At 47.2% G+C, this 60,948-nt stretch overlaps 1 protein-coding gene across 2 annotated transcripts; it reads left to right on the top strand.

Annotated features, from left to right (window-relative positions):
• The first annotated feature begins 18,750 nt into the window (after positions 1 to 18,750).
• Positions 18,751 to 58,549, top strand: GATA4 (GATA binding protein 4). Of its 2 annotated transcripts, none has more exons than XM_065401101.1 (6): positions 18,751 to 19,240; positions 46,062 to 46,231; positions 52,062 to 52,187; positions 55,796 to 55,883; positions 56,603 to 56,745; positions 58,367 to 58,549. In XM_065401101.1, the coding sequence occupies exons 1-6, from the start codon at positions 18,751 to 18,753 to the stop codon at positions 58,547 to 58,549; spliced, it is 1,200 nt and encodes a 399-aa protein (XP_065257173.1). The 2 variants fall into 2 exon arrangements, with proteins under 2 accessions (XP_065257173.1, XP_065257174.1); XM_065401102.1 differs by having other exon boundaries at positions 46,065 to 46,231.
• Positions 58,550 to 60,948: the final 2,399 nt, after the last annotated feature.

Raw genomic sequence — 60,948 nt, forward strand, 5'->3', positions numbered from 1 at the left:
TGGCTAAAGAATGGAACGGGTACTGTGAGATGGGATTCCCTTCCAAGTTCTGCTATAGACCTTCTGCAAGTCCTTGAACCACTCTGTGCCTTGGTTTCCCCAGATAATAATACCTACCTATCTCATAGTGGGGTTCTGAGGTTGAAACTCAGTTAGCTTTAAAAAGTGCATTGAGATCCTCAGGTGGAAGGTGCTGGAGAAGTGCAAAGTAAATAGCATTAGCCCCGATTCTCCTCTTACTTACCCCTGTGTGACTCCAGTGAAGTGACTCCAGTTTTACGCCCGCAGAAGTGAGACCAGGAGCAGCTCCACTGATGTTACTATCATGTACTCTCGGTACGACTAGGAAGTTATTGGACTATGGAATGTAAATATGCAATATTTCAAAAAGAAATATGTTGGCCTTATTCTAACCCCATGTGTATAGTCTGTTTAAATGTCTTATTTAAGAAGTGGTGGTCATTGGGCTTTAGGGGGAGTGTGTGGGGAAGGGGCTATAGATTTTGATCATAAAGTGAATGGGGTTGTGAGTTGTCAGTCATGCTAAGAACTACCAGTTCTTATTTTCTTTGTCATGATTGCTTTAAACAACATTGTATATTTGAATATGAACATAACAGGCTATTGGGTTTGTTGTGAACTCAAAATAGATCCCACACATAGATGCAATCTAACCTCTGTTCTTAGGATTCTCAAATCAACATATGTGAAAGAATGTGAAGCCATGGAAATGTCAAACTGGACTGCAGGGTCATAGTTTAGGATGTCGCAAGGATACCTTGATGGAATTATAGGATGAGCATGGGACTGCGAGCCAGGAACGCACCGTTCTAATCCCACTACTAACACCAAGTTCTTCTGTGACCTTGGGTTAATCACTTAACTTTTCTGCCCAAGTCTCCCTTACAATAAATGCAGGGTTTAGAAAACTTCTCTGCCTCATGGTGGATGAATTAGTAAATGCTTCGAAGGTGAGAAGTGCTGGTTCTTGTTATTGTGTCTCGATAACAATAATTAATAATGCTTCCCTCTCTTCTAGCAAAGTGCTTGGCAAACATCCATTTATTCTCACAGCAGCCCTGTGAAGTAGGTATGTATTGCTGGCCTCATTCCTTTAACAGATGGGGATGAATCACAGAGCAGTGAAGTGACTTGTCCAAGAACACATGGAAAGTCTATGAGAGCCGGGGCTAAAACTGCCATCTCCTGTTTCCCAGAACTATGCTTTAATAAAAAAAATTTTTTTTAAAAAGCATCCTCTTCTCTCTGAAAGTTGGAATAAGGTTTAAACTTGCAAGCCTTAGGAGATATGGAGATGGGTACAGTGGGGAGAAATGTATCTAGAGCCTGGGCCAAACCCCATTGGCATGAGTGTAAAGACACCCCTTAACTTCAGTGGGCTTTGATCAGAGGCCCACAGACTCATCAGTGCTGGTAGCAACTTCCTGACACAATGACAAATGCACTATGTGAATGGTGAAATAATGCAGCATGGTGAATAGCACCTGTGCCTGCATGTTCTCCTGCCTGGGTGCACAGCACCCAAAAGGGGCACGTGGGATGGATGGAGATGGGGCATGCCGGTGGTGAAAGTGCTGCACCCTCATCCATACTGAGGGAGTGAGGAGCTCGGCAACCATTGGCTCGGGGTCGGGGAACTGGCACTGCTGCCAGGAGGTGGAGAACAGCCACCTCTACACTGCTGGATCACCATACTGACCCCAGCATCCCTCCACCCACCTGGGGAATCTCCTACTCAGGCACCTCCATGCAGGACGGAGCCCCCAGAGACAGGGGGGTCCCAAAACTCCTGCCCCAGGTTATTCGTCCATCCCTTCTGTGCATCAAAATGGAATTATCCCCCATGTAAAGCACTGCCCGGTTGGCCTGGTGTATTACAGGACCGGGGTATTTGACTTCCCTCTGACACATCACATACAGATCTGTGTCAGATTGGCCTAGCTAGTCCAGTATCCTGTCTTCTGATTTAATCTGACAGTTTTTATCTCCCAGGTTCATTGTCTGTTAGATATATTAATTAAACCACAAATAATATTCAAGTTCTCCTCCTCCTCCCTGCCACACACACACACAAATGCAGGAAGTTCAAAGCAAAGGCTGGAATTTTTGTTCTTAAAACAAAAACAAAGCAAAACCAAACAAAACAAAACAACCCTCTACAGACTTTAAAATATATGAGCCTCATCTCAGAAGAACCCTACACTGGTAAATCTGTTGACACAATGGGGTTACTCTGGATTGACATCATTATAAATAGACGGGAATCAGGCAAAATCAGGCCTATCTATGTATATTTTCTTTCCTTTCATGATGATTTCTTTGGGGAGTTCTGTTTAAAAATCAGTATCAATCTACTAACTTGTGAACACCATAAGTGAGCTGTAAGCATGTATGTATCTGGAGCATCACACGCTGGACATGATGTCACATCTAAATGCTCTTTGAATGTGCAGTCCCATCTGGATGTGAGAAACGGTTAAATAAAGGCACTCTTAATTATGATGATTTATCCTGTAAGTGTTAACAGTGTGCTTGGTGCTGTACAAAACAGCTAGCAGGGATTTTGGATCAGAATTCCTCGGGGGTGAAATCCTGGCTCCACTGAAGTCAAAGCAAAACTCTCATTGACTTCAGTGAGTCCAGGATTTCACCCTTTCCTTGCCTTCCTTCCTTCCTGCCACAATACCACCATTCCTCAAAGGAACACATGCTGCCTACTTCCAGTAGTTTACAATCTGTGTAGCACTCCATGGGTTCATTTGCATCCGAGATTGGTATATTCCAGTGATTCTCAAACTTTTGTACTGGTGACCCCTTTCACACAGCAAACCTCTGAGTGTGACCCCCCCCTTAGAAATTAAAAACACTTTTTTATATATTTAACACCATTATAAATGCTGGAGGCAAAGCGGGGTTTGGGGTGGAGGCTGACAGCTCGTGACCCCCCCATGTAAGAACCTCACGACCCCCTGAGGGGTCCTGACCCCCAGTTTGAGAACCCCCAGTATGTTCAGATCTGTGCAGTAAGAGAGCTCTGCATGGGGACTGATATACAATGAGAAGGAGCAAGCTGCTCTGCTGCTGTTGGGTAACATTAATGCATTTGTAATAATAATGACAGCGATGCAGTAGTTTGCACTGAACAAGGGCATAAACCCAAGCCAGGAGAATTGGAACAGTGACTTGCCCTCTACCTTTCCAGATCTTAGCTGGAGGTTTGTGTCTTTATTTGCAGAGCTATTGGAATCTCCTTAGCATATTCTGAATTCCTGATGAGATGAGCTCATCACTGCACTCCCAGCAGTAGTGCTTGGGGCTGCTTTATTTATTTATTTGCAGGGCCTTTCTGTTTGCAGTCACCTCGCCCTGTGGAATCATCCGCCTAATTGGGAATCCAGGGTGAATACGTTCATGCTAAGCCTAGGTGGTCATACGAGGTGATCTGGCGATCCTTTCTGGCCTTAAAGTCTATGATCTGGAAACCATCAAGCAGATAATATGCAAAGCAGACAGAGCCCAAAGGATCACAGAGGGTCAGCCCACTCTTGAAGAGAAAGAATAAAACGTTAATTCTTAGCTTTATTATTCCTTTCTCAGTATTGTTGAGGGCCCTACCTATGATCTTATATGACCCTCATCACCATAGACTGGGCAACAGGGGATGGATCACTTGATGATTACCTGTTCTGTTCATTCCTTTTGAAGTACCTGGCACTGGCCACTGTTGGAAGACAGGATACTGGGCTAGATGGGCCTTTGGTTTGACCCAGTATGGCCATTCTAAGTTCCTATTATCTCAGTACATCACAGTCATTCATGAATTAGTATCATCCCCATTTTGTAGATGGGGAACTGAGGCACAGTGTAGATAAAGTGACTTGCCCAGGGTCACACAGGAAGCTTGTGTCTGAGCCAGGAGCTGACCCCATGTCTGCTGAATCCCAGTCTAATGCCTTATGCACTAACCCTCCTTCCTACCCGCGGCATGGCTTCCCTGGGCCTGCCTTTGAGACTGTGAGCTCTTCAGGGCAGGGCACATTTCGTGAGGGGTCAGATTTGCCCCTAGGCAGCGGGCCAATACAAGCCCCATGCACCCTGTATGACCCACGTAAGAGTGAAAATGGGCCCTTTCCTTTCAAAGATGGCAGAGCTGGTCAAAAAATGCTGAAAATAATTTACAACTTTTTTAAGTTTTTCATGAAAAAAAGACAAAGTTTTGAATTTTTGAAAAATGTCAACAGTTCGACAACAGGGTGTGATCTTAGGGCCTGGGCCGGCGGACACTTAAACACACACGTCACTTGATTCATTCTAGTAATCCAATGAAAATCAATGGCTCTGCTCGTGTGAGTAAAGTCACTCCCCTGCATTTAGTGTTTGCGGGATCAGTCCCAGGGACTGAATAAACCTGACATGTCCCCAGCGGTTCTGATCAGCTGGACTAATTTCACAACGTACGAATACTGGCACCATCACGGCTGGTGGACGTTGCTGAAAATGCTTTGCCTGGCTCCTGGTACTTGTTCAGTCTTGATTGGCCCAGCCACAAAGTATGGATTTGGAACCAAATATTCCTCAAAGTCCTGGTGGTGGGGAGATTTGGTTCTAGGTTTCTAAATTGAGCCCAACTCTTAATCCATAGATTATTTTATTGATTTACTATTATTTTATTTGATTTGTATTTGCTTCATCAAAGGGGAAACACCACAGCTGATGTAAATGATGATCAGAGCTCCTTGGAGATAGGACAAGTTGAGGATCTGGCCTAATCTAGAAAGCAAGGACTGGGCATTGTGCAGAGAGAGAGCTCTCCTGAGTTGTTGGCTCAAGGCACGGGGGGGGGGAACTGGGTAAAATTCTAGGGTCTGGGAGACACAGCAGTTCAGACTGTAGGACCTTCCAGCCTACATATCTATGAAGCTTAAAAATCTATGAATCCTCAGGGCAAAACCCTGCCCACTCTCTTAGGGTTTAGCGCCCACCCCACAGTACCTATGCCCCAGGAGGACCCCAGGGCAGCAGAAGTGGGTGCAGCTGTGATGCTTATGGGGCCAGGCCAGCTGTTCCAGGGATCCCCACGGAACTGACTCTGGGGGAAGCCCAGGGCAGATAGTGGGTGCCCCTTACCCAGCTCCTCTGACCAGCGCCTGGCCGCCGCTGCACCAAGCCCCCAGACTGTGGCTAGGAGGAGGGATCCTCTCCCCCCAGCCATGCAAACCCAGGCTGGCGGGGCAGAGGGCAGGTTCCCCCCTTTCCGGCAGGGGGCGGAGGAGTCAGGGGGAGTTGTTGTGCCTGAGCTGGTGGGGGGGCCCCCGCAGGGCACTGAGCCAGGCGGAGGCTGCGTCCCGCGGTGCGCAGAGCCGGCCTGGAGCTCGCTCATCCGGCCTGCAGCCGGGCTGGGCCCCTGGCTTTCCTCCCTGCCTGCGCCCGACGGCTGCCCCTGCATCCCCCCTCCCAGCGCCAGCCGCGGCTCCTGGCGAGCGCGGGGAGGTAGGAAGGGAGCGGGTCTGCCGAGGCTCTGACCCCAGCGCCTGGGAGTCTGAGCCCGGGCAGCGAACGGAGACGAGCCGGCGGCCCCTGCGCCTGCAGCCCTGGCCCCTTCGGCCTCTATTGACTCGCGGCTGTCAGCGCACACCTCATTAATATGGGGCTGGCAGGCATCGGGGCCCGGGGCCATCCATCAGCCGGCGGGGGGGCCTCGGGACCGGGACCGGGCCGCGCCCCCCGCGTCCTGCTGTGCTGGCCGGGGCTCCGAGCAGGGGCTTTGGATAGCAGGCGCCCCGCTGCAGTGCTTCCTGCGCCGGACGCCTGGGCCCGGGTATCCCGTGCTGGGCGCAGGGTGTGTGTGTGTAATAGCTGCCCGTGTTTGCTGTGTAGCCACGCGGCAGCTGTGGCGAAGGTGGCAGGCAGCCCAGCGGGGCGTCTGCTGTGCGCCCAAAGCCCTCGGGCACTGGGTAGCGAGGGCAGCTCACACAGGGGCTGCCTGGCTTTCCTCTCACAGCCCCAGGGACATATCGGGGCAGATGTGCACACCGCTTCCGCCACACACTGCACGTGTGTTCCCCAGCTGGCTTCTGGCACCCCGGGGACTCTAAACAGCCCTGGCACGCTAATAATAGTCCTTCTGCGCATCCACTAATCTCTGCGCGGAAAATGCTCTTTGTAGGGGTCCGGAACGTGTGTGAGAGAGAGATCGCTCATATACTCTGTGTGTGTGTGTGTGTGTGTGTGTGTGTGTGTGTGTGTGTGTGTAATACGTGCCTAAATCCACAGCTTTAAAAATATCTCACATACACACTGTATGTGTAATACATGGGTGTGTGCGTATGGAACACATTTGTGTGTGTTATATAGAAAGAGCGAGAGAGAACACATTTGTGTGTATACATGTGTGTGTTTTATATATAAACCACACATACACACAGTGTATATATGGTGTGTATGTGAGAGATTTTTAAAGCTGTGAGTTTATTTTGTCACATATTTTACACACACACACCATATATATATATAAAAGCGAACACACACACACACACTCACATTTTCCGGACTTAACTAATGGCATCTCTAGATTTACAAATAGCGCCTTTATGCTCATAGATCATTGTATTTGTACAAATACTATTATTCGAATAAAAGTGCTGTTTATTATTCCAGGGATACCATGATTGAGGTCCGGAACACACGTGTAATCGCTCACTTATACGTGTGTGGTGTGAGCGGTCGGTGTGTGCTTCCTTATATTTCACTGAGGCTGTCAGAGGGATGCTAGGTAGAGTCTGGGTAAATTATTTAAATTTATGAACGTGTCCGTCCCCCCCCCCCACACACACACACATTGTGTGAACGTGTTCCAGTTGTAATTAATGGCTTTCCTAGAAATACAAGCAGCACTCTTTTGCTAGTATAATTAAGTATAAACCAGTGTTTGCAGTTATTACAAAATCTACCGAACCTTTGGAAAATCTCCTTGGTTTATTAAATGCTTTCCTGAGTTTTTCGATTCCATTTGTTAAACAAACACACACACACATATTTCAGGTTTCAGAGGGGTAGCCGGGTTAGTCTGTATCAGCAAAAACAACAAGGAGTCCTTGTGGCACCTTAGAGACCAACAAATGTATTTGGGCATAAGCTTTCGTGGGCTGAAACCCACCTCGTCTGATGCATGGAGTGATGCATCTGATGGAGGGGGCTTTAGCCCACGAAAGCTCAAATAAATGTCTTGGTTTCTAAGGTGCCACAAGGACTCCTTGTTGTTTTTACAAAAATACTTGTTAAACCACCTGGTAGTTTATGTGTGATTGTGTGTGAGAGGGATACAAAGACAGAGAGAGAGAGAGAATACACATACACATAACCCCAGGCAAACTCATGGCAGCTCTGTAGAGCTATTATCCAAACACGCTCCATCTTTCAAAGCTCAAATGTGAGGCGCGCCAAACCGCAAATTCAGAAACACACAAATAAATAGCAAAAGCAGCTCTAGCAGCGGGGAGTGGAATTCTTTAGCAGCAGTAACACAGTCTGGGCTCCGCGCATCAATATTTCGTGATCTTGTGTGAAACGTGAGGGACAGTGGGACAGTATCCAAACCCCTTGTGGTGGTTCATTTATTCACGCCTCTGGTTTAATCGCCATATTGAAGTCTCATGAAGCTGGAAACCTCTTCTTTTCCCTCCATCGTGTGAAGTGCAAGTTTTGATTTATACGTAAAACCATCCCGGAGTCAAATACCAAGGTCACCGTTGACTTTCTTAAATATTTCTGGGACGATGTTAGGTAGAGTGTGTTTTATCTATTTCTGCAAAACGTCGTATCAGACCACCCAATATACAGTAATCAATCTTGGGAAATACTCAACAGATGCTACGCAAGTTGTTGTGTATAGCAGCTGGGCAAATATTAAGCGGCAGTTAGTGTAATCCTGCTTTAGACCATGAAGCCCAAAGATCGGAGTGAAAAAGCACAATTGCACAATGCCAGGTACTTTTTTCTCCACTAAGCAATAACTAATTTTTACCCTTAGAAGATCGTTAGATATACGCACGTACATAATGCTGAAATAGTTGAAACAGCTACATAGATATATAAATTATATAGCTATATCATGCATCATTCTATAAAGATTTTCTTTAGGGCAAAATCAAATATATTTGTGTATGTATATCTACCTATCTACACATATGTATGCATGTACATATACATAGATATACAGACTTCCATATGAACGTCTGTGTATCTGTCTATATTTATATATATATTTATATAAATATAGACAGGTACACAGATATCCACATACACATATACATAGATACACACATCTATCTATCTATCTATCTATCTATCTATCTATCTATCTATCTATCTATCTATCTCCATCCACCGCATCTATCTATCTATCTATCTATCTATCTATCTATCTATCTATCTATCTATCTATCTCCATCCACCGCATCTATCTATCTATCTATCTATCTATCTATCTATCTATCTATCTATCTATCTATCTATCTATTTTGTTATATAAAAATGTACCACGTAAGAAAATCTTTATACCATGCTGGTGGGCCTGTGGCATTAGTGTTTGCTAAGACAGTCCACACTGTCCATGGTTGCTGTGTTTCTGTCCACTGACGTCCAGTGCTTGTTTGCAGGACGCAGATATGGGGGCTTGTGGGGGCTGCTGGGCAATGATAAATGAAGCTAAAAGGTATCTTGTGACCCACCTACCCTATGTCAGCAATGAGCAATGACTTCAAAATTAGGTGTCTAGGGCACAGTGCTAGGCTGGATTCTTGGTTCCTGATGGAATCCATGTATTGGCCCCGACACGGATTAAGATATGAGTTTGGATTGGGTGAGTAGCGAGACCATCCAAGACTTTGCTTTGGGGTTTCCAGCCCCAACCCTTGGGGAAGGGCCCAGCGAAAGAAATCCGAGCCTATCCCAGCGTGTTAGTGTTTGTAGCTGGGGTGGGTGGGAGGGAAGTTATGTTCAGAGCGTTGTCCACATGTAAACAGCTGTGACATTTGTTTAGGAACGCGTCTGTGGGGCTGTGACATCACCCTGCGATAAGTGAGGTCTGTAACTGTTCCAATCACAGGCAGCCCCGGGTGAAGACAACCTCCCAGAGCCCCTTTCGCTGCGTGCCCTCCCTGCCTCTGAGTCCAGCCCTGTCACCTCCCCCCGGCCTGGACCGCGGTTGTAGCTCGCCGTGGGGGTCTCCCCTCGGAGCCTAGAGCGGCTTCTCCTGCCCTTGCAGGCCCGCTAATGCTGAGCCGGTCCTTTGTCAAGCCCTTAAGACAAGGAGCGTCCCGCTGGTTTCCTCTGTGATCAAAGGACAAGGGACCCAACCCTGTGCCTGTGTGTGCTGCAGACAGACCTTATCTTTCCCGTGCGCTATGGTCATAGGCCAGAAGGGACCATCTAGCCTGGCCTCCTATACGCGCATCTGGTCCAGTGTCTCTATTTTGTCTGACCCCCCCACCCCTCCCAGCCCCTTTATTTTTGTTATTTACACCGAGCTTTTGCGGCTGATCTCTGAGCTTGTAACGGGAATTCCCCAGCGGGTCCATACTGGGCTTGCGGGCTGCACCGTTTCGTTTGGCGAAAAGCTTGAGAACTGGCGCTTTCAAGCCGGTTTCGCCTGTGAATTCATGTCCTTGGGTTACTTCCTCCCCCCCCCCCTTTCTCGGGGCAGCACAAGCGAGTCACACGTTAGAAACAAACCCCGCCAGGGTTGGTCGCGATCCCTCGAAAGTTACGGATGCGGGGCCCGAATCTGAATCAAGGAAAACTCACGTGGAGTTCGAGGACTCAGAGATTTAACTTTCCATCTCCCCTCACTTGCGGGTGTGTTTGGGGAACCGAGGTGGGGAGAGGCCCAAACTGCCTGGTCTCCGGGACCAGGATCGGGCCCGCTAGTTTGTCTCTACTCTCTGGAAATTCTCCTTTTTATAATCCGCCAGTCCTGGTGCTTTGCGAGGTGTGTCCAGCAACCGCAGATGCACGAAGGTGGAGTCTGTTATTTAATGTCTCCGTTGATTTCCTGCTTCTTTTTTTCACTAGCTCGCCCTGCCCGATTAGTGTGATTAATTCGGGCTAAGGTGGGGCGTTAGGTAATAGTCACCTATAGATTTGACACATGATGGTACCATCATAATCCGGTGCAAATTGCAGGAGAAGAACCTAGGAGGAAGACTGCACAGACCCGATTTGCAAATCCAGCATCTCGGCCTTTAAAATAACGCATCACTAAATTCAAAACGTCCGCTTTAAAGTTATAAACCAGCTCTCCGCCACATGTGTTGTGATCGCAAGTCAGGAGACTGCGGGAGTAAATCATTGGTTAGATCCTCTCGTTTCTCCTGTATTCGCTTGTTTTATAGCTGGTTTCGCAAGGATTCTGCCTTCTTTTTCTTCACCCCCCCCCCCACACATATTTTAATACAATAGAGCCCCCCCCCCTCAAGATTCAGATTTCATTGTCAGGATTTAGCCTCCGCGGAGGGCCCGATTCCGCAGCGGTTACACAGCCATTCCCACCCAGGACATTAGCTTGTAATTAAACAGAATTAAACAACCTCGATATTTCAGCCGTGCATTGGGGTGCTGCGAACATTGATCATATTTAAGTGTTTTATGAGCAAAATCTTGGTGTTTCTTCTGATGGGTTTAATTTTTTTCTCTCTCTTTTGGGGTGTGCAGCGTTTCCTATTTGGTTCCTGTGAAATACTTGAAATGCTCCGGTATTAGCATCAAGTCTATAATCTATAATACGCGTGTATATGATGCATGCCCTGTGCATGCCTGATAACATTATATTAAACATACATATATATTATAGAGGGATGCATCCATAATATATCATATGAATGCACGTGATACACGTATACAATATGTGCGGGTGCACACAGACACACACACAGGTATGTAAGGATATAATATGCATATGTGTAATAATGTATATATGTAGACACACATTTGGACAGTGTTTTTGTTGCTAGTCTGTATTGAAATAGCACCTGACTGCTGGTCTGGTTTTTGGAACCTCTTTCTAGTGAAAGCCTTTATATAAATGTCTAATGTATGGTACAATCAATGTCCTCCATAGCACTAACAGTTAACAACGTTTAAATAACCTTCTTTTTTCCATTCAGCCGGATCTTAAAAGTTGTCTTCATTGTTCACTAGCACTCACGAAAAATGTTTTCTTAAGCTTTATCTCCAAGAGGCATTGCTGGATTCATTTCTTCTTTTGGTCCTTTCCAAAAAGGAATGCAAAGACAGTGAAATATTTTTTTTCTTTCTCCAAAACTGAACAGGAGTGGCAGACTCCTTTGTAGAGTTCAGTTTTAGGAGGTCTCAACCCTCAGTTTCATTTTGAATGAAAATGTGCTTTGTCATTGATAGGTTGTAGCAAAATGATTCCATCCATGGAGAAAAGTCATTTCTGTGTTAATCTCCGTTTTATATATATATATAATTTCTAATTAATCATATTTGTCAGCACTTTACAAAAACGTGAAAGGCAACGATATATTTTATTAATTAATATGCCGATTTCCCTCTCTCTCCAAGATTAGCTAGAGAAAACTGCCCACACTATCAGTGTATTGGATTTATCTCTCTAGTCGGGATCAGTTGTTCCTGGGATGTAAAGTGCGAGCTATTTTATAGGGGAATTCAATTTCCCTGGACGGAGAGTTCGAATCCCACCCCACACACAACGCCTATAACATTTATTTTTGTTATTATTCTTGAAATACTCCCGAGCACGCAGCTGACAGATTGTGAAAGTCCTGAAACAAGTCGGGAGATAAACTGAATGCAGACAGGTCCTTGAAATTTCCCTTGCTCCTGGCAACCACGGCAAACTCGTTTGTTTAAAAAAGAAAGCATTGGTATTAAACAGAATCTCAATCAACCTTAATAGGCTCAGGTCCCATTCAGGCTGCGGAGAAAGAAAATACTCGCTTGGGTTTCTGAGAGCAGGAGAAAAATACACTCAAAAGGCAAATATGTCTTCTTTAGAAATATATTACATATGGATACACAACTGCTTAAAGAAATACGCACAGATATATTTGACACACATATACACATTATCTATGTGTGTGCATGTATATATATATATATAAAATATTCTATATGCATTGTATATAGTATAAATATTGTATATGTTTGTGTATATTTATGTATAATGTATATATACACGCACATATATAGTATGTATATATAAACCCACATATTCAAGCACATACATATATTTATATATAATGCGTGTCTGTGTGCATAACTTTATTCTATGCATGTCTGTATATCTATAATATATACTTATATATATATATATAAGTATAGATTATACAGCCCTAGATATATAGCTATATTATGTGGATTATAAATAATTTCTTAAGATTGTACCTGTAAATAGGAGGAAGATTGTGTATGTGAATGGATCGTATACACGCTTCCGTGTACAATCTTAAGAAATTATGTATAATCCACAAAAATAAGACTCTAATTCTGAAAATAGCAAATCGAATAATGTCTCCAATAGCAGCTCGCGGAGCAGCTCGGAATGGATATGAATTTCACCAAAACACATTTTATTTTTGAACTAAACAAACAAAATCACAAATCATCCCAATGAGCTAAGGATCTCCGAATATGGAGTTTTCTCCTATTCTGCTTCATGAGACTGGTTTTCAGTTTTAATGGAAAAGGTTGCCGGTGGCTTCAGAGTGAGATTTCTAGTTTGAATCCGAAATGCGATCAGATCAGCTAAAAATAATAATAATAATAATTTCTTGGTGCTTTTCTTTGGAATTTAATCCGTTTCGGTGTTCGTGTTTCTTGGATTTTTAAAAAGTGTCATCCTGTTTCAGATATCCTAACAGTTTATTTTCCTTAGCGTTCAAACTAAGATATGTACTTAGCACTGGCTAACATTAGCGTCTAAAGTTATGTCACAAGAACTTTTAAAAACATTGCGTTTGTGCGTGTGTGTGTGTGTGTGTTGTTTTGTTTTGCAATTTAGGAAACATTTCCCGGGTTTTTCGGGGAGGAAGAGCTGAGATCTACCCAGGGTATATTCTCCATCCTTTATACACAAGATTTGATTTCTAAAAAGCAGCCAGCATTGTAAAGTAGATCAGGCTTGCGCATTTCTTGACACTGAAAGAAAGAAAGAAATTTGTACTTTGTCAAAACTACAAAGCTAAACACAAACCTATGCCCAAGAGAGAGAAAAAATCGGATTGCGTTGTAAAGAAAGGAACAAAGAAAGAAGCAGCAGAGAAAAAGTCTAAAAACGTCGCGCTTTGTATTCAGTTGTACAGTGATTAGAAGCCAAGCAGAAGCAAGTGGTCACGCAGAGGCTGGTCAATTACCTCCGCGGCTTAGAAATAACACCGGCGACGTCCACCGTTTAATAACGTCTCCCGAAGTCATTTTTTCTTTTCTTGTGCTTAGTCCATCTAGCCGCTGGGCTAGACGTTCCCATTCAGCTCTTTGGCTGCTCTTTCTACGCAGACCCTTTCGCAGTCGGATCGCTGTTTATCTCCAAGCGATGTATCACATTTTGCCCATGATAAACCTCCGATGAAGAAAACCCAAACCCAAACCCTTCTCCCCAAACGGAACGGGATATTCTGGGCGGTTTGTTGATTATAACCGCCTAGTGGGGATCAGATCCCTTGCTGGGATTGTGTTTGTTTTGTTTTAACAGAACCAGTGTAACTGAGATAGAAAGTGGATGCAGGAGCACAGGGCATAGAAATGTAACTGCCTGCGGAATTCGCTTACTCACTAACAGGCTTGGTCTTAGATAGCCCCTGTATTCCTTTTCAAATAGCAACGCTTTCAGATATTGGAAATCAGTCATTTGAAATGATAAAATGCTACAGCTTGGAGGCCCGCTTGAGCCCGGATCTCTGGTTGTTGCTGTTATCTGAATCCGAAGGCTACGTGGTAATAGATGGTTATTTTTATGCAGCACTATTGCTCTATTATTGCCCTATTAACCTTTAGACCTGCCTGAGAGGCTGACATGTGGCCGCACATCCATTTCATATGTGCCTAGGCAGACATGCGGGGCTATGCCTTGGTCACATGGAGGCCTGGGGACTTGATTGAATCAGGGGAAAGGTTTTATTTGCAGAGCAGTTATTAGAAGAGAGGGTGGGCCCAGCTACAACCCCCTCCTCATGGCTCCCAAACCATCTTTAGAGTTGGAAACATCCCGGCAGAAACGTCACCCTTTGGCCATACCTCCCTTTGGCTCAATTTATTGAGGTACTGACCCTAAACTGAAAGCATCCCTTCGCTAGGGGCCGGATGAGAAGACCACTGAGGCCAACGGGAGTCCAATTTCAGTGGCCTTTGGATCCGGGCCCTAGGACTGTGAATGCCATGGGAAAGTGGAAAAAATCCTAGACTGTAGAAGCATGGAAAGCCACATATTTTTGTGCAGCAAAGGGGACATTTATAGCTAGCGGGGAAGGTGTTTTCCTGCCCCCTTCTCCACCATTTCCCAGAACCCCGGCCCCACAACCTGTGTCTGGATCCTTGATCCCATCGACAGGGGCCCGCACAATGACCCCCATGTTCCACAGAGTCCAGGCATAAACTGGGTCCCCAGGGAGGGCCACTGACCCAGAAAGCTTCATGCAGGGTTAGATCTTTAAGGCACGTGCCTCCCTTTAGGTGGGATGTGGGGGTCATAAACTGGGTCCAGCTGAAAGCCCCTTCCTCTGCTGAGTGGAGCTGCCAGGGAAGAGACTGCTGGACTTTGGCTGCTGTGGTTTGTTTTTTTTTTTAAACAGGAATGAAGCCTGGCGCCGGCTGATGGTGCAACAGATATTGCCTCCCCGCCACGTGATGTGGGGAAACCAGTCACCAAGTGGGAGAGGAGAAGGAGAGTGGAGGAAGGGGGAAAGAGAGAGAGAGAGAGAGCAGGGAAAGGCTGGCAGGGCAGCACTTGGCTTCAGAGCCAGGAGGGGGAGGGGGAAAGCCCCACTTCCCAGTGGGTCCCAACGAGCTAGAGGTGAAAAGCCAAGCCAGGGGGTGCCCTAGCCCTCCGACATCACCAAAGGTGGGTAGATCTTTTCTTGTTACCTTTCCAGGATGTTTAAGCGTCAGATCGGCTTGTTTCTCGCAGCGGCAGGGACCCAGATGTGGCGTGATCGCCTCTCACTTCCCCCGAAATCCAGAGCCAGCCTTGATTCTGTTTTTTCAACTGTTACAAACGTTGTGATGAAAATCGCTCGCCTCCTTAGGGTCCTTTTCCCTGCTGCGGATTCGTTTCTGCTCCTGCCTCTTTGGCCATGACATGGAAACTGTCAAAGCCCCAGTTACAGTTTTGGCCATGGGGGGGGGGGAGAGGGGCACAGATGGATTCCCCCCTCGTTTCGTTTGTTTCTGACACTGGGGAGGGGGCAAACATGAGTAGATTTGGAGGATCGGGATAAAGGCCGACTGGGGTTGGACATTTTGTCAAGCTCCCATTCTCCAGAATTATCCCCCCCCCCCCGTACAATTTCCAAAATTTCCTTCGTGTTAAGCTTGTTCATCTCCCTTGTCTCTCTCTGTCTTGCTGGTTATCTGCTCTTATCTAGGACTTATCTCTTTTGATTCTAAATTCACTCCTTGGGAGGTACGGAGAGTTGTTTTGGGGGAGGATAGTGACCTGGTTTGTCAAATTTAAATAACATCAAAGAACTCTTCCCTTTCACTAAATCCATTTTTTCAGTGTGTGGCATACTCGCCAGAATCCCAGCAGAAGAAAGAAGACAAGGAGACATCAGACACAGATATATCATTTTAGTATTCTTTTGGATACACTTTGTAATCTCTTTAAGAATATTTCACTTTCTACTAGAGATTAGCAAACTCCCAGGCTTTTCTGATATTACTTGTGCCTATCTCCTATCGTTTTAATCACACACAGAAATAAATGACACCACCAGAGATTAAAGTAAATTAAAAAAAAATAGCGAACAACACATGTCTAAAGATCCATTTTTATATATTTAGATCCAAAAGTATATCACAAAAAGAATAAACCGCACTGCTTAATTTTACCGCCAGACTTTATGTCTCCAAAACGAATTCTTGATCTTCTTTTAAACTATGTTTCAGCTAATTAATAACATATGAAAAACAATATCAATAAAAAATATTTTTACTGCCTATAATAAAAAATGGGGAAAGAATTAATTAATTTCCATTAGGCTTCGAATGTATTAATTTTTCAATATGTTTTAAACTTATTGGTCGTCTCCGCTCTTTACCCCCACAAAAAAAAAATAACTAATTTTGATTGTATATTTGTTGGTAAAGGCCAAACAGTCTCGTTCACCAATTTTCCAAGTTCTCCTTTTGTTCAGGAGAATAAAGATTAAAAGAATATTAGGAACTTCATGAAAGAAATCTCTGCAGGTTCTGTTCTTCGGAATTTATTTTCAGAAATATCCACCCATCGGATCTGATTTTCTCCACATTATTTTTTCTCAAAATACTATGTTACTTAAAACCCCAACAACCCTGTAACATTTTCCCAAACATTGTAAAGAGGAGACTGCAGCAGTCCAGTATCTGTACACCATTTCAAGCAATCCAACTCTCAGCAAACCTGCCCTTAGCATCAGAATCATTATTAGGCTTAATAAAAGTGATCAGTGACTTTACTTACTGTAAATACGGCTGGAGTAAAAGGGGCAGTCCTGTGACTTTTTGGAGGCGCCGAGACTTATTTTTTAAACTAGTTTTATGGTAAAGTAGAGATCACAATCTCTGTGTCTGAGACCCCTCTCTAAACCAATGCAATGCTATTCTTCCGCTTTCATATTGACTTTTTAATTTTTGTTTTGCTTCAGAATCCAAAGGGGTGCGTTGGAGTGTGTGTGTGTGTGTGTGGGGGGGGGAAATAGCGTGAATTTGCTCGAGGGCTGGCAGGTCTCTGGCAGCGTTGAAATTATTCGAGCTCTCCAACGACAAAGCGATTACATATATTTCTTTCCGGGCCATCACTAATCAGAACTCCTAGCTGATTTGTGTTTTATAATCCCAGGGCCTGAGCCAAAGTTTAGAGAAGGCTATGGAAAATCTTTGCATTCTTTAATCACTAGAGATTTTTTTTTCCTGCCGATGAGTTCTTAGGCAAAAATCCCACCAAGAAGCTAGCTGGTAGTTTTGCCTGAGGATCGGGCCCCTTTACTAGTAGTTGCCTTTAAAAAGTCGTTTTCTTTTAATCTCGATCATTTATTGACAAGTTATTCCGCAGCGCTTCCTATTAGCAGAGCTGTTACTACGTCAATGCGGAGAATGGTTTCTTTTGTTTAACACGGATTCACTTGGAAACCAAAGCGGATCATTTGCACTTAGATATAACCACTTATTTCATATTTCGTACCGTCTCTCCCGCCCGCTGATGTCTGCGCGCGTTTGCACTGCCTATGTGTGTGGGTCCCTGTAGGTGTCTATTTATGTATGCATGTGTGTGTGTGTGTTTGTACTGCTCTTGTATGTGGGTGTCTGTATACAGGCATGTGTATGTGAATATATGTGTATATGTATGTGTTGCACGTGTTGTGTATGTATGCCTGGCATGTGTTTAATTCAGTGTCTGCATGTGTCTCTGTATGTTTGTATCTGTGTATGTGTGTGTGCATGTGTCTATCCTCTGTGTGTGAGTGCATGTGTCTCTAAACTCTGTGTGCCTGTGTGTAACTCTGTGTATGTGTGAACGTGTTTCTATCTCTGTGTATGTGTGTCTCTGTGTGTGCATGTGTCTCTAAACTCTGTGTATGTGTGCACGTGTTTCTATCCTCTCTGTCTCTCTGTGTGTGTGCATGTGTCTATCTCTGTGTATTCGTGTGTGCATGTGTCTCTATCTGTGTATGTGTGCACGTGTCTCTGTGTGTGTGCATGTGTGTCTCTCTCTCTCTCTGTGCGTCTCTGTGTGTCCATGTCTCTCTATTCTCTGGGTGTGTAGGTGTCTTTGTCACGAGCGACCCCCCCTCACGTGTACGCTTCATCTCATTTCTCCCTTGACAGCTTCAGACTCCTGGTCGCCTGCAATCAGCCCCGGTGTGATTTCAGATCAAACACCGGGCTCCGGCACATTAACAACACAATAGGCCCAGTCGTACCTGAGGACAAAGTTTTTTTTCCCTCCAGGGGCTCCTGGAGCAGCCTTGGGGAATGCTCCGTCTCTCACCTTCCCCTAGTGACCCTCCTCCCCGGCTCTCTCTAACCTCCTTATCTCCGCAGGCTCTAGGCTGGGTGTGTGTGTGTGTCCCCCCACCCCTCTTTCTAACCAGCTTCTCCCCGCTGTGCTTTCTCTCGGCTAGGTGTGGGTGTGAGCCGGCCCGCAGGAGAGGGGAGGAGACTCCAATGTTTAAACTTCCCAGCCCCGGTGGCTTTGGCTTGCTGGATGGAGCCAAGGGGGAGCAGCTAAGGCGCTAGACCCGGCTCCTGCAGAGGACAGGCAGCTCCGCCTGCGTGGAGAAGCCCGGCGTGGAAGGCGGACCCCAAGGAGGACTGGGGCTTGCTGGACCGGATTGAGGACTGCAGGGTCCTTGGGCAGGAGCGGGCAATAACCAACCCCCCCTCCCAGCAGTGCAGCGTTGCAGTTAAACTGGAGCTAACTTGGTAACCTGCCCCCCCCCCCTCAGGTCCCCCCACTCTGGATTGTTTCGGGGCCCGGCCTTGCTTCGCGCCGCGATGTATCAGAGCCTGGCCATGGCCGCGAACCACGGCCCTCCAGCCTACGAGGGGGCCGGGGGGTTCATGCACGGCGGGGCGGCCGCCTCCCCCGTCTACGTGCCCACCACCCGGGTCACCTCCATGCTCCCCAGCCTGCCCTACCTCCAGAGCGGCGGCTCCTCCCAGCAGGCCAGCCCGGCCTCCAGCCACTCCATCTGGACGCAGCCCGGCGCCGAGCCCGCCGCCTACAACCCCGGAGCCTCCCATCCGCCCGTCTCGCCCCGCTTCTCCTTCTCGCCCGGCGCCTCCCGGGAGGCCGCCCCGTACAGCAGCCCGCTGAGCCGGGAGCAGTACGGCCGGGGCTTCGGGGGCTCCTACTCCGGCCCCTACCCCGCCTACATGAGCCCGGAGATGGGCACCACGTGGAGCGCCTCGCCCTTCGACAGCCCCATGCTGCACAACCTGCCCAACCGGGGCGCCGCGGGAGCCGCCCGCCACGCCAACCTCGGTAAGTGCCGCCGCCCCGGGGCAGCGGCTGCTTCGCCGGCCCGGGCGCTGGCTCGGGAACTGGCGCCGGGGAGTTTGCTTTGCAGGCTGCGAGGCAGTGGGGCTGGCCTGCACCTCTCTGGAGAGACGGGTCCTGGGAAGGGGGGACGCGGGACTGCTTGGGGAGGTAGAGAAATGAGGGCTGAATTAGGAGCTGGCTGCGTAAGAAAACAAGGAGCGGCCCAAGGCCAACGCTTTCCGGCTTGGGTGCCCCAAGTTGTTATTAATTATTATTAGTCCTGGTTATTGGGGCAGGGCCTAGGGACTCATCAAGAACAAGGCTCCAATGTGCTAGGGGCTGGGATGATTTAGTTGGGGTCGGTCCTGCTTTGGGCAGGTGGTTGGACTAGATGACCTCCTGAGGTCCCTTCCAACCCTGATATTCTATGATTCTATACACAGTGCCTGCCCTGGAGAGCGTCTAAATAGACAGGACAGAGGGGGAATGGGTATAACACACCAGCAGAGTGAACAATGGCCTATGGCATGTTAGTGTCCCACTTTGGGGTGTGTGGGTGAGTTAGGAGGGGATAAGCTGAAGGAAAGGGAAAGGAGAGGGCCCACTGAAGGAAGCGGGGTGAGGAAGATGAGGCAGGGGAGAAGAGGAAGGGAAAAGAGTAGCTATATCCATATTTACTCTTCTAAATAAGTGGAAGGTGATAAGCACCCCACTGGCTTCCATGGGCTTCTATGTGAGCTGCTGGGTCCTGGGCGCTTTTGAAAACGAAACCACTTATTTGGGTGCCTGATGTAGATTTAGGAGACTATCTTTAGGCCCCCGGTTTTGAAAATCTTGGTGACGCCTGGTCACTTTTATTTAGGAGGCTACATGCTGATGTAACATAAAGTGCACAGGTTTTCAAAATTCGCCTAAGCGACGAAAAATGTTGCCTCTTTATTTTATTTTGGAGAGATGGGGGTTGGGAAAAGAAGTGAATCCTCTGTATAATCACAAGCGTATCATCTCTAAATCCCGTTTCCTCTCCATGTTCTCTCTGCCACCTATTTGGTTTAGCTTCAGCTGAGGGTGGTGTAGTTTAAAAATACAACACAATACTAGGAAAATTATTTGAATTCATGCACAATGTGCCTGTAGATAATAGTGTTTAGCACAATTGTTCCTCCTAGTCTAGTATGAATTTGTACAATGCTCTAGGATGATTTTTTTTAAAACTTTTCACAAATCCAGGTAGTTATTGTTCGAGGACTGGGCGTCTCAAACTCCTGGAGCATTTTGTTGTCGATACAAAGGCGTTTAAAAAGTGCCACCTGGTATTTTAAAGACAAAGTTTGTACCAGCCCTTGTGGTGTTATCAGACAGCATTGTTAAGATGTGCAATAAATGATGTCTGACATATTTCAATAATCTTTTAGACTGCTCCTAAAAACCCCATATCTTCTCCATTGCCCACAAGTAGCGAGTTAATAATAATTTTAAATGCCACAACAAAACCAAACCAAGGAATACCTGAAGCCTCTCTAAATTATTCCCCTCTCTGCATTTTTCAGCCCATCTTTCTTCTATGCATCTGACTTTCAGGGCCCAATCCTTACCACTTAGTACTAAGCACAGAACCTACTATCATAGTAGTTCCATTGACTTCAAAGCAGCTATCCCTAGCAGTAAACACCACACTTGTTCGGGTATGTAGGTTACAAGCTTTGATTCTAAGCTCTTAGGGTGTGGGGTTGAATTGGTCTTTGTGCCTTTGTACAGTACCAATTATATTGTCCAGCCCACCAACCGAACATTCATGATCTTTTACATTCAGTGTTACAGGAAAGTATGGCTGGGTATAATTTTAAGTTCAAGACCAAGGCCCCAATTCAGCAAATGGATCTGTGCCAGTAGTCCGCCTTGCCTATGTAGTGCTATAATTTACACGGGGGGGTGTCTTTCTGGGTGGATCCGATTGCAGGATTGGGGCCTAAGTGAGCAAAATATATTTGGGTTTTAAAATAAAAAGTACTTAGTACAAGTAAAAATTTAAACTTAAAAATATGCATGAGAGCTGGGTATGAAAATTTTAAATTACGTTTTATAACTGCTTGAAGTTCAACAATGATTGCTTTAAATATAACCCCCAATCCAGTCATTTAGGGCAGTGGCTCTCAATCTTTCCTGACTACTGTACCCCTTTCAGGAGTCTTTGTCTTGCGTACCCCCAAATTTCACCTCACTTAAAAACTACTTGAGTAGAAAATCAGACATAAAAATACAAAAGTGTCCCAGCACACTATGACTGAAAAATTGCTGACTTTCTCATTTTAACCATATAATTATCAAATAAATCAATTGGAATATAAATATTGTACTTACATTTCAGTGTATAGTATATAGAGCAGTATAAACAAGTCATTGTCTGTAGGGAATTTTAGTTTGTACTGACTTTGCTAGTGCTTTTTATGTAGCCTGTTGAAAAACTAGGCAGATATCTAGATGAGTTGCTGTATCCCCAGGAGGACCTCTGCATACCCAAGAGGTATACATACCCCTGGTTGAGAACCACTGATTTAGGGCTCAAACCTCCATCTTTGCTGGAGATGAATTCCCACTGGATTCCATGGGAGTTTTGCCTGCAGGCCTAAGCCCTTAGTATTTAAATGGAACAAGGATCATTTCCAGCTGGGTGGCTTTTCTAACCTAAGGGGATACTTTGCGGAGACTGTACTTTTCTAGGTGTTGGTATGAAATGTGGAAAAGCTGTAGGAAGGCAGTTAACAAGCAAAGGGAGAGATTCATTACAAGAGGGGAACAGCTGGTTAGAAAGTCCAGGTGAAAGAAATGAAATTATTGCAGGAAATCAGAGTGATAGGCACATATGGAGGGGAAAAACCTCGCTATATGTAGTGTGAAAGGAGATAAAATCATGTTCAGTTGTAAATAAATAACACGAGGGAAATGCACACAGTTCAATTCAACCATAGACTTTAGTGGGATGGCTGGGTTCTGCTCTGTGTTTTTACAGTGCCTAGCACAGCGGAGCCCCAAACCTGGCTGGGGTCATTAGGTGCGGGCAGAATACTTTGGTTTATTTATTTGCAACAAGCTACACAAATGTGCCAAAGTGTAAAAGAAACACGAGCCCCGTGGGCTGAATCCTGAAGTGTACACTTGCATGTCATTTCCATTACAGTCTGATTTGTGGGGAGAACAACACAGGCTTTATTACATTATGATACAGCGTGAAACCAAAACCAAAGAGCCTATATTTGTGGCATTGATTTTTTTAAAGCTGAACAATGGGAAGTTGGGTGTAAAAATCAACGACGGACTGGGTAAAATTAGTGGCTTAGGCTCCTAGTTGGATTTAGGCTCAGGCACTTTTGAAAATGTTACCCAACATGGTCCCAAGGTGCCTAATTTAAACCTTTGCAGGATACCAACCTCAGAGCCTAAAGAGGGAGGATCAGGCCCATCCGAGATGGCCATGAACTTGATCCAAGCCTTGGTTTGATGAGGCTTTAATGAATTCCTGATTTAATGGTGCGTGAAAAGAACCCACTTTTAAGTCTGCGTTCATAGCCTTGTCAAAGCCAAAAGCCGTCTCCTCCTTTTGAGCATCTGCTGCTGCTCTCTCCTCCGCAGACTCTGAAATTAGCACAGCCTTGCAACTCGCAGAGGAGCTGGGGGAAAGGGTTGTGGATTGGAGGAATCCACATCATTTAAAGTGAGGGAGACATTTACCAGAGTCAGGCCCCAAGATCTATGCAGGGAAAGGGAGAAGCAAGGCCTGGAAGGTCGATCTATGTAGCATGCAATGATTGTTTAAAAATATGGACAATGGGTCAAATCCTTACCCTCTCTGCAACCTTATGGAGCCAGTTTTCCTTCTCATTTACACTGGCGCAATTCCTTTGAAATCAGTGGAGCTGCTCCGATGTAACTGGGGGGGAATATGATTGCACTCGGGCGTTACAGGGATTTGTCCACTGGAGGGAACATTTATGTTCTTTTCACTGCAAACCAAAGCAGAAGTCTGGGAAGGGGGTTGTCTGAACGGGCCGATTTTTCAGCACAGCAGCAGCATCTGGAAAGATCAAAGCCCTGAGCAGAAACACAGCTTTGTAGGCAAATGTCTTCTCTGCTGCTGCTGTTTGAGGTTTTGAACCAGCTCCTAAGCTTTTCAGCAGGGACACTAAGATATTTGCCCTGTAGCATCCCCTGGGTGGTTTCCATGTGACTCATCAGCATTTGTTACAATCTTTTGCCACCGAAAGCACTGTAGTACAGTAACGTTCCCCACACCGCTTCTACAGAGGTGTCTGCTGTGTGTGTTACTGAGCATTAAGTACCCAGCGCCGCATGCAGAAAGGTGTGGCACACCCTCAACTCCCATTGATTTCCATGGGCTTGGGCCTTATACCTATATATGCGTTTATCTATATTGTGTCTGTAATATACAGAATCCAACCCTCCTCTTCCAAAATTAGAGCTTAGTCCTGCAACCCTCACTCACGGCCACATCCCTTACAGACAAGCTCCCATCGGCACTGCTTATGTGAATAAATGATTATGCGCTTCAGGGGCACAAACCAAATAGGAAAATCCCACAGGAGTGCGTGGGCCTGCTTCATTGCTGTCATATACCAGTTTTATGGTGGCGTGACTCCATTGCCCTTAATGGAGTTGCACTGTTGTAAAATTGATACGATGGAGCCATGAACTGAGCCTAATAAAGGACAGAATTGGGCAAAGGGGGAGAAGGATTTAGCCCAGATACATAAATATTCTTTCGTCCCCAAAATCCCAGAACAGTGGTTTTCTACAAACTTTAAATAAATCGGTAATACATGTGTTGTTATTATTTATTAATATATAGACCGAAATGTTGCATCAAATGACATCAGAACATAGCCTACGTTACATTATAAGTTGTAATCAGTTGTTTGTGTAAACCAATAAAATCTGAAGATAAAGGGTGAAGGGCATTAAATCTAATACTTTAGTTTAAAAGATAAAATTAGCTCACTCTAGACACAGGTCTTTGTACAGATTACTTTAGTTACAATAATATCGAGAGGCCTTTTAAAAAATGGATCATTGGGACATGAATCTGTTTGTCTTTTTATCGTTTGTTTCCATCTTTTTGGGAAAAGAGGATAGAATCCTGTGATTGAGCTCCTGTTAATTGCAGGCTGTTTATCAAAGGAAATGGCCCAGGACTGATCCTGTATTCCCAGTGACGGGGAGGAATCCTGGCTCTGTTGAAAGCAAGGGGGCTGCAATGGGGCCAGGATTTCGCCCGAAGTAAACAGGACTGTTTGTCCAAGCAGGATCAGATCTTGCACTTGTGAGCTCTTCAGTCATGAAAGATAGTTTCTCTAAGACTATCCTGCTGTATATGCAGGTGCCTCCTCACAAACCTTAGATGTAACTAGTTTGACATTGATCTCCCAACACTTCGGGTGCATCTTCACTAGGATAAAGGGTATCTTCTTAGCTAACTTGGGGGCCAAGTTGCTGAGCCCTACCCCACGTGGGTGAGCATTTATTATACAAATGCGACTCATGAGAGTAAAGTTACGTCTACACTAGATCCTATACCAGCATAGCTCCCTAGTGTAGACACAGCATGTGCCTACAGAAGGAGTTTTTGTGCAAGAATAGGAACACCGCCTGCTCAAACGCAGTTAGCAATGCCAACTGAAGCATTCTTCTGTTGGTATCGCTGCATCTACACTGGGGATTTTGCCGTCAGAGCTGTGTCACTAGGGGATGTGAGGTTTTCAGTTTTAAGTGTAGACCAGGCCTAAGTGACAACAGGGAGTAAGGGCTCCACGGTTTGGCCGTTGGAATGGATAACATTCTATTCCAGGGTTGGATAAAACATATTAAAGATTGATCGCTGTAAAATGAAGGACCTTTTTTAAGTGGACACCAGTTCACATGAAAATGACAGGTTTAAAAAAAATCACCCTCTGTAAGAACAAGAAGAATATAATTATGGTCGTATTCACCGGTCCTGGTCCAGATTAGGACCCCACTGTGCTAGATACATTAAAAACAGAGATGTTTCACACTGAAGAAATTAAACACATTAAATTAATAAATTATTAAAATTGAAGCAATTCAATAAAAATCCTAACAGGCTCCAATATAAGCTATCAGATCTGCTTGCACAGAGGCTGCATCTGATTGCAGAATTAGGATTTTAGGGAGAAATAATCCTGCCGTCTTCATGCAAGTAGAATTCCCACTGACTCCAAGAAGAGCTTTGCCTGCATACGACAGCGGGACAATAGCTCATTTCATGGGGACGGCACTGAGTTTAATCCCGAAGTTCCCTGCAATCCACACAAATCTGGTGTCCCTTGTCGTTTCATTGCTGAGAGTGTGACATGAGAAAAGTAGGATTATTGCACTGAGGTTAGAGTGTGTTAGTTGCACTGAAGGAAAGAAGCTCACAACACTGTGGATTTTGCCGGGATAATTTTTTTTGCGTCCTTCATTTTGGATCTTTGGCCATTTTACATCCTACATTTGGGCACCGGAAGGTTGAGAGGTGTGTGTGGGACTGGGCTTGTTCTTTCCATCGCTCATCCTGTTGAAAAACAAAATTAGGGATCTGTAGTCCTTGTGCACACGGTGAAATAGGCTGGAGACGGGTGTCCTGAGCATACGGTACTGGGCCGCTAAACTAGTCGGTTTCACTTGCTATTCGGGGTCAGTTTCGCCCTGGTAATCTCTTGTAGTTTGCGTGCTTAAAGAACAAAGAAAATGTTTTGATTGATGTATATTTTTTAAAAGGATCACAAAGTTCAACTTAAATTGTGAAATTTTAAGACAATACAAAAACATGCATCTCAAATTGTGAAATTTTAAAAAAAAATAATGAAAAAATATTTAATCATAGGTTGTGTCTGGTCTTTTTTATGTAGAAAACCTACATTTTGGAATTAAACTACATGACAATGAGCCATTAAGCATTCAGCATGTTATTCCAGGCATAATGAAACTGACGCTACACTTTCTGGGAGCGAATCTTTATGGAGTGCTAAGTCAGTGTGGCCGTTGGTAGTTGTAAATTTGTCCAGCCTCAAATGACAAATTAAAAATAATTATTTGTGATCACATTTAACTAGGGTCTTTTATTAACAAAAAAAAAGTGTGTTGAAAATGGTTAGATCATGCAAGGTGCAATTGCCATTAAATACTCCCTGAAATTCCTGATGTTGTTGCCACTAGAAGTAGCACTGCGACTTCCGTTTGTGCAGTGACACGGTGGAAAATTTTGAAGGACCAGTGCATTGTAACAAAAGTGAATTGGCATTTACACTCAGAGGAACGGCATTTCACGGACTCCTTTGGTCCACTTAAGTCAGTGGGAATTTCTTGTAACCTGTGTAAGAAGGATCCAGCCCTTAGAGAAGACATTCCTGAAACAGAACTGATTTACTGAACCGCTGACAGTTCCTTTGTATCTTATATTTTGAAACAAGCAGTTCTTTCTGTTATTATTATTCCTTTAAATATGGTTCGGCAGTGTTGGAATTCCTCGTGCATAGAACTCAGACACCAGGGCTTTTAACGGGAGCACACTCCAATAAAGATTTAGGCTGATATTTTCCAAAGCGGGGCATCCAGCACCCTTATCCAGCTTTGACAATTCCAGACTTCAGAACGTAAGAATTCTTTGTTTTTAAAGTGATGTTTTAGGCAGTGTCTGAGGGCAGTGAAGACGTATTTTGCAGAAATTTGCACTGAGGTTTTTAAAGATGGTTAACTCTGCAACATAGTTCTGTATTAATTCACATAGGTTTGATCTACACACAAAAGTCTAAGCAGAGATCTGCATTAAAAGAAAATCTAGCCAGCTTTGTTCTGAAATGAAATGGTTCCCCTTGAAATCAAAGTGGGGTTTGTTATGGACTAGAAGAGAAGCAGGATCAGGGCCATATAAGATGGTGGCGGGAGGGGGAACTGGGATGCAGAGGAAAACAATCTGCTGCAAAATGAATGGAGACCTAAAATTAGTTGAGTCTCAGCACACAAATCCCAAGACTACAGTTAATGGAACTTTCGGTAATTTCTAATCAAGTTTATTGGTTGCCACATAGAGGGGTTGGCACTTTAGGGGAGATCACACAACTGCTTGTAAGAAGCAATCGGTTGCTCTTTTACCTCATTCCTCTCCCCCTTCCATTTGTCCGGCACAAACCTCTTCTCTGATGTGTCTTATTATTAGCGGTAGTAGTATTTGTTTTGCGGTAGCCCCTAGGAACCCTAGTCATGGACCAGGACCCCACGGTGCTAGGTGCTGTACAAACACAGACCAAAAAATGGTCCCTGGCCCAAAGAGCTTCCAATCTAAGTATAAGACAAGAGGCGACAAATGGATACAGCCAGACAGATGGGGGAGCACAAGGAAGCAATGAGACAATGGGCAGGTCTACAGTACGGCGGGGATCGATGCTCTGAGATCGATCCACCGGCGGGTCGATTTTGTGGGTCTAGTAAAGACCCCCCCAGATCGACTGCAGATTGCTCTCCAGTTGACCCCCAACGAGAAGAGTAAGGTAAGTTGACAGGAGATTTTCTCCCGTCGACCCCCCGCAGTGTAGACCCCGCGGTAACTCGACCTAAGGTACGTCGACTCCAGCTACGTTATTCACATAGCTGGAGTTGCGTAGCATAGGTCGATTTACCGTGGTAGTGTAGACATAACCAATATCATTATCTTACCTCAGTCTTAACTCCCAGTGCACAGCCCTGCCTGCAGCTCCTGCCTTGTAAAACAGCCCATGTGTATCTGCAGCTCATCACCTCTCCATGTATTTTCAAATATCATTTGAAAGGCTTCCCCCCCTTGACTGCCTCTTCACTTTCCTCCCCTATGCTGTTGCCAGCTTGTTGTGAGATTTGGTGTTGTTTCTGAAAACCCCAGCTCCTGGAGTCATGTTATTGTGTGAGACTCTCCAAGCTTTCATTGGGAAAAAAATTAGTAAGTTTCTAGCCCTCCCAGTGGCGGAGGAAAGCTTGAAAACGGGAGCCCTAAACCCTCAAAGTCAAATTTAAAAGAATCTAACATTTATTATTATTTTAAAATCTCATGATTTTTTAAGCCAATCTCGTGATTTTAGGAGGCTGGGCTCATGATTTTTGAACGTCCAGGGCTGGCAATTCTGAAAAAAACACTGTGAAATAAGCCCCAAACCTTGAGCCCAGGGGCATGTAAGGTGCTAAATGTGTTCCTACTATGCAAGGAACCAGTTCTACCCCCAGCAGTCTGGGGGAGGCTCTCTCTGCACAGGAGGGATTGTGGATGTGTTGGGAATGCTCAGTGACGACATTCATGAGGGGAGCACGGCCGAATGTGGGTACCGCTCCTCCCTATGCCCTGCAGCAGCTGCTGCAGCCTGGCTGCCTTGATATCCAGTTTGGTCAGTGCTGAGAGTTTTCTCCAGCAAACCCATGCCCAGAGCAGCGCCCTTCACTGTGTGCTCAGCATTCAGCCCTTGCGCTATGTGTTTTAAAACATATGGGGCTGATCTTCAGATGCTGTCAGTTAGCTCTGCTCCACGCACTTCAGGTTACTCTCATTGACAGAGTCATTGCAACGCGGGAGGCTCCAATGGACAGAGGCCGCTCAAGACAATGGGATGTCCAGTCTGGCAGCCCGGCCAAACGTACGTAGCATCCGGGGTTGCAGCATCACTCCGGTTTGGCCCAGCTGCCCCAGGCAGAATCTGCCACCCGAGGCAGCCGCCTGGTTTGCCTGTTGCTAGACCAGCCCCTGCCAATGGAACGAGGAAGATTTATACCTGCTGCGGATCCAGGGAAGTTATAGTGATAAATAGCAATTGAGGATCTGGCCCTAAAGCTTTGTGTGATTCACAGAATGGTTATGGCCCCACGTTAATGTAAAAGTCATTCCATTTGCCTAGCATTTAGCAGAACAGTCCCAATCTCACACTCCGTCCGCAGTCAGCCTCCTCAGGATCAGCCTCCTCTCTCGTCTCTTCCCGTCATCCCCAACCATTTACATTTCTGAGCGATCCAGTCAAACTTTGTCACCTCCAGTCAGGGCTAATCAATAGGAGTGGGGAGCAGGTTAATTATAATCGCAGAATAAACGCTGAAGTCTCAAAGTTCACCCGACTTGAGCAGCGTTTCAAAATCAGAGAGGACAATGCCAAGAAACTTTCATTGATCCATCCAGGGCAGGTGTGGGAGTGTGAACCTGTCCGCAATCCGATCTGATTCAAGACTACTCGATTTTGTTCCTTATCTCAAGCTATTTCCTATCTTATAATGTCTGTTATTTTAGATAAAAGTCCAATCAATTGGGTTAGAAAAACTGCAAGTTATATTTCCCGCTGATAAGTTTTGGTACCTGCAGGTTTATTGGCTGGGTGCTTGTCAAGGTCTGAATTGACCTGTTCAGATATTTAATCAGTTATTGTGAAAATCTCTCTCTCTCTCTTCCCCACCCCCCTCCCAATGCAGGGGAGTGACCCAATGTTCAGAACAACAAAAAAGGCCGGAAAAGAGAATTATTAGAGGTTATCCAGTGAACAGAGAACGGGGGGCAAAAAGCACAAACTGGGCATATTTGGGAGGATGAAAAGAATTAGAGAAAACAAATATATATATAGGCTAGAGTCTGACCTGAGTTGTCCTGGGCTGTTTTCGGAATTCCTTCCTTTAAAGATATTCACCGGTGTGACAGAAACCAGAATCTGGCTCAATGATCCCGCAGGCCTGACATGAGTGCCGTCCTGAGGTCAATAAGACTTTTCACTTGAGCAAAGATTCGTCAGCTGAGTAAGGGCTGTAGAGTTGGACCCTCAGAGAGATACCCTCAAGGGGTTAAGTATTCTGTTAGTCTTAAAGGTGCCACAGGACCCTCTGTTCCTCAAGGGGTTGAATCCCCAAGAGTGTGTTTCATAAAACAAACAACAACAAAAGCTAAGCTCCATACCAATGGTTTTAAGATCTTTGCACAGAAACCTTCCCCTGCAGGGGTTGGAAGCCGAACAGCAAGAGGGCCACCTTGGGTGAAACTTGTGGGAAAAAAACCCAGGCTAGCTGCATTGTCCCAGCTGAGCGGGAGACAAGCAAGGAAAGAACCGGCACAAACGGTGAAAAGGGAATTCAGTTTCCAGCAATGTAAGGGGTCATTAGTGACAGAGGCCAATCACTTTCTGTGTCAGGACAATACGATTTGCCTCACAACCGCGTCATTTTGGTAATGGAATAATATAGAAAGAATACAACGCCATAATTCTCATTATTTATCAGATCTTCCATCCAGTGATTCAAAGGGCTGTTTTCCACACATGGGCCCCAATCTTGCAAAGATTTAAAGCACATGTTTATCTTTGCGCATTGTGAATAATCCCATTAAACTCAATGGGCGAAATCAAGTCAATGGCAAAACTTCAGTGGGGCTAAGATTTCACGCAGTGGGGCTACTACTCACTGTGCATAAATCTAAGCACGTGCTTAATTACATCTTTGCAGGATCGGGGCCAACAGTTAAAAAGCCATTAAATATGTGTGGCTCCAACCAGTGATTTGGGTCCAGATCTGGCTTGCTTTACTCCCATGCATAGTCCCAGTGACGTTCTAATAATAATGATGATGAGATACGCCAGCCGGCTGTGTAGTTACTGGAGCCTGAGGCTGCTTTCCCTGATGGTGTCCGCAGACACTGGGCGAAGCCCGTAGTACTGCCTGGAGACAGGGGTGCGTGTGCTCAGAGAGGGAGTAGGTCATATGATTACTTGGTTTACAATACCCAAAGGACTCTGTATGCGACCCCTGTGCTGAATTCTAGAGGGAAGAGTGGAAGGAGTACTAGTCACAGCAGGGGGGAGCATAACATGGGAGGGGCACAATGGGCCTGGTTCTCACTTACTCTAGGGCCCCTGGATGCCACTCTGTCAGAGTAAAGGAGCCGCACAATGGGTGCAAACAGCTTCCCCCCCAACAATCCTTGCCGGACAGAAGGCCTCCCCTGCTCTGACATCTGGCACAAAGGCTGCCAGCCTGGGTGTGGACAGACCCCACCCCCGCTAGCGGGGCTTGAGCTGGCACGTTAAGAATAGCAGTGTGGCTGGCTTGGGCAGCAGCTCGGGCTCTCATGCCAACCCGGCCCCCTAGGTCCGAGCTCGACTGGCTAGCCCGAGTCCATGCCGGAGCTGCGACGTCCACACTGCTCTTTTTAGTACCCTAGCTCAAGCGCGACTAGTATGAGTCTGTCCAGCCAGGCTGGGAGGCTCGCTCTCAGCTGCAGTGTAGATGTAACCAGGTGGTTAGAGCAGCCCTGAGGCTGCTCTGACTTACACAGGGATCAAGGCAGGCCCCTGCACGGTCCCAGAATACAGGGAGTGCAGAGGTAATTTTAAAGCCACCTTCTCCTCTTCCCTCCATCCCTGCCCAAGTGCAGGAACTGAGTAACTGAGCCTCAGGCCAGATATATTTAGAAGGGCCCTCAGCTGTATAGATAACAGTGTGAACAGGGTCAGTGATAATATGCTAGGAGTTCCCAGCAAGGTTATTCCTGGGGGTTCCCCAACCCTTCAGCTCTATTGGCCCCACAAATCCCTTCAATCCTTTCCTCCCCTCCTTGCTCTTTTTACTCGCCCATCTCTCTGAGGCCTGAAATGGCTGGAGGGGAATTAGCAGATCCTCCCTCTTCACCCCACCCCAGAGAGCAGCACTATCCAGCTAATCTAATCACAGATTGGCAACAGCCCTTTCCGGGGACACCGCAGGGTATGTCCTGTGAAGGCTGGGATTCTGTGGGACAGCCAAGGAAATCACTGGTGGTGCCTCGACTTTTCTTTCTTTCTTTCTTTCTTTCTTTCTTTCTTTCTTTCTTTCTTTCTTTCTTTCTTTCTGTCCCTGACAGTTTGGACACACTTCCAGAGTGGTGTAGGACCTACCTGGGTACTAGTACCCATGGGGTCTGAGCTCTTCTGTGATCTCTCCCCTCTTTCTTTTGCCCCGCCCCCTTGCCCTGTCTGTGTCAGGAGTGCCTCTGTTCTCAGCTCGATGTCTTGTTTGGGCGCCGTGGACCACCCCTCGCCCCGAGTGACCACAGGAGCTGGTGCCTGGCTTATAGAATCAGGGCATTTAGGATGATTCGGTCGCAGACCGTAGAGAGGAAAAACACCCAGCCAGCCGAAGTTTGGTCTTGTGGTTAAGACACTGTGCTGGGACTCAGGAGGTCTGGATTTCTTTCCTGGGCTGTGCTGCAGACTCCCTGTCTGACCTTGGGCAAGTCTCTTAACCTCTCTGTGCCTCAGTTCCCCATCTGTAGGTGTCGTGTGCCCGCTAATGATCCCTCAGGGCCACTGGCAACTGGCAGAGTTTAGAACAGCCGTTAGGCTGCTCTAGATTGCTCTGGGGATGAGGCCGGCACTGAACTGTGGCCCAGTGATCAAGAGGCTGTAAATGCCTCCATTGCATATCCCTCCCCAGGGCTGCCCCCAGCACATAGGCTGACTGTGTAACTTGATACCTAGGATGACTGGAGCAATAGTTTGGCTGTGGGATGGTGTGGAGGCCTCTTTGGCTAGGGGACAAAGGGACAGCAACCTGTAGGAAGATGAGGGTTGTTTTTGCCCTCAGATCCCTACAGTGGGTGCTGTCGCCTGGTTGAGGGAGTGGGAGGAGCTGGCTAATCACATTCTCCCTTTCTATTTCAAATGGAATGTGGATGCTCTTTTGTGCTGACTTATTCGTTACAACTTCCCGTTCCTGGGTGCCTTTTTCAGGGTGAAACCTCCCCCGCACCCCAACCCAGGCAGAGGGCTAGCACGGGGCCTACGCACCACTGAAATCCTACCTAAGCCCTCTAAACAGGGCGTAACCGTAAGTGGTGCGTAGGCCTCGAACTGGCTGTTAGCACCGGGGTGGATTTAATCCATAGCATCTTAATTCCTTTGTAAAGGAATAATACATAGCACCCCTCACTCAGTGATCCCAGCTTCAAATGATTTGTCCAGGCTTGTTCCTGGGTCGAGGAACACAGCACCGGAGAGTATTAGAAATCCCACATTTTCTGGCCATCACTCTTGGTACCCCTCACTGCAGATGGGGGTTGTAGGCATTGTTTTTCTGTTCCACCCCTGCCCTTAAATCCCGGGACCAAATGACACTTAAGCCGAGGGGAGCCTCTGATAGCCCACTTCCATTTATAACATGGAGATAATACAGGGAGGAAAATGGTGCCAATGCTGTTTCCTGTCGGATGGAAGGGAAGCATTTCTAGGAACATTCCTGCGAAGCTCACCCCTGAACTCTGATGTCATGGCTCTGACCCCATTTCCTGCGCAGGTCCCGGCAAAGCAGCAATCAGCTGAATCCAGGATTTGTTTTAAAAGCGTGCAAACCTGCAAAAAACACCATATTGGCTGCAAGGATCCTAGATGCGTAACAGATTAAAAATCATATATATAAATAATAAAGATGAAGCTAAATCTCTGAGCAGGATCAGAAACGTCTAGAAAGATGGGGTAGGTTATGTCTACACTACCACTCATGTCGGTATAATTTATGTCGCTGGGGGGTGTGAATTAGCCAGCCCCGGAGCGATGTAAATTACACTAACCTAAGCGCCGGTGTGGACAGCGCTTTCCCGCCGACACAGCTTCCGCCGCTCGTTGGGGGAGGATTAATTAAGTCGACAGGAGAGCTCTCTCCTGTCGGCTTAGAGTGGCTACACTAGAGAGCTTACAGCGGTGTACCTGCGTCGGTGCAGCTGTACCGCTGTCAGATCGCTAGTGTAGACATGGCCTTAAGAGTAGGATGTTCCCCAGGACATATAACGGGTTGTAAATGTGGAAAGGGACTGATACGGCAGTTACTTAGGACCCTGTCTTCCACTGATGTAAACCAGCATAGCTCCACTGTCGGCCATGTATTTATTTCAGACTCTGGCCCTTAGCTGCCTTCCATTTCCTGTCCAGGTAGATCAAGAAACCTTCATCTGACCATAACTAGCCCCGGAACCAAGCCGTGAAGTTCAGGTCCAGATCCAAACACATCATCAGGGTTTGGATCTGGTGACCCAGTGCAGGAACCAGGGACCTTTCCAAAGTCCTGACCTCTTGGGTTTGTAACCGTGGTTGATTCCACGACAGTGTTGCCAGCATCTACCCATGACTGCAATTTACGCACGTGAGTATCTCACTGAGTGGGGCAATGGGGCTACTCGCACATGTCGAATTGCTCATCTGCGCGTGGCCGGATCTACACTAGAAAATAGAACCAGCACAGCTGTGTTGGCTAGGAATGTGAACAAATTAACCCCTCGCCGACATAGCAGTGTCGGCAAAAAGCCACAGTGCGGACGCAGTTATACCAGCAAAAATAGTCCCTTTGCTGGTACAGATTATTCCATTTGGGGAACTGACTTAAGCTAGACTGGCCAAAGCACTCTTTTGCTGGTATAAACTGCGTCTCCACTAGGCAGGTTTGCCGGTATAGCCCTACCGGTTTATCATTCCTGGCAAGTGTAAGCAAGGCCTAAGTATTAGGAGTGACACCTTCCTCCCCCGCCCCCTCCCCAGGATTGTGCAAGAGACCCTCCCAAAGAGCACTGCGGTATGAGGAAAGCGCCCACACTCCTTTGCCCCTGACCTCAGCAGCTGCCCAGTTTTTTCCCAGAATGCACTGCTGGGAGCACAGCAGGTGTAGACAGTCCTGGTGGGGGAAATGCTGCGGGCCAGCCGTGCCGCCGCACGCGTGAGCGAGGCGAACTGGTTTGACGTTTGTCACCAATATGGGATGTGGGAGATCCATGCATCCAGGCATCAGAGCGAGCTGGGATGAAGAACTCTGCTCTGAATCAGGGCAGGCAGGGTCTTTCGGCTGGGTCTCCTTCAGGCCGGTGCCCTCACTGCTGAGCTAACACGCAATTGCTGAAAGGGTGGATTTTCATGCCAGTGGGGAACAAATTTCAAAACCTTGAACGTTGCCGCAAAATGGAATTGTCGTCCTCCGGCCTGCACTAGTTGTAACCGCTCTAGATACACACACCTGGGCCTGTTTGCACCTAGCGTGGTCCCTCTTGTTTTGGGGAGAAGGGGCAGGCTTCTCCTTCAATATGGATGTTTTAAAAGAGCTCCAGTGTCTGGGGCGTTCCACCCACTAATTGTCTCTTCACACTTCTCTGTCTACATGGCCCCATCCCCACAGCATCTGAGCACATGGGCGGTGCGTCGGATAGGCTGGGGGAGGCTGTGCCGCCCCGACCACGCTCCTTCCCGAAGTCCCCTCCTGCTTACGCTTCGCCCCAGCCCAGGCAGGCTGCTCTTCAGGGAGGCGTGCTGGGGCTAGGGTGGCTGGGACTTGGGGTGGCTGGGGCCACCTGTCGCAGGGGGGTGAGGGTAGAGGCACTGGGGCTGCCCGCCCTGTGCTTGGGGGGGTTGGGGGCACTGAGGCTGGGGGGGCAATGCATCGCCCTCCCGCCCGGTGCTCCAGGGCTGGGGGCGGGGAATGGGGCTGGCCGTCATGGGGATGGGGGGGCTCCAGCGGGGGAAAGGGGACGGGTCCTCGGGCGGGGGGGGGGGGGGGGGCGGCAGGGCTGGATGGGGGCTAGCCTCCCGCAACCAGTGGTTCAGCCGCCGCCCATGTCTGAGCCCCTCACAGACATTAGTATAGTCTCACAACACTGCTGCAAGACCAGAGGAGTGCTAGTATCCCCGTATTACAGGGGTGGAGGGAAACTGAATCACAGAGAGATTTAAATGACTTACCCATTAGCAGAAAGGCTCTGGTAGAACCAGACATTGAACTAATGTCTCCTGAATCCCAAGCCATCCTGCCCTCTTTAGCACACCACATTGCATGTAGATTTCAATGATCTAATCCCCATCACCTGATTGATTGCTTCATCCTCCACATTCTGTTGCACCCTGGCAATGTCCAGTATTGAAAGGAATTCGGTGTGTGTGTGTGTGTGTACCATTGTCCTCTGCTGGATGGAATCAGTACTGCTCACGTGTGTGTCATAGGCCTTACGCTGTTTGTAGATAAAGGTCAAGTCGCAAAGATCTGTGCTTTGTGGAGCTGGGGATCCAAGTTTTAGGCCATGAAGTCAGCATAAGAACTGTGAAGCTTTGGGTAGCCGCAGTTTTGCTGTAGGATTCTGAAACTTGTGTTACTGAGGGAAACGGTGATTTAAAAAAAAAACCTCTTATAAAGTGATTTAATGTTCAAACCCGATCATAGTCTGAATATTTTATAAGCAAATATGTAGGTTCTTTTTCTTCTATCAGATCAAATAAATCACATGCCAGAGTCTGGGTCAGACATATTTCCAACGCAAATGAGTCAAATGAGAAAAAAACATAACAAATTTTCAGGATAGGGTTCAGACATTTTAAAAAAATCTTTTGTAACAAGGCTTTTTACATGAGATTAAATCCCCAGCTATTGACAGGGATTCTAAGAGACAAGGAACGCCATTCTGCAACTGGATCTGCTCGCTCCGAGCCCAGGCAGGCCGACTGCAGAATTGAGGACAATGTTCATGTTTGCTGGCAATTTTTCAAAAAACAAAAAAAACAAAACGGGGCAATAAATCCAGGTGATATATTTATAACTATTCCCCTGCTTTTCCGAGAACAGCACACAGGCCTGGGGATCACGTATGTTCCATTTATGCTCGCAAAAGCATGGTGCACGGGTGTGAATTGTCAAAGTGCTGTCAACTACACAACGTAAATACATGAAACGATGGAGAAAAATACTACTTTCTGGAGTCGCTTTCAGTTCTAATCGCTTTAGGGGCACTTTTTCAGATGGAAATGTGATTTTTTCAAGTTGACGGTGGCCCTTTAAAAATGAATCCTTGGAACATTTCTGTTGGTCATAAGTCTTGCTGAATCGTATTTGGTGAGTTGTCTGTGGCCCTTTAAATGTTAAAGAAAATAAAATCTAAACAGAAAAGGGTGGAGGAAGAAGGGTAGGAATGGAGTCTGATCAGCCATGTTCTGCTGCCATCATTCCTACTTAAAACAAAAATAATCCTACCACCATGTTCTACTTCCCAGCTTTCCCACCTACCCTCTGGTGTGCTCCGCAACTCAGCTCTGTAGCATTAGAGGGATGACCAATGCTTCCAACTCCTTGTGATTTTCCTCATGTGTCACGTGCTATTTGGTGTTGTTTCTTAAAGCCCCAGCTCCTGGAGTCATGTGATTACATGAGACTCTCAGCTCTTATTTCAAGAAACAAAATGAGTCTTGCAACCTTGTGGTTGCAGTGAAAAGCTTGAAAACATGAACCCAAAGTTTCAGACACAAGAAGGCAAATATAAAGAACTCCAAATGTATTAGTTTTTTTTTTTTTTAAATAATGATTTTTAAGCTAATCATGATTTGTGGGACCTGGCTCATGGTTTTTTAATGTGATCCTGGAGTTTGCGTGCTTTCCCAGATGTCCCTGTGCTCTGCTCCCCAGCTCAGATCTCATCTGCTGTATGGCAGGAGTCCCCTGCCTTTCTTAATTCCCATGCGGCGTACTTTGGGCCTGCGTTTTAAAGCCAGCGTGCACTCGTGCAAAGGGAGACTCCTCTAAGAGTCCATCTGGGACTCGTGTATACACGAGTGTGCCGCTCTCACCTCTTATCATAACAAATTGGTTTAGGAAAGGCAGTTTCTCTGGGGGAAGAACTGCTCTCACGCTCTGTTTAAAGCCGGTAAGTGCCCGGCTGTGCGTGACGGATGGTGTCTCCTTTGTGGAGGTGCTTCAGTGAACTGACAAGACATTTTTAGGGGGAAATGTTGATATTAAATTTCCCTCCATCTGTAAACAAAACTCCAGGGCTGTATTAATGGAAACCCATTTCCACTGGGCAAATCAAAGGGGGTGAAGATAACAGGCAGAAGGGGAGGGTAAGAGCTGTCAGAGTTGAATAAACTGCCTCAAGTATGTCCCATCCAAAATAACACAGCGAGGCTTTTTGTCCCCCTCTAGTGGCTGGCCCCTATATAGAGGCTTATAAGTCTGCTACTGCATTTGAGCTAATGGACCTTGTCTCTCTCTCTTAGGTACTTGTATTACCACACTATCGGAGCACCTCATGATCTTTAACATAGTTACAGAAGTGCTGTTATCTCCATTGTACTGATGGGAAACTGAGTCACAGAGAGACTAAGTCACTTGCCCAAGGTCACACAGGTCAATGCTGTGTGGTGGAACACAGCATTGACTCCCAGGTCCTGGGCTAGTCCACTAGCCACCCCTGGCTCTGCTTCTTTAGTTCACGCTTTTAGATCCAGAGATCTCATGTTCACTCCCCAAAGACAACCCCTTCAAGGCCCAAAACATAGGTTTTTTAAACTTAAAAGAAACAAAGGATTGGTTTGGGAATGATTGTAACATTGGACAGGAATATGTAGCTTCCTGGATTATTATTTGTCTTTATTTCAAAGAAGTCCGTCCTTTAAATGGTAATAGTCCCCCACAATCAAATATACACCTGTGCAGTCACTCACCACCACTCAGGACCTCCAAGGGACCACTGACATCCCTGTCACTATAGGTGCATGGGATCTTCTGCCCAACCACTGCACTGGGTCCATTTTGCCTGGTGAGTAGCACCTTACTCTGAGTAGTGCTCTTGATTTCGGTGGGACCACGTGCTGGTAAGGTACTGCTCTCTGAGAGCATGGACCCTGAGTGATCTGTATCTTAGCAATGACTTTTCCTTCTAACCCCCCCCCCCCCAAAAAAAAAATTCCTGATGTTAGATCAGTGGTTTTCAACCTGTGTTCCACGGACCCCTGGGGATCTGCAGACTATGACTAAGATTTCGAAAAGGATCTGCAACTCCATTCGAAATTTTTTAGAGGTCCGCAAATGAAAAAAGGTTGAAAACCACTGAGATAGATTATGGAAGCATGCAGAGGCGCCAGCCGAGACTGGGGGCCCATTGCAGCATACAGGGTAGCGAAAGCCTGAGGACCGTGTAGTCTGACTACACACCGGGCGAGAGGGGAAAGACTCATCCAAGGTCACGCAGCAGCTCATTGTTCAAGCCAGGACCAGCCCTTTGGTTCTTTGGCCAGCTCCTTAACCACTAGACCAGGCTGTTTCGTGTTAAAATCGGCCCCGGTCCCGAGCAGTTTACACTCTCAAGACCCAGTGGTGTGAGATACTGGGAGCCTCCTCTGAGGTGCTGCAGGGTGCCCTCGACTCCTTGAGACCTTGATGGGAATTCGAAGTGCCCAGCACCAGTCAGGTTCAGCCCCAAGTCAGACCTAACACAATGGCCAAAGAGCAGGGGAAGGGGATCAGGTGTAATGTGTGATGATGATGACGATGATGCAGTGGAGGTGCTGAGCCTGGGGGCTGGTGGAAGCAGTGAGTTCTGAGAGGAGAGGGAGGCCATTCCAGTCAGAGGCTTCTGTGTTTGTTTCTCACGTAAATGGTGGCCTGAACCTTTCCCTGGCAAACATAATCCCCTCCCAAGCTGCCACTTGCTGTGCCTGGCTCTGGGCAGGGCGTAAATCTCCACAGAAGGACCTGGCGTGAAGGGTAATAAAGAGGTCACATTATGGACCCATAAATCTTCGCTGTCCAGCGGCTCCGTGAAAGGGAAATTGTTGCCCTGAGTGTGACTGGAGGAGCCCTTCCCTCCACTCCCATTGTTCTGGCTCCCTGCGGGAGCTGTTCAGGCAATTTGCTGCCTGACTAAATGTTTCCTTTCCAGGCTGCTAGTACAAGGTGGAGGGAAAGAATAAGTGTCAAAAGGGCTCATAATGACTGGATTTAAAGCCATGGAAGCACTTACTCAGGCGCCTTCCACAGGGAGCCTCCAGAGACTGATGCTACTTAATCCTCGTTCTTGATGAAAAGGCAAAACTGAACGAGCAGAACACTGGAAAAACCAAACCCGACCAAATCCATGTGGTGCTGCGACCCTGGTGTCCTGGCGAACCCGGCTGTCCTGGCTGTTTGCAGTCACCGCGCACAGGTTCTTAGCATGGTGAATAGGCTTTTCTCTGGCACACAGTCGTGTCTGAACAGATTTCTCCAACGCTGATGGCTACATCCTCACAAAAGGCCCCGCTAGGAGCGGAGGTATTATCCCCATTGGGGAGGGTGGGGGTGGCGCTGAGGCAGAAAGAGATGAAGGCCCAGCTCTTCACAGAGGGCTTCATATAGAGCATAAGGCCAGAAGGGAGCATTATGATCATCGAGTCTGACCTGCTGCAGAGGACTCCATCCAGCCTTTCCTCCAGTGTCCCTGAGCAGAGCAAGAGAGGCCCTGGGAGCAGAGACGTGGCCGAGGGCGCTGTTACAGTACATAGGGCCAGGAGACGAAGCTTTGTTCGATGTGGTAAGAACCGGGAAGCCAGTGAAGAGCTCCCAAGGAGGGAAGGGGTAGTGAGGCTGGAGTCGTTAAGAAGTTAGGTGCTCGGTCTTTTGTAGATTCCTGGATTGTTACGGGCAGAAGGGTCCATTATGGGATCCAGCCTGTCTCCAGTACAGCACAGGCCAGAGAACTCCACAGTCATTCCTGCATCAAGCTCAGCTGGATGTGGTTGAGTTAGGCCTTGTTTTATAAAGACATCCAGTCTCGGGCCTTCTAATTCACCACTAGGATAATGGGATCGTGCCAAAGACTAAACTACACATAGCAGAGCTCAAGACTCCTGTTCTACGTCAGTTTATACTGTGTGAAGAAGCCCTCCTAGGGAGCATTCCTGTTAAAAGGATTTCAGCAACATAAAGTATGCCGTGGAGAAGAAGGAGGCTCTCTTCCTGATGAGGAACATTAGCAGTCTCTCCTCAGACAGGTCTGTAGTGCTGTATGAGATTGTGATGAGCTTATACCTTGCAAACTTCATCTTCAACTCCTGGCTGCACATTTCCTCCTTGGGCAGTGTGATCTTGTCACACTCACCTTGGAGATCAGCATTCTGGGGATATTGTTGCTGTTAGAGACATCTGCATGCCCCCGAAACAGCTGGGTAATATTAATGGTCTGATTTTCAGAAGTAATGAGCATCTGCAATTGCCATTAAAGTCACTAGGAGCTATGGATGATCAGCATTCTGAGATACCGAAACTATGGGTTTAGGTGTAGAGCTGAATGGGAAATGGTTTGGTTTTTTTTCTCCCTGAGGAAGATTCAGATGAAAGCAAAACATGTTTGTCAACATTTTCAGTAGAAAATTTCAACGTTTCATCAAACCGAAAATCCCCAAAATGAACATATTCCGCCAAAAATTGATGGAAACTAAAAAATTTTTGGTTTTCTGATGAGAAATTGAATTCTTTTGTGGCGAGCAGACACTTTCTGCAAACATTTAAATGTAAGCAAAAACCCATTGTTCTGCTGGAAATTATTTGTGACCAGTCCTTCCTAGTGGGCCCACTTTTGAGGATACTGGCCATTATCTTTTATGGGTGAGCCAGGTTAAACCCACTTGAGCATGATTGGGGTGAAGGATTGATTGCAATGCTCTCATGTTCATGTTTCACTGAGGAAAAAGAGAGAGACTGTGAGAAACAGAGCAGACAGGAGGGAATGAAAAACTCTAGTGCGGGGAAAGAAAGGTGGAAAAACACAGCAGAGCGTAGGTGGAGTGAGAAATGAATACAGAGAAGATGGAGACTGGGAAGGGAAAGAATCTAGTGCAAAGAAGCTTCACAACGTTGTGCCTGACAATAGACCTCAGGCCGATAGTAATGAGACATACTTTACAGTAGAGCTGGATGGAAAATGTTTTTTTTTTTCTACAGAAAATTCTGACAAAAATTATTTAAAAAATATTTGTCGTCAAAGATTTTAGCAGAAAATGTTGACTTTTTCTCAGAAAACCAAAACCCTGAAAATTTGGTTTTCAGCCAGTGTTTTTCCTGTTTTTGGCTGAAAACAAACAAACGAAAAAAGTCCTCAGAGAAAATCTTTTTGACTTTTGGCCAACAACTTTCAATTTTTGGTTTTCTGATTAAAAACAATTAAAAATTTCTAGGAAAACAGACACTTCACATGCACCCTTTCGTTTTGTTGAAAACATAGTTTTCCACTGGAAAAAGTTTTGAGTTACAATTTTAGACCAGTCCTATTTTACCCATTTTTTTTTTTTTTTGAGCGTGTGGAAAATATATTACTGAAACTTTTTTTCAAAGCAAATTGGCCTTTTGGCAAAATAAAACTTTGTGTGCAAAGATGTTCATTTCTTTTGAAAAGGTTGGGGCTTTCATTGAAACCCGCCCAAAAATCAGAGGAAATTTTTGATTTGTTCATTGAAATTTTTGATTTTGTTGAGATTTTTCACAGGAAAAACTCGTTTCCTAACCAGTTGCTTTAGCGCCTTTGCTTTTCAAACAAGGCTTTTTGATCTGTGGTTTGGTTGACTCAACTAATTGTAAGGAGATGAGGAAGGCATTATAATCACAATATTGCCAGGATGGGCAGGGTTGGTGTCCCTAGCCTCTGTTTGCCAGAAGCTGAGAATGGGTGACAGAGGATGGATCACTTGATGATTACCTGTTCTGTTCATTCCCTCTGGGGCACCTGGCATTGGCCACTGTCGGAAGACAGGATACTGGGCTAGATGGACCCTTGGTCTGACCCAGTATGGCCGTTCTTATGTTCTTATGGCTACCCTGTGCATTCCAAAATCATGAGTCAGGCCTAGAAAATAATAAGATTGGCATAAAACTCATGATGGTTTCTAAAAATAAAAGATGTTTCTTTTTCTTTGCCTTCTGCTTTCGGAGCCTTTAGGTGCATTCGCGTCACATTTTCAAGTTTTTCCGCCCAAGCATGTGGGTTAGACTCTTTCTATTTTTTCCAAAGGAATGCTGAGATTCTTATCTAAGAACATGTCTCCAGGAGTTGGGGATTGAAATAAAACACCAAATTTCACAAGACTCAAAATGAAATTGCAAAATCCGTAATGCTCTTAAGCGTCCAAAGCCTACGGAAATCCCCGGAACGATTCCTGTTGATTTTCATGTGCTTTGAATCAGGTCTTTATGCTAGAATCTCATTTGCTCCTGACTTCAGTTGTAGACATTGCAACCGGGATCTGCAGTGAAAGGAGTCGGGACACCAACGAATCCGCCGTGGGCGTGGAGTGGGAGACGGGTTCCCCTGATCAAAACTGTTAGTCTCAACGGGCTTGTCTCTGAGATGTCTATGGAGAGATCTGTTAGGGTCCCAGAGATCACGCAGCTATAACAAAGCCCATGTCGCATGGCAAGGTTCCTAGGATCTGCAGTACAATACTGAACAGGCCACTTCTGCAGCAGCTTCTGTTTGGCATGGCCTAGCCTGAACAGCTTCCAAAAATGCGCTTTTTATCAACACTGGCCTGGACGTTACGTATATTCTGTCCCCGTACTGCGGTGCACACCATGTAACGTGTTTCTGCATGAGAAACCCCAGAAGACTGACACCTCCAAGGGTGGCTGCGATGTATGCTGCAAACCCAGGACAAACTGAGCGGCACTGTTTTTTCCCCTCCCCCGTCCCTTTCTCCTTTTTTTTGTTATCATTCTTTCGAGGCTCAAGGAACAAACGCTGCAACTACATTCTATGTTTCTATGTTTAGACTGAGAGCCAAGCAATCTCGTTCCTTCGGTTATAATCAGGGAAGTGAGTCTGCAGGAATGATTTTGTAACAACTCCCCCACCCCACGGGGGTCGTGTCGTCAGCTGGGGCTGCACCAAAGCACCGTGAAAGAGGATAATCCGTTAGCTAAAGGAGTAACTCCGCAAACTGACAGCAGTCGTAGGCTGTTATCCTCCCGTATGGGTTAACATCCGGGATGCGTTGCCATCTTGGCGGTTTAGATCTTTATGTCCCATGGATGCTCACCTCAGATGTTCTCATTTTACCAAGTGAAAGGGAATTGCACTGAGTTTGTCTGCGATTTCAATGGAATTACACCTCTTTATGGTGAGGATGGGTTTGCACTGTTTCTTGTAATCTGCACATGTACCTCTCTAGTTCCCCTCTATGGCTGATCCAAGGACAGGGTGACCAGACGTCCCAATATTACCGGGACTGTCCTGATATTAGGGGCTTTGTCTTATATGCAACTATGTCCCCCCACCCCCAAGAAAAAAAGTGCCCTGATTTTTCCCACTTGCTCTTTGTGACCCTATCCAAGGATGACATGGGTCTGTTAGACCCACTAGCTACAAGCCTGTCTTTTGAGGTCAAGCGGAATTTCACTCTGGAGAGCTCCGTTCAAGTAGCAGGCACACCCCCACTGGTGTAACCACTGTACTCTAGATCAGCTGTAGAGATTGAACTGGGGGACTTCATTCTGGAGCTGAAAGCTTTCGTCTCTGGAGCTCACACTAAAGAGCTCTGACAGATGTTGCTCCTCTGTGGATCGGGCCCAGAGTGGAAGGTATAACACACGTAGCCCAGCACTGCAAGCTCAACCTGCAATCTGAAAATCAGGATGTGATCCGTCTCTTACACCATTATCAGAGTCATGATTTTATGCATTAAGCATGGGGGGAGGAATAGCTCAGTGGTTTGAGCATTGACCTGCTAAACCCAGGGTTGTAAGTTCAATCCTTGAGGGGGCCATTTAGGGATCTGGGGCAAAAATCTGTCTGGGGATTGGTTCTGCTCTGAGCAGGGGCTTGGACTAGATGACCTCCTGAGGTTCCTTCCAACCCTGATATTCTATGATTCTAACTGCCAAGGCAGAATAGAGTCCAGCTTACTCTCCCATAGCTGTTTTAGGGCTGCAGTGCTTGAGGAAGAGTCTCTTTAGCATCTCCAAATTCCCAGGAACATATTTTGTAAGCAGTCCCAGATTTGTCCATGTGGGTACTTCTGTGAAACTGGCTAAAAACCACCTTGTGCAGTACACTGGCCTAATGCATGTGATCATGTCGCCCTCTAGTGGCTCACCCCACTCACTATAGCAGCCTGCTATTTTCTTGTTCTTGGAGAAGGTCTCATTTACTCCAAGTGGTAGAGGCCTGTTTTTCTATGCTGGGAGTCACAGTGTCAATTCCTGATGATGAGTGTGGTGTCAGTAAACAGGTAGTGTGTTACCTGTGCATCCATTGTGCATGTGGATCTAGTGCTTGTATGCAGAGCTGGATGTTTGCTTGTGCAAGTGTCTTCCTGATTTACATGTGACAATGAGGACTTTGCACCCTCAATAGGTGAATGTTGTTTTCATGTGTAGCCTTGATGAGCCCAGTCCTGCATCCCTGGGATTCTTTACATTGACTTCAGTGGGCCTCCATGAACAGCGTGGCTTTGATGAAAAGAGAGGGCCTCAGTTTGCACCTCTCTAGGTAGTTTCACAGCCCTGACCACTCTACTACCATGGTTTTCAACCTGTGATCCGTGGGCCCCTGGGGGTCCACAGAATATGTCTCAGATTTCCAAAGGAGTCCACCCCTCCATTTGAAATTTTCTAGGGGTCTTCAAATGAAAAAAGGTTGAAAACCACTGGTCTAGTCTCTGAGAGGCTCATAATCATTAGAGGGTTTTATCCTCACAACACCCTGTGAGGTAGGGAAGTATTATCCTCATTTGATAGAAGAGGCACAGGGTAGATTAAGTAACTTGTCCAAGGCGCTAGAGACTACATGTAGCAGAGGCAGGACTCCTGAATCCCAAGCCAGGGGCTTAGCCACTTGGCCAGCCTGCCTTTTCTAAGGAAAGCCGTAACCCCCCCCCCCCCCCCGTTTTTCTGCTCTCTGCAGATAGCAAGGCACTGCTTGAGTATTTAGGACCAAGAGTGGAGAGTTTTAAAAATGTTTTATTTAACTCAGTCTTTCCACTCCCCTCCCCTCTTTTTTTTTTGTTTACTGTCATGCCAGCAGAGTTCTTTGACGACTACTCTGAGGGGCGAGAATGCGTCAACTGTGGAGCCATGTCCACCCCACTCTGGAGGAGAGACGGCACGGGCCACTACCTGTGCAACGCATGCGGGCTCTACCACAAGATGAATGGCATCAACCGACCGCTGATCAAACCCCAGAGGCGGCTGGTAAGGAACGGCTTGTGCTGTTCGTGTGCAGCCTGCGCACAACTACACAATAGACTCCAGAACAGGAAACGCTCAGTCAATCCAAGCTGTCCAGAGGCGCCTGGGCACGCTGCAGTGACGAGGCTTAGAATTCTAGGCAAAAGTTGGCAGATCATCTGGTGTTTCACGTCCTACCCTTGCTCTGTCTCTTCTCCTTTTCACCCAGCAGCCTCCTGGGCCTCTCTCTGGGCCTCCAAAATAGCATCTTGGCTGAGTTGTCTGTGCCTGCAACACTTGGTGATCTGTTGTACTGGCTGCATTGGCTCCTCAGTGAAGGTCCCATGGCAAATGGTGCAAAGGACTGTGGGACACATGGGAGACCCCAAGTGCCTGCCTGCTGCTCACAGCTGAGCAGAAGGCCAGCCCTTGGTTTTACAGGGTCCTACACAAAATAACATCTACAGAGCTCTGCCCCTGACCCCCAGCTCCCTTTCCACCTCCAGCCTGGTCCCCTCCACCTCTCTCTACATTTCTACGTACATGTGATGCCCACCCCCTGGCTACCTCCTGCCTGCCTGTGACCTCCCTCAGCTTCTGGTGACCCCACCATCTCCATAGCCTCTGGTGGCTTCCTGTCTGAGCAAGCCAGGAGGTAGAACTGAAATGCTGGGGATGGGAAAAAGAGTGAGACAATTTGGTGTCTCCCAGGGCCTATGGGACTGGAGTCAGGACAGAGCATGGATAGGGAATCAGGCAGGGGCTTCTGGCTGGTAGTTAGGTGAATCTGTCTCTCTGTGTGTAGGTATTTATATCATGCCCATTCCCATGGGATCGCTGCACCTGTCTCTGGGGAAGGGCACCCTGCAGCTTCGTAGGGCACACCTGTTGGAGAGGAGGTGAAGAGAGAGGTTTGTGCCTGGCCCTGCTGGTGAGAAACCACCGTCCCCACACTGGTGCAGCTGGTGTGGATGCTCTATGCCCTGGGGAACGGCCTGCTTAGCCCAAGCCCATTTATCCCCTGGACACCCAAGACTCTGCCACAATCCTCTAGCAGCAAGGAGCCAGCTGTAACATCCCATCCCGCCTCCATGCCAGGGGGAGGGGGTGTTGTCCATGTGCAGTCTCCAACCCCACCTCCTCCCCTCTATCCCACGGGCCTGTCGCTCTCCAGCATGTTCAGAGAGGCAGAAGGCAAAAATCATGCCACTGCCTGGGTTTCTTTGGCTTTGCCTTCTGCGGATGACACTCAGCTGGCCATAATCCGCTGGCTCTGGCGCCCTCTGCTGGCTAAAGTGCTTCATGGCGATGTGCTCCTGGTTTGTCCTCCCAAAGTCACTTGAGCTGTTTCGTGCTTTGCTAGGCCCCAGGCTGGCTTAAAAGAGTGCTGGGGTTGTAAGGAACCGGTGTGCTTTGCGCCTGGCAGAGGTGCTCACTCAGCAGGCCTTTGGGGCATAGATATCGGGAGCTGCTTGTTCCACTCGGAAACTGACTCTTTTCCAGGCTTGATGCAGCCTGAATTTGTTGCCGTTCTGGGCACGCTCCAAAGCTCCCCGGTGTTTGGAGAGGGCTGAGGTGGCCGGGATGGGGTTTCTTCAGCGAATTTGAGCGTGGGGGGAGATTTTGAATTGCTTTGTAATATGGTTTGGCCCCAAATCCCCATTTGCTGCTTCCGTTCTGCCATATATTTTTAAGAGAGGACAAGGGAAGCTCAGCGCCTGGGACAGGTGCCCAGTGTGTGTGCCTAGGTAACCCTTTGAGTGTTGTGGGTCCCGCTCTGGGCCCAGTCCACAGTGGCTGTGTGTCTGGTACAGCCCATGGCTGCAGTGAGTGATGCTTTAACTCAGGATGTCTCGCTTTCAGTCCCTGGTCTTGGTGAAGATGGTGGCTGGCGTACTTGTTCAGATAAAGAAGTTCAGTACAAAAAAGATGAGTGTTAAAAATCAACTGACTCTGTAAAGCCATTCCCTCGTCTCCGTATGTGCTAGCTCAGACACTGCCACCTGATAACTGCCGATCTTTCCACAGTGACTGCGGGGTTTGTGTTTTGAACCAGTATAGAAACATCTCCCCAGGTGTTTGCAGGATCTCCTCCCCAGCGTGCAGACACATACAGGGTTTGCCTGCCTTGCATGTTCTCTCCAAGGCTCTCAATCCACTGACGGCTGTTAAGGAATGAAGCCAGGGTTTCCCAAAGGGGGTGGGGGCACATCCCAAAGGACTAGCGGGGCTGGGGTGCACAGGAGATGTCTACAATAAGGTGGGTGGGCCCCTGGTGAGGTTGCAGGGAGAGAGGACTGATTCCCGAAGGGGAGCTCAGCGTTCCAAACCTTGGGACATATTGAATTAAACGTCATCCCACCCTTGTGGGGCAGGTATTCTGATCCTCATTTCACACGTAGTGAAAGCAAGCCAGAGAGAGAGGACGTGATAACGCCGCAGATCACTGGGAGACGTGGGACTGGAATCCAGATTGCTGACTCCTTAAGGCAGTGCTGTCACCACTAGACTGGGGGGCATCGATCAGCGTTCACGGCGCACTCCCCGTCAGTACCCGACCCGAGCCGGGGAAGCTAATGATCCAAGCCCTGGACCAAATTCAGTGATGAATCCTGGTCACGTGCCAACTGAGGCACGTTGCACATACGCTAAGAAGAAGACCACTAGACCACATGCATGTACACTAGTTAACTAAGCTGCTTTGCTCTACAACAGGGGTAGCCAACCTGAGCCTGAGAAGGAGCCAGAATTTACCAATGTACATTGCCAAAGAGCCACAGTAATATGTCAGCAGCCCCCCAGCAGCTCTCCTCCTCCCCTGCTCCCAGCGCCTCCCGCCCACCGGCAGCCCTGCCAATCAGCGCATCCCCCTCCCTCCCCGCACCTCCTGATCAGCTGTTTCGTGGTGTGCAGGAGGCTCTGGGGGGGAGAAGGAGCGAGGGCACCGCAGGCTCAGGGGAGGGGGTGGGAAGGGGTGGAGTGGGGGCAGGGCTTGTGGCAGAGCCAGGGGTTGAGCAGTGAGCACCCCCTGGTCCATTGGAAAGTTGGCGCCTGTAGCTCCAGCCCTGGAGTCGGTGCCTGTACAAGGAGTCGCATATTAACTTCTGAAGAGCCGCATGTGGCTCCGGAGCCACAGATTGGCCACCCCTGCTCTACAAAATTGGTTGGAAACTTCAGGCCAATGGGCTTTCTTGTGTTTCAGTATTTCCCCCCTTCAAGTTCTACAAGAACATTCTTTCTCATGTGGTTTCAGCACATCACTTTCCAGTCTCTGTGTGCCCCTTGTTAATCAGGAAATGCAAAGGGCTGTGCTAAAATCTGAAGTAAACGAAAAATCTACACAGATTTTCCCCATCCTCTAAAAAGCGTTGATTCAGCCTGCGCTTGAGAGGACAGGCTGGCTTTTCTTGTACCTGCACCGATCCCTTCATTTCTAAATTGACTTGCTGAAGCAGCAGCAGTTTGGATCTGGGTTTTGAACACCCTGCCGTCGGGGTGTGTTTGGCTCCCAGTTTTGGTTCCGCCCATTAGGTTCCTGATCCAGGTTTCAGTTTAGAACGCCCACCAAGTCTGGGTGTGTTCGGAGACACGGTTTTGTTCCAGGCCTATGTATAGCAAAGGAGGGTCAGCGCGTGAAGTGCACAGCAGTTGTACTAGGTCGGCGCCAGGTTCCCCGACCTTGATGCCAGTAAGCACAAACAGGGCGGTAAACAAAGGGCGGCCATGTTGCCATCTGCAAAAAAGGGAAGACAAGGAAATGGCAGCCATATGGGCAAAGCTGACAGGAACAGAAGATACTGTTCTGTGGGTTACAGACTCTGGGCAGTTAAAAAACAAAGCAAGAGGGAGAAGTAGGGGCTGGTTTCATAGCATTCTACATGCTGACTATGACAGCCATTTTGTCTGACACACCAGGGATTGAACTGGGGACTTCCAGAGTTAAATACACAAGTAGCGACACCTTGAGCTAAAGCGCCATAAGCAGGCCTGTAACAGACACCCACCCTCTGTGGATCAGGCCCAGCGGGGGACCAGTAGCACATACTGACAGTTGCTTACATGATTTCATCAACATTTCCAGAATGAGTCTTTCCTGGATTTTAAATATTGGTTTTTTGAAGGAAAATATGATTGAAAAACTCATATATGGACGCCTCTGCTTTGATCATTTATTTGATGTCAAAAGAGTGTCAGGAGCTGTACAGGTTAGAAGGCAAGAGCCCTGCCCAGGAGAGCTTACATTATACACCACTGACATCCGGGGGCCTTTGCCATTGACTTCTGTGGCAGCAGGATCGTGATTTCCTCACAGAGGAAATCCAGCCCAGCAGGAGCCTCCGTCTCGTTTTGCCAGAGACTCTAATTGGCAGAATGCTTCAGCACTGGATTCCCCCCCTCCCCCCCCCCAATTAAAACAAAATCCAAATCCATCCATTCGGTTCTCCTGAGCAACCCTACAATAATAAAGCAATGTGAGCTGGCGGTGGATGGGCAGCAGGTCGGGGAGGAAGGAGAGTTAAGCTTCCAGAAAAGTTGTTATAAGAAACAGAGTAATGATGGCAGGACATCTCAACAATGTCCCTTTAAACACATGCAGGTAGGGATGGCCCCAAGCCAACCACCCAGGTCTAAACACCCTCTAATTTGGGGGGCGGTTGCGTTAGGATCCAGATCTTTATTTTCCAGCTGGCCCCTCTTGCTGTGATGGAACAAACCAAAACCCTGGATCAAAAACGCCACCAAATTTCGTCGCACTCAAAACCTGGCTCCAGATTTGATAGCTTGGGCCCAGTTCCAGACTCGGCCTTTGTCAGGCTGAGTCTCACTTGAAGTTGGAAACAAATTAGATTTTTCTTCTTTGGCTTAGACCTTTGTCAAACCTGCCTTCACTTACAGAGAGGGTGCGAGTGTTGGTAGGAGGAGCCAGGAGCCCGTGGGTCTCTGCCCACTTGTGCCACTGACCCTGTTGGCTGGCTCAGCCCATCGTTGTTTGGCCAGAGCAGGAGGCAGTGCTTAGGGTGCTGCCTTAGGACCATGGCGGGGACTTAACGGTGACTGAGAGTCATGGTTCCGGGGGCAGGCACAAAGGGGGGGACAAGCAGGGGCACAGAACTCCTCTAGCTCCAGCGCTGGGGCGAGGAAAGCGAGCTCCTCTGGCCGCGGGGGACACAGAACGTGCCCCCCCTGAAAGCCGTCAAATTTTTATTCCTGCGTACGCCCCTGCACGGCTCACTCCGGGGGAGAAGTAAGCCATGCCGGCCCGGTATCTGGTGTAGCTTGCTTCCTGCTCTGTGCCATCTCAGCTGGCTGGCATGTTGAGTGGGTGGGGCTGGAGCGAAGGCCCCACCCATTTGCCACTCCTGCCTGCCCACTCCCTGCCCACCTGCATGGAGGTGAATTAGCAGCTGCTCCCTCCCGCCCTGCCCTGCCCATGCAGGGTCTGGTGATGTGGGTCTTCTACACAGGGGAGTACTATATTCTGTCACACTCTCTTTCTCACCCGCAGGGCTGCAGAACTGGGCTCATGGTTAAGCCCGGTGTGACTTTGGGGCAAGTCACTTTACCCCGCTGTGCCTTGGTTTATAAATCTGTAAAATGGGTACAAACCCACTGACCATACTGCCAGGGGTGTTGTGACGCTGAATCCGTGTAATGTCTGTAAAGTGCACTGAGATTCTTCGGTGCTAGTTACTATCCATCTTACAAAATATTATCAGTACAGCCACAAACCCCTGCAACAGTTGCCATGTATCAGGGAAAGCTGGAAGGGGTCTGCTCCGACCTTGAAACGCTCATGCAAACAGTAAAGCTAGCGACTTGTTGACATTGCTGTTGCTTTTGTCTCTTGCTGCAGTCCGCCTCCCGCCGCGTTGGGCTCTCTTGTGCCAACTGTCATACGACCACGACCACGCTGTGGCGCAGAAACGCTGAAGGCGAGCCGGTCTGCAACGCCTGCGGACTGTACATGAAACTCCACGGGGTAATGACAATGAAACGCCGAGAACAAATAACACCTGACAGATGTGTAGTCAGGTTGCTTAATGCACTGCTGGAGGGCACTCAGCTAGTACGGTGATGAGGGTGGTATGAGAACCTATATAAAATAGAATAGACTCTTTACATTAGAGATGGACTGTTTACACTCACAGGATGTGAGACAGGGTTAGTTAAAGTGGTGCCAGGTGGGAATCTGCTTTATCTTACATGGTCTTACTCTCTTCTGTTGGCTGATCTCCCCTCTACAGCCCCAGTCTCCGGCCCCCCAACACATGAATCACACTCACACAAAATGATTTAGCAGGGTGATTTAGCAAGGTGTAACTTACCCAGCCATTTACGCCCTCCGGGTGTAACAGACAAAGGTATAACATGATCCAATGGCTGGAAGTTGAAGTTGACAAATGCAGACTAAAAATGAAGGGCCAGTTTTTAACCATGAGGGGAATCAGCCATTGGAACAACTTACCCAGGGTTGGGGTGGATTTGCCATCAATGTCAATCTTTCAAACCAAACTGGATGTTTGTCTCCAAGACGTGCTCTTGTTCAAACAGGTATTAATTCGGGGAAGTCCTGTGGCCTGGCCTCTGTGGGAGGTCAGCCAAGATGATCACAATGGTTTTCTCTAGCCAGGGACGGCTTCAGGCACCAGCGCAGCAAGCGCGTGCCTGGGGTGGCAAGCCGCGGGGGGCGACCTGCCGGTCGCCATGAGGGCAGCAGTCAGACAGCCTTCGGCGGCATGCCTGCGGGTGGTCCGCTGGTCCCGCGGCTTCGGCGGCAATTCGGCGGCGGGTACGCCGAAGGCGCGGGACCGGCAGATCACCCGCAGAAACGCCGCCAAGGCCACCTGACTGCTGTGCTTGGGGCGGCAAAAAACATAGAGCCGCCCCTGTCTCTAGCCTTGGAGTCCGTGAATCTAAGGAAGTTGTATAATGTAATAACCCTTCTCTCGATCGTAGTCTCGTCATGATGACAGGAATTGGCTTTGTTTGAGAGGGTCCCCAACTCGTCCACCCCAAACTGCTAGGACCAGCCTGATGGCTAATAAGCCTGAAAGAGTCTGTTTGAATGAGATCTGGGCAAGTCACACAGTCCCCATGGCCGATCTGAACTTTTTAAGGTGTTACGGACCAGTTGCACAATCCTGCTCTCCACTGAAGTCAGGAACAAACTCCCTTCACAAACTCACTTCAGTGGTGCAGGATGAAGCTCTGTATTCCGAAGGCCAGATGTGGACACAGATGTGTACAATGCCCAGGGAGTCCTAGTCCTGAACCACTGTATATCCACCTCTTGCTCCCCGCTCCAGATGAAGGCAAATTAGGGAAGACTGTCCCTGCTCTGCGTGGCCTGCGGGAATCAGAAGGCGGGGCTAGATGGTCAGAGTGTGACCCCCTTCTGACCTTAAAATCTATGAATCTTCTCTGTGTCCAATGAGACACAGTGAAAACAAACGGCAAACCCTCACTGGCTGAACCGCAAACCCGAACCGCTCTTCCCATTGCTGTTCACAGGGGTGGGGGTTTGTTGGTTTTAGACACTAATTCATTTATGCCGTTAATCATCTCCGTTCCCTACGAGTGTATGCTATAGTGTTCATTTCCAGATGGGCCTAGGCCAAAGAGTAACATCTGGTCTCCACTTAAAATTAGGGCTGTGAAAAGTTTTTGCACCCTCAGTGCCGTGGCTGGGTCAACCTAACCCCGGTGTAGACACAACTAGGTCGATGGAAGAATTCTTCCATTGTTGTAGCTAAAGCCTCACAGAGAGGTGGATTAACTACACAGATGGAAACCCACCTTCTGTCAATGTAGGAGTGACCTTGTTAACCCCTTGCCTCCAGTGAGAGAGAGAGTTGCTTGTGCTTAGCTGGGTGTCAGAGGACACCGCCAGTCTGGTAGCTATGCAAACAACCTCCTCTGGGCTCTGCCAGCCCTTACTTTGCCTTGCAGGTTAACAGTAGGTGCAGGCCAATCCCCGAGCCCCTTTGAAGCATCCCCTGTTGTAGCCAGCCCCTTCTCTGCTGAATGCTACAGAAATACCAGGTCTGTTGTGCCCAAGGGAACAGTATACACAGCAGCTTGTATCAGGATCAGCACCTAGCTTCATGTGACAGCACTTAGATATATTTATAGTGAAATCAAGGATAAGTTTATTGGCAAAGATTCAAGAGCTAGTGAGAGAGGAGAATGAAAACAAAAGGGTTCCATATAAAACAATATCACAACAGGCTTTATACAGACTAAGCTTAACTGGCTACCTCCTCTCTAAAGGAGTCTTATTTCTCCCAAAATCTGTTGCGGCATCTTCCAGCAAGGTGGGCAAAGATCCCGTTTTCAGGAATGTAAACGTGCTGTCCATTTACTTCCAGGGTGCAGGATGAAGGGGTGTCTTATTGCCTTCTCCTTATATCCCCAGAGTTCATTGTCTGTGCTCTGAGTCAGGATAAACCCCATGGTTTATTCTCCTGTGTGCTGCTGTCGTCTTGATTTCACATCCCCCTGTTGACTTTGTATGCAGATGTGTAGCCGGTGTGTTAGCTTTCAATGCTTAATTTACATGCTGACACAGGGATAGGTGAATAAACATCTTGTGTCTGACAGAAAACCTGTTTGTCCAATCTGCCCTGACACAGACTTTAAAACCCATTTTCAGTTTACACACCAGACTCCTTCCACCATATCTGATTGTGCCTTTCACAACGATATTAATGACCAGCGTGACCCTGGCTTTCATTTAAGACCTCACCTGATATTCTTTGGTGAACCAGAATGGACAGACCAGGATCAGAATTTTCTTGTAGCCCCCTTGCCAGTTGGAATTGAAGGGTTTTGGGGTCACAGATGTAACCAGCACCTGTGGCTGAAAGTCAAAGATAGACAAATTCAAGTTAGAAATAAGGCATAATTTTTAACAGTGCGGGTGGTTAACCAGTGAAACAAACTAGCAAGGGAAGTGGTAGATTCTCCATCTCTTGAAGTCTTCAGGAACAGCAGATGCCTTTCCAGAAGGTATACTCTAGGCCTGATCTGCACTTAAAGCTTACACTGGCATAGCTATGTTGCTCAGGGTGTGAACTCACCCCCTTCCTTCCCCCCACTGTAGATGCAGGGATGCTGTCAGAAGAGTACTTCTGTCAGCCAAGATAACTTCGTTCAGGGATGTGGTGTTCCTACTCTGGAAGAAAAACTTCTGTTGGCATATGCTGCATCTGAGCTATGTCAACATAGGCTTTGTAGTGTAGACATAGATTTAGTCATGATAAAATTCTCTGGCCTGAGTTATACAGGAGGTCTGAGTAGAAGATCTGATAATCCTTTCTGCCTTTATAATTGGTGACTCAAAGCCCTGGATGCAAACACGCTATTATTTCCAAAAAAATTCAGATCCAGATCTGGAGCCAAACTTTGCCGCCAGGGCCTGTCTCTAGTCTCAATTCAATCACTGCCGGTCAGTAACTTTTGGCTTCATGTCTTTTTAGTTAAATCTACTGGTTACTTGAAATCCTAGGAGGCAGAGATGTAACCCCAGTACGTTAGGTTGTATTGCGTACATACTGAAAACAGCATGCTTTGCATTTGGGTTCCTAGGTCCCAAGGCCTTTAGCAATGAGAAAAGAGGGGATTCAAACGAGGAAACGTAAGCCGAAGAACCTTAACAAATCCAAGACACCAGCAGGTGAGCGTTAAGCAAGATGGGTTTGTGGGTGTGTGTGTGCGTAGGAGGGGCATAGTATCAGAAACTCACCCTTTAGAACTAAATTAAGAATTCTGCCCTCTGAACCAGACATCCCCAGATTTAGCAAACAGGTAGCTGATCACCATTTGATTGCTGTTTGGTGACCTATGTGAAATGAGTGCTCTCGGTCCGGTTCCCAGTGAACAGGCACCCCCATCATCACTGGTACTAATTAGCACCTGTAATGTCCTGGTGACATCCCTTCCAGGTTCCCAACCAGGGCTATGGAACAACCACAGAAGCTACTTCCCCCAGAGAATCATTTGGAGGTTTTACACCAAGCCCCGTTTTATGCTGACACCGGACTTTGGGAGATTAGCTGCAGCAAAATTTTTTGCCATAAATGTTTTTTTCCCCCTATTTTTGTCAAAATCTGAAATTTTCCCATCCTGCTCTGCCAGGGATAAAGAGTATATGGAATGAGAGGCAGGAACACTGTCAGTGGGGGGACAAGGGTAATTTACCAAATGAGCAAATCTCCCAACATCCTTTTCTTTTTCTCTCCAAACCTGGTTAAGATCTTTGAAAGTCTTTCAATGGCAGCAAAACCCTGACTACGAACAGAGTTCTCTTTCCCCAAAACACAAATGCTTTGCTATGTTTTTTGTACTTAAAACTCCTCTGGTGGGAAGCCTGGTTTAACTGCTGTTTTCTCCTAGGACCATCCAGTAGTGAGAGTCTTACCCCCACCACCAGCTCCACCAGTAACACCAACACCACCGCCAACACCGAGGAAATGCGCCCCATAAAGACGGAACCGGGGCTTTCATCTCATTATGGGCACCCGAGCCCTATTTCTCAGGTAATGACGCAGGAAGAAAAGATCAAGAGATATGACAAAGATGTGAACTTTAATATAAGTAACTTGAGGAGAAAAGACACCCTCAGAACCTTCTCTGAAGGCAAACGACAGCCATTTGCTCAACCCAAGGATCTGAAAGGTCACATGGGGTGAAATTTACTCCAGTGCAGAGTTCCCAGGGTTTGCATTTCACTCATGTCACCATGTGCTGTGAAATAATCTCACCCTCATCCCCCCAGCTTTTTAATTACACAGGATGGGTCTGAGCCTCGAGCTAGAGGCAGCCATCTTGCTGACAACTGAAGTTCCTTGTGACCCTGGCTATCTGACAGGGCAGCCGTGTGGGCCTCGCTGTGAAAACCAAAAGCACAGCAAACTGTGAATCCGGGCTAAATTTTGAAAAAACGCCCTGGGTCCCAGTGTGGGGGATTTTGTGGCTTTTATTCTAAATTTGCAACACTAAGGGCATTTTTACACTGGGAAATATACCAAAGTGGTGAAAGTAAATCGTAAACGGGACTCTAATTCTGGAATAGGAGTCCCCACATGGAGGCTTATACTAATTATTCTGGACTCGCTATTTGCATAAATATCCCTTAGCTGTGCTGTTTGGTTTTGACCTGAAACCAGGCAAAGTTTGGCAGTTTTGGCTTAGTTTCTCTATGAATTTGTGGGCTCGCTTAAACCTGAAACTCAGTGCAGTGAGCACAAGTCCACGTAAAACAAAACTGAAAAAAGTGAGCTGAATCACCTGAGAATTAAAATCACCAGAATCACACAGCACTACGCTATGTGACAGACTTGTAATGATAAGTTTATTTGCAGTACATTATTCAGCCACTAGATGTCTCTATGTGCCTTATACAGTTCCAGGCAGGGTGACGTCCCTGGGAAACAAGACAGACAAATCTGGAACCTGATCTGTGTGGAAGCCTGTTTATTTGTAGCTGCTGTTGTTTCTTTTAATAAATGTTTCTTGGTTAAGAAGATATTTGATTCCCTATATCATAACAAGACTAATATTCGAGACTGAGTTAGTTTAGCTCCTGTTAAACTCATCCCAAAGAACGCCAATGTTTAAATAAAAGGTTCAGTGTAATATTTGAGCATTCTGACCGTAAAACCAATATTAAATAATACATCAAATAATATTAAATCATCATCATAAAAATGCATATGCTTATGGGCTTTGCTGGATTGATCCAGTGCTTGCAGTATCCAGCCCACAGTAATGTAGCACTGACTACGCTGTGGCATGAGCAAGCTATTAATCAAAGGGTAATTGGGGATCAAATCTTATACCTCCGGGTGTAAAATGGTCACCTGTAGAGGTTGGAAAAGAACTCGGTGCACTCTCTGCAGTGTTATAAATGGAGTGGGTTCAGAGGAAAAGGGAAACTGTCTTCCTCTGAAGCATCATATATCAGGCATTGAAGCAGGATACCAGATTAAATGAACCGATGGTTTGATTCAGTATTGCAAATCTCATGTCTCTGCATGTGAGTATTAGTGTAACGTTAGACCTGTGGAAAGTGAAATGCTTTCTCTTTGCCGCGGCAGGGTCCTTGTTAGTTTGAAGTAATTAAAAAAAAAAATCTTTTCACTTTTACATTGTTTGTAGGCATTCTCAGTCACCGCGATGTCTGGGCACGGATCTTCTATTCACCCTGCTATTTCAGCCCTGAAGCTTTCCCCACAGGGCTACCAATCAGCCATGAGCCAACCTCCACAGGCCAGCTCCAAACAGGACTCCTGGAATAGCCTGGTGTTAGCCGAAAGCCATGGAGACATCATAACTGCATAACCTCTTCCTCCTCCCATGGACTTCAGGCTCACCCGCATGAGATACAAAGACGCCACGTAATAATCAAGCAAAAGCTGTTTGCTTTTTTCCCTCTCTCCTCAAGGGAAATATGATGGGATTCTGGAAGAACAATTCCATACGGCATTATAAAGAGGACTTCCAGGAACAGCTAATCCTAAATAAGCAGAGAAGACCCAGTTTCAGAAGAACAGTGGCTGATCTGAATCTTTCCCTTTAAACAAACCAGATTGTAACCACTTTCTATGAAACAGCTAGAAACAAAGACAGGACTCAGGTGTTTTTTAAACTTCTGGCTTTGACATCTCGGACAGCGATGGCACGGAGACACTTTCTTCTTCTCACCATCCATTCATTTCCTAACCAGCTCAGCCCAGGAGAAAATGCCATCACCTTGTTATCGCCCAAAGGCAGAGATTTGATGACCTTCCATTCAGTGAAGCCGGCTCCAGGACAATTTGTTGCGTAGACTTAATCTGACACAACTTTGGCTGCTTTCGTGGATTTTAATACCGTGATTCAGTTTAAGAAGAAAGAAGAACTCCGCTCACACATCTACCAAAACCTCCAAAGCTTTGTTTTCATGTTACCAAGGAGTCAGAGATCCAAACCATTGTACTTATTTAACAGGAACGATTTTATCTTTCCCAATTATGGGATCGTGTTTCCAAAAGGCTGAGCCTGGAGAAGGTCTCCGAGCCAGACCTAACGCTTCGGTGAAAGTCTTTGCGAGTTGCGGGGGAAGAGACCCAGAGAGTTTATGAAAAACATGGCGGAAAATGTTGGATTCTGCCCTTTGAGATAGCGAGGAGCCTGGCTCAAGGATCCCTAGAGCAGGGGAGCACTGTGATTGCCGCCGTAACATGGTGCTGCAATTGTGTATGACCCTGTGGCCTATCACAATTAATTATTTTACATTCTTTCTGATGTTGTCCGTTGCCATCGATAAATCTGATTTTCTTTTTTCCAAGGCAGTATCTGCCTTTTACCCCAAACGTGGACCTGTGTCCCTCCCCCACGTCCAATCCAAGCCAATTAGCAATTCAGCTTTCCTAAAGGCATCACCATGGGCAGAAAGCTGCTTTGTGATCATCCACTGTGTAACTGAACATCATAGGCAGGGAAAATCTCGTCGCCAGCTACGCATGAGCACACAGCTGTGATGTCCATGGGACAAGCTTAATTACATGTATTTTTTAAATATGAAGAGACTAGTGTTGTCTCCCCACAAGGCCCAGAAGAGTGGCTGCCCCATGGAGGGCCAGCCCTATTTGTCTAGGCAGAGAACTTCTTGGGGCCCTTTTGAGCAACCAAACAGGTTCCCCCATCTCCTTCTCTCCCCCTCAGCTCTCAGGCACCCATCTCTCCTCTCGTCTGCCCAACCTTTCTCTCTGTCCTCCTTAGAGTCAAAACTTGACTATGTAACGCACTAAAAGGAAATATAGATGGGGGAGGGATTGTGCCCCCCAGATCCATATACAAAGGGGTCCTCGGTGTGTGAGTCTCTCCTGAACAGACGGGGTGGGGGAGGCCCCTAAGCTGTCGCCATGGCAACATTCCCCATCTCCCTCCAGCCCTGCAAAGGCCTCTCTGTAGGTTTGAAGTCAACACCAGGTAGGGTGACCAGATGTTCCGATTTTATAGGGACAGTCCAGATTTTTGGTTCTTTTTCTTATATAGGCTCCTATTTCCCCCCACCCCCGTCCCGATTTTTCACACTTGCTGTCTGGTCACCCTAACACCAGGGTGAGTGGGTGGGAATGCAATGGCCAGCGATGGGGCTGTGGACAGACAAAGGGCTGTTTTGTCTCTCCACTGGAACTTCCCTGGCTGGTGCGATGCCCCTTTAAGGGGGTGTTGCTGGGGCAGGCGCAGCTGCGGAGACGCTAATGGAGCTGCGCTGACAGGGACTGGGAGCGAGGGGTGCAGCATTGCAGTGGAAGCGTGGACCCTTCCAGTTCTCCTGGGATCTGAATAGATCCTTGGAGATCCACAGGGTTTCTGGATGGGTTCCACAGCTGATTGCAGGTGGTTGGTAACTGCACCCCCTGGTGGCGGAATAATGTGGCAGGAGATCCTTGTGGTGTTTTTCTCACCATGAGAAACCTCCCATGGGGTATCCTGCAGTAGGGGGGGCATGATCCAGCCAATAATAAGGAACAATCCTGCACAGGGCCCACAGGAATGGATTCCATGACCTGCTAGGTCTTTTCCATCTCTAACTTCTAAGATTCCCAGAGTCTCTATCTCCATCACCCCTCATCCTCTTACCTTGCAAGGACCGGTGTCAAGGTTGGTCTTATTAACATCTTCATTAATGATCTAGAAGAGGCAGTACATGAGGTATTAATAAAATCTGCAGATGATACTAAATGATCTAC

The sequence above is a fragment of the Emys orbicularis genome, chromosome 3 (genome assembly GCF_028017835.1).
Source record: "Emys orbicularis isolate rEmyOrb1 chromosome 3, rEmyOrb1.hap1, whole genome shotgun sequence".
Lineage (NCBI taxonomy): Eukaryota > Metazoa > Chordata > Testudines > Emydidae > Emys > Emys orbicularis.

What these genes read in the sequence shown, in the direction of transcription:
- GATA4 (XM_065401101.1), top strand. Translation starts at nt 18,751, where the DNA reads ATGTATCAGAGCCTGGCCATGGCCGCGAACCACGGCCCTCCAGCCTAC. An exon ending in TGTACATGAAACTCCACGGG is followed by an intron (nt 52,188 to 55,795) that starts GTAATGACAATG and finishes TTGGGTTCCTAG; the next exon opens with GTCCCAAGGCCTTTAGCAAT. An exon ending in CAAATCCAAGACACCAGCAG is followed by an intron (nt 55,884 to 56,602) that starts GTGAGCGTTAAG and finishes GTTTTCTCCTAG; the next exon opens with GACCATCCAGTAGTGAGAGT.